General features: G+C 50.0%; 2 protein-coding genes and 1 pseudogene across 4 annotated transcripts in view; 2 read left to right on the top strand and 1 right to left on the bottom strand.

The window, feature by feature from the left end:
• Positions 1–11,805: 11,805 nt before the first annotated feature.
• DIPK1C (divergent protein kinase domain 1C) lies at positions 11,806–29,589 on the bottom strand. Its single transcript, XM_043889673.1, has 4 exons — positions 29,354–29,589; positions 19,407–20,078; positions 16,074–16,238; positions 11,806–12,437 (listed from the first exon to the last, which is right to left on the bottom strand). The coding sequence occupies exons 1-4, from the start codon at positions 29,555–29,557 to the stop codon at positions 12,135–12,137; spliced, it is 1,344 nt and encodes a 447-aa protein (XP_043745608.1). The 5' UTR covers positions 29,558–29,589; the 3' UTR covers positions 11,806–12,134.
• Positions 29,590–53,547: 23,958 nt separating this feature from the next.
• Positions 53,548–56,001, top strand: LOC122684924 (annotated as a pseudogene).
• A 1,623-nt stretch (positions 56,002–57,624) lies between these two features.
• CNDP2 (carnosine dipeptidase 2) overlaps positions 57,625–64,325 on the top strand; it is a 13,259-nt gene continuing 6,558 nt past the window's right edge. The window contains exons 1-4 of one of the 3 annotated variants that reach the window (XM_043889232.1): positions 57,625–57,693; positions 60,848–60,938; positions 62,043–62,186; positions 64,214–64,325. The exon at positions 64,214–64,325 is cut by the window's right edge and continues 51 nt beyond it. In XM_043889232.1, the coding sequence (XP_043745167.1) occupies positions 60,879–60,938; positions 62,043–62,186; positions 64,214–64,325 (316 nt within the window). In that variant the 5' untranslated portion in view covers positions 57,625–57,693; positions 60,848–60,878. Of the gene's footprint in view, positions 57,694–57,993; positions 58,132–60,664; positions 60,939–62,042; positions 62,187–64,213 lie in introns of those variants that run through there. The other 2 variants (XM_043889233.1, XM_043889231.1) reach the window with 2 other exon arrangements.

Genomic DNA, 64,325 nt, shown 5'->3' with positions numbered 1-64,325 from the left:
CTTGCCTGTGTCCCCCCCCCCCCCAGTTCCCCTTCTTCCTTCGTGAACAAGTAGAGATTTGTTCTTCTGTTCTCCACAGAGGATTTCTAGGGCAGCGAAACTCCCCCGTGTGACACTGTAATAGTGGATGTGTGTCTTTGTGCATTCGTCAAAGCCCATAAAGTAGACGCCAATGTGAACTGTGGACTTTGGTTATGAGGATGGTGGGGGGATGTTGATAGTGGCAGAGACTGTGCTTTTGTGGGAACTCTCTGTCCTTTCTGCTCAGTTTTGCTGTGAACCTAAAACTGCTCCAAGCAATAAAGTTGTTTTTTTTTTTTTTTTTTTTGATAGCATGACTTGGTGCAGAGCTTGCATGATTCAGTTCAGTGCAGACCAGCTCCAGCAGCCCACGATAACCCATGTTACCCCAGCTGGCACTTGAACTTTTTCTAGAGGCAATGCATATTTTAAAGCAGAAAAATGATGAGATCGTTAGCGAGATTTAGGAAGATGGCTGAATGGGAATTAGTTGAGCCAGCAAGGAGTCAGGGGGCCCATCGGAACCATGTGGGGAGGGCCTCTTCCACCTCATGGCTCTCGGGCCATCCGCTCTAGAAACCTGCGTGAACAGCAGAATTCCCTCAAGGCCCAGGGAGAATCCCGGTCTACTTCCTCTCACCCCGGAGTTTTGCTGTAACAGGTTCAGGCATTCTCTGTTTGAGGGTGGAGGAAGCACCTTGGCAGTGCTGGGTTCTATCTGTGACTTAGGGATCTCGGTCAGGAAGCCTTCCGGGTAGAGCTGACATGCTTGCAAAGCGCCCGTGTGTGCCTGGTAGAGACTTGGCTACCCTTCTTAAGAATGGGTCAGGCCACAGCAGGCACCCAGGAAGGGCTTTGGTCTTCATGGTCTTCCTCTAAGGCACGCTCCTCTTTGCCTGCTCAGTTGTCTGTCATCACCATTTTTCATTTACTGTTTTAGTTTTTCTAAAACTTTTCCTTTTTTAGGCCTCACCCAGTCTTCTCTTATTGATTTCCCTTTATTTCCTCCAAGGACTCAGAAACCTTAATGTCAATTTCAATTTCCAAACCTTGGAGCAATTGAGAAAAGTGCTTCCTCTGGATCAATACTTCCTTCTGACTTGACATGGAGGTATTAACAACTGTTTGTTGTACGATTTCACTGGGGAAAAAAAAAAAAACACAAGCCAAAGGAACTGTTAATCCATGGGTATAAAATGCACTGGTTTTATGGAGAGGCTCCAAACGCTCAAAGAAGAAAGATACTCTAGTTCGCTGCCCTTTCTTGGTTCACCAAGCTTGTCACCATGTCCAGAAACTAGCTCCGTTTGGCAGCAGTCCCTTCAGGATTGTTCTGCCAACTGTGCGTGGACGTTTCTTTCCCTCCCCATAATTTCAAATAGACTACTTTGCCAGCCATGTCAGCGATTTGCTCAGCAATTATAAGTTATTTACAGTCGCTAATTGACTTACTGGGGTCTCTTCTTGAAAAGTGAAATTGTTAGTCACTCGGTCGTGTCCAGCTCTTTATGACACCATGGACTCCTCTGTCCATGACATTTTCCAGGCAAGAACACTGGAGTGGGTTGCCATGCCCTCCTCCAGGGGATCTTCCCAACTCAGGATGGAACCCAGGTCTCCTGCATTGCTGGCTGATTCTTTACCATCTGAGCTACCAGGGAGGCCCTAGGGTCCTTTGTTAGTGAACCAGAAAGGACTCGAGTGTTTCCACTGGTATGAAGTTCAGCTATTCCTCTGGGGGTGCCCCCAGTTATTCCTTCTGCAGTGCCCCTGCCTGTCTCCCCAGAACTCCCCTCCTGGATTTGGGGGCACCCACATTCCCCTCCCAGGCAAAGCAGAGGGCAAAGCTTGCCTGCTCACCTGCCTCTCTGCCCAGCACCCCTTCTCCATACCACCACATGTGACATCGAGGAAAATTATCCTGAAGGATTTAGAACAGCTCAAGGGAATGACACGGTCAGAGTAGGAGGTTTTTAACAGCACAAGGTAGCATCCCCTCCACAGGTCCAGAGGGAAGAGAAACCAGGCAGGCGAGGACCATCACAGGCACACCCCTTCTCCCCTGGCTTGCAGAGCCAGTCCTCAGCCCGGGGGGGCGGGGGGGGGGGGGGTTACCTGGCCCCCTGCTGAGTTTGCCTTCAGAATGCGCCCGAGGGTGTTAGATCAGGCAGGCTGCCATGGCCCCCACAGGGGCCCCTCTAGTCTCCTCATCCTTCCCTCCCAGACATCAAGCTGGTGCCAGCTGGGACAACACACACACACGCACACACGCACACGCATGCACACATACGCACCCAAGTTCAGCCTCAGTGAAGAGTCAGAGTCAAAACCAAGTATAGGAACACAAGCATTTTCCCAAGAACCCCACAGTTTGCAAGGTCGTGATGCCATTGGGAGGGTGTAATTGCATCTTGTCCTAATGTGCTTCACTCACCGCCAATCCCACCCCACACCTTTCAGATGATGCTTCCTTGGTCTGGAGAAATGAGCCCATTTCTTACAAAGACGGAGGGGCTGGGCCATGCTCTTCAGCTGGGCAGGAGGGGAGTGAGGTGGGAAACTGAAAGGAAGTGTGATTCGCTCCTGCACTTCTGCAAGGAGCAGGGTCTGCATTTTAAAAGGAAACTTCCGAGCTGGGGCGGGGGTCAGGGAGGACCTCATTCCTGCCCCCTGACCTTCCCGGCCCCTCCTCTCAGGAACACCGAGTGCTCCGCGAGCACGTTGGCTCAAAGGCTCCGCCAGCGCGTGTACAAGCACTTGGCACCTGGCCCGGAGAGGGTCCGTTCCCTGCTGATCTGTCACTTACACTCTCAGCGCCTCTGTGAATTTTCTTTCCCCGCAATAGCACCATTCACCTAACACTTTCAACTTCTGCACAAGCTATTAATATTTTTAAGGAAATACTATTGGAAGTATGATAGATAAATAGACAGATGATAGACAGATAGAGATGATGGGTGGTTGGACATGGTCCTATGGACCAACGAATGGTTAAGATAATACTTTCTCTCTCCAAACCTAACACATTCCAGCTATTTCCTTGGAGCAGGCGCCTCAGCCTTCTGGCGGCTTATTAGTTGAAAAGGGGCCTCCCATGTGAATCTTCAGACTCAGCTGAAGAGGAGCCTTCGTCAAGCTGGGGAGGAGACGGCTGCACTGACGACTTCATCAGGGGGCTCAGGCCTCTGCGTCCCCAGGAAAATGCGCGTCAGAATTTGCTTCAAGCCCACGTGGACCCTGAGAAGTAGCAGCAGGAACAGCTGTCTTCTGAGGCCCTTGCTGGCCGGCCTGGGTCTTGAAAATTTTAAGGAAAGGCTTCACGACCCCGGTGTCCTTGATCAAGTATATTGTAGCAGCAATCAGAAACTTGTTGCACTGCTGGCCTCTTCACCCACCACACCATGAACTTTCCAAGTCACCATGGGACGCTTCCTGTCCTCCGTGAGCCCCTCCCCGAAGGGTCACCCTGCGGGAAGTTTCCAGTTCTAGGAAGCTTTGGAAAACAGAGTCACAGAGACGGATCCAAGAAAAAGGCGTGGCCAAGACACAGATGTCTGGTGCTGTTTCCAGCAGATCCTGCTCACCAGCTAACCCTGGACCCCCGCAGATGCGCTGAGTCATCACTTCCTCAGTCCAAAGAGCCTTCCAGAGATCACCGTGGTACAGCCTCTGTGTTTGGAAGTAAATATAGTTTCTTGAGAATCTTTAAGCAGGAAAATCATCACGGAGCCAAAGCAAAATAATATATCAAAGGCCCCAAAGATTCTTTCGGTGAATTACCTTCAAAGTTTTACAAGCCTGATTTCTTTGTCTGCCCTGATTTTTTTTCTCCCTGTGTCTTGAAAATTTTAAGGAAAGGCTTCATGACATCAGTGTCCTTGATCGATTATGTTGTAGCAGCAATCGGAAACTCGTCCCATCTTTGTAGAGAGAGGGGTTTTAAAGGCGTATCATTTACCTCTACTTATATTTAGTTATGGGACTTCCCTGGTGGCTCAGTGGTAAAGAATCTGCCTGCCAGTGCTGGAGACGTGGGTTCGATCCCTGGGTCGGGAAGATCACACGGAGAAGGAAATGGCCACCCACTCCAGTATTCTTGCCTGAAGAATCCCATGGACAGAAGAGGCTGGTGGGCTACTGTCCATGGGGACGTGGAGTCAGACTTGACTGAGCAACTAAATAACAAATAACAACCTATTTAGGTATGTAGTCTACTTGTCCCCACAAAATAAAACAGGTTAATTACTTCAGAAAACCACAGAACAATTTTTTTTAAAAGGCAATATCAGAAGTAAAGTCAAATTTCATCCAGTCAAAATATTTGAGAATATACAATGCCTTGAATTTTAAAGCGTTCGAAGAATGAGCCTTTCAAATGATGCAGTTTTCTCTCAAACTACAAACCTAGCCCAGCGTAGATGCTGTGTTTATGTGGGATCATATTCATAAATATAAATGCTAAGTTTCAGAAAGCATGAAATCAAACCCCTTGCGTGAAAACACATATCCACACCCCCCCCCCATGTTATTCAAAGACAGGGAGCTCATATTTTGAGTGTGAGAACAGAACTGCTTTGCGTCCTAACTCACAGAACTATTCTGTACTAGGGATAGGAGCAAAAATAACCTTGATTTTTATAGACTTGTATTTTTTTCCAAGGCCTTGGCCCATAATCTTATTAAATGTAACAGTTCAAAATAAGCTTCCCTGGGAAACTTTGAAAACTGACTCTTAGAAAACATTGAAAACCTTGACATATATGTTATTAATTTTTAACTATCAAAAATGATTATTATCCCGAAGTCAGAAATAATGCAGAAGCGTGCTCTGTGTGGGGCCGTGTGCTCTGTCCGGGGCCGTGTGCTCTGCGTGGGGCCGTGTGCTCTGCGTGGGGGCGTGTGCTCTGTCCCGGGCCGTGTGCTCTGTCCGGGCCGTGCGTGTGCTCTGTCCGGGGCCGCGTGCTTTGTCCGGGGCCGAGTGCTCTGCGCGGGGCCGAGTGCTCTGTCCGGGATTGTATGCTCTGTCCGGGGCCGTGTGCTCTGCATGGGCCGTGTGCTCTGTCCGGGGCCGTGTGCTCTGCGCGGGGCCGCGTGCTCTGCGTGGGGCCGTGTGCTCTGTCCGGGGCCGTGTGCTCTGTCTGGGGCCGTGTGCTCTGCATGGGCCGTGTGCTCTGCGCGGGGCCGAGTGCTCTGCGCGGGGCCGAGTGCTCTGCGCGGGGCCGAGTGCTCTGTCCGGGATTGTATGCTCTGTCCGGGGCCGTGTGCTCTGCATGGGCCGTGTGCTCTGTCCGGGGCCGTGTGCTCTGCGCGGGGCCGCGTGCTCTGCGTGGGGCCGTGTGCTCTGTCCGGGATTGTATGCTCTGTCCGGGGCCGTGTGCTCTGCATGGGCCGTGTGCTCTGCGCGGGGCCGAGTGCTCTGCCTGGGGCCGTGTGCTCTGCGCGGGGCCGAGTGCTCTGTCCCAGGCTGAGTGCTCCATCCTGCACTCTGAGCTCCCAGGCCGCAGTTCCGTCTTCCTGACCTTGCACCCAGATCCGGGCACCTAACTGAGTCCTGTCCTTCGTGATCCCACTCCTGACCAGGTGACAGGGCCGGAGGCCACTGGAGCCGCTGGTGAGAGGGGGCTGTGGTGGCCGCAACACGAGAACCTCAGCCTGCAAACAGCACGGGGAAGCCCAAGAACCCAGCCTCCGCAGGAGAGGACTCGGGCTCCGTCACTGCAGCGACCACTCCCCTGGGTTCCCTCCAGCGCCCTAACTCTGGGGGAGCAGGCAGCCCTCCGGGGGAGCCCCAGGCCTCACCCCTGCCTGTCACACTCAGGCCTGTGATCCCTCCATTTTCCGATGAGAAGGCCGAACCCCGTCGTGAGCGATTGCTGCCCAGTCCGAGAGCTTTGGAGCTGAACAACGCGGCGCCCAGGCACCAACCCCAGCGTGTATGAGCCGCATGAGACCAGACAAGCTCTTGGCCTTTCTCCGCCCTGGGCTGCAGCTCTGCGTTACGTGTGCATTAGTCATCCCTCCCTGTTAGAATCGAGAGGATTAAATGGCGTAGGCCCCGTGAGGTGTTCACTGAACAGACTTGCAGTTAGCGCTGAAACAGCGGCAGCACTGTCCTCCTGTGACGGATCCTTCCTAAGAACCTGCGCTGCTGGGACTGAGATGCAGAGAACTTGGCAGAGCAAACGGGATGAAAGGGGCGTGATTCGGCGGGGTCAGACACGGTCCTGCCTCCTGCAGACAGACCCCAGCCATGTATGGCCTGCTTCAGGGTCTTCACTCTTGGCCAGCCCCGCCCTCCCAGCACAGCCTCACGGTCACCCGACCTGCATCCTAGACCTCCTTGGAGTTTGGGTTCATCAGCAGTCCCCCTAGCATCCTGTGCACCCCAAAGATCCCGGAGCTGCAGAGAGAGGGCCCCCTGCAGGAGTGGCCCCTGGGAGAAGCATTGACTCACGGCCCAGCTCAGGGGCGCCCGCAGTTCTCTGAAGTCCTGGAATCGTGGCCACCGTCGGCCCCACACAGGACATGTAGGTGGATTCTGATGGAGCATTTTTAATCTTGGTCCAGTGGAGCTGAAGGTCAAGAGACCAGGGTGTTCTGCCTTGGGCAGAAATCAGATCTGACCTCACATGTTGCTTTCTCATCTCTAACACGAGCTCATTCCAGCCTCAGCGTTGTGGTGAGAATTAAACAGACCTGGGTTCACAGAGCTCTGGCGTGGGAGCCTGCTCTGGGGTGGCTGATCGGGAGGGTCCCAGAGCACCGCCGTGTGGCGGGCACCCCCACCCCAGCCAGGGGCCCAGCAGCCCGGCGGCCCCAGAGCAGGCTCTGGTCTCGGTGTGCAGACACACAGACCAGAAACGGATCATGAGATGGTCATACAGCCCCGTCAGGGTGCATAAAGCCCCCGAACTATACACTGGAGAATGGTCAATTATTCATATCTATGTACTTACCAGAAGTAAAAAACGCCATGGGGTGCCCTGATGTAACCCGTCACGTGCAAGCTACAGGTCCCTGCCTGCTCCGCGCCTCTTTCTGTCCTGAGCATTGCTGGAGAAATCCACCCCTTTGCAGGAAAACTTGTGGCTACAAGGCGAGGCCCCAGGCGCACAGAACTCCACAAAACGTGCGTGAAAGAAACGCAATAAATCAGAACTGCTTATAAAAGCTTCATAGTTTGCCTTCTTAGAACTTAAAGCCCTCAATGTTAACACCCTTGGAGCAGGATGCCTGGCAAGAAAAAGGGACTGGAGGCCGCTCAGCTCCTCCGATGCTACGGACGCCCTGATTCTGTGAAGCTGTGCTTGGGGGGTGGGGGTGCTGTCCCCCAGGGGACCCGGCCGCTCCTCACGGGGCAGCCCCCAGGTCAACCCTGGCTTCTGCACAGCAGAGAAGCCACAGGGCCTGGGGCCCCAGCTTGCAAAGGTGTGTGCTCAGTTGCTCAACTGTGTCCAACTCTTTGTTACCCACCCCATGGACAGTAGCCCACCAGGCTACTTGTCTTTCAGGCAAGAATACCGGAGTGGGTGGCCATTTCCTCCTCCAAGAGACCTTCCCAACCCAGGGATTGAACCCACGTCCCCTGCATCTCCTGCACTGGCAGGTGGACCATTTACCACTGAGCCACCTGGGAACCCCCCGGTTTGCAGAGGGTTCAGCCAAATACTTTCAGAGGAAAGAGGAAAATTAAAGATGTGGCAGGAGACGAGGTTAAGCAGGAAGCTTTTAACAGTAAAAGTCAAAGCGCGAATTAAAAGCACTCATTCATTTTGTAGCTTTCTCAGAGGGACACGACTCCTGGTTAGACCTCTCCAGTTTCATCTCCCTGCCTTCAAAGGCCAGTCAGACGCTGGATAGGATGAAAGAAAAAGTGATTAGGGAGAAGGAAAGTAGTGGGTTTGAAGTGCTGAGAGTCTGGAGGAAAGAGGCTTGGGGATGATACTCTGCCTCCAGCTCGGGGAAGCAGTGTGATGACTGATATGAAGCAGAACAAAATGACGGAGCCTCGCCTGCTCTTTCCAGGCTCCGAAACGGAGTGCGGTGCCTAGAAGACGTGGTTGGAAGGAAGGTGAGGATCGAGCCAGTCAGATCCCCTCCAGCTAGGCAGATAGTTCTAGAACACCCACAGGGGTGCCCTGCTCAGAAGAGAAACAGGTAAGAGGGGATGGGGGTCCATCTCATCATCGCCTCTGGGAAACCAGGTCCAGAGGCCTGTAGTCTTCAGGAATGCGAGGGAGAGAGCGCACTCCTGCTGAGAAGGGGGGCAAGAGCCTCCAGGGAAGGCCTCCAGAGCCGCTGAAAATGGTCCTGCAGTTTCTTAAGACGTGTTTTCAATGTGACGCCTGGTAAGTGGACTCTGGACTGCCCCAGACCAGAGATTTCTTTCAAGCTTTGGCAGCAAAGGCGGAGGGAGAGGAGTGAATGAGTCAGAACGGTCCCAGTGGGGTCGGGGGCACCTTTCTCACTTAGCAATCATACACCCCGTGGGTGCCTGCATGTCTTCTGTTCTTGCCCTGGCATTCTCTTAGGGCTGTGAGACAGAGCAGCAAGGAGCTGCAGGAGGGGGCAGTTCCCAGCGAAATGAGGGCAGAGTGCACTTTCCCTGCTAAGACAGGGGGCTGAAGGGCCGGGGTAGACACACCCCTGGAGCACCGGTCAGAAGTCTGATAAACGGGCTGATGACGGCTGACTCTGACGTCAGGAATAGGAGTTGGGAGGACAGAAGTCCTTCCATGTCTACTATGCAGAATCGCTCGGGCAGCCATTCTTACGTAAAGATGATCCTTTATGGACAAACCGACTCAATGCCCTGCAGCTCAGAGGATCTTGCTTGAGCAAACACCAGCTGGAGGCCTCACACCCCAGCCAAGGCCCCGGGAGCCAGGCGGTAAGAGGCCTTCCCTAGTGCAGACGCAGATGCTGTCCTCCAGCTCTTGGAGTGCAGTCTCAGCCCCAGAGACTCTGGCTCCACGCCTGGGACCTTCCCACTTCAAAGGTGCTTCCAGATGCTTCTGGGACGACCCATGGAGGACCCCTGATCCACCGTTTTCTGTCAACCAGTCTTATTCAGAGGGAGCTGTCATGATGGCAACGCCGTTTGTGACTGAGACCCCTGCTTTGTGCCTGACTGGATCCAAGTAGCATTCTTCCCTCCAGGATTGTCAGGGTCAGTTCTCCACATCAGCTACAGCTTTTTGTTGTTGCTTAGTCGCTTAGTTGTCTCCAGCTCTCTGGGATCCCATGGACGGTAGCCCACCAGGCTCCTCTGTCCATGGGGATTCTCCAGGCAAGAATACTGGAGTGGGTTGCCGTGCCCTCCTCCACGGGATCTCCCCAACCCAAGGACTGAACCTGTGTCTCCTGCTTTGCAGGTGGATTCTTTACCTCTGAGCCACCTGGGAAGCCCTGTTAGCTACAGTACAAGTGCCTTTTTTAGAAGTTTTAATAAAGATTGAATCATACTTGGAACCACTGCACTTTTCAGCATATCTTCTATGAGCCAAGCCTTACTCTTGACACAAGAGAAAGGGTTCTATAGTTCTAAAATGAAAAGATGAGGGAAAACCTGACTTTGGGGAGTTCAAAAATTAGTGATAAGTGGACTGTTTTCTGTGCCGATCATGGAATATTCATGAGCCTTTCCCAGCTCTGCTCCAGCCAGCCCCACCCAGGGCCATTCCAGAGACCCCACCGGCCCCCTCCCTCTTCTGCTGTGTCCTTGCTCTTTGAAGAGCCCCGTTCAGTAACATGGGCCAGAAGGGGATTGACTTAAATGGCTAAGTGGATTAAAACACACATATTTTAGAGAGGAACGTTTGCATCTGCGCATTAATTCTCTGGACTACTCAGCTCGTTCGATTCCCAAGGAACATTTACATCACATTTTGCAGGTGAGAAAACTGAAGCAGAGGCAATTGCCTCATCTAAAGTTACACAATTAGTTAGCATGAGAACCAGAACCTTAGCCCCAGGCTTCTGGTTCCAAGTTCAGGAGCCTTCCAATAAGCGCATATTTACTATCATTCAAACGCCAGGTCAATCTGTAAGTTCTGACATACAGCAGTAAAATAAAACTGGGACCAAAGACAGAAAATAATTTAAGTGGTTAAGAGAAAATTCACCCTTCTTGTGAAAAGGTATCCAGATGACAAGCTGCTTTGGAACAACATAAAAATGAAGAGCGGAGTGTTTCTCAAGGTGCTTTTCTCCAGAAAGTTCTCTGAATGTGCTGTGTTTCCTTGTTCTCCAGAAATGTGCTGACCAACCACCTGGCAGTCGCCAAGGCAGCTGTAATTTCCAGTAAGTATATCCCTTTCCATAAACGGGGGCTTCCCTAATGGCTCAGTTGGTACAGAATCCGCCTGCAATGCAGGAGACCCCGGTTCGATTCCTGGGTCGGGACGATCCCCTGGAGAAGGGATAGGCTACCCACTCCAGTATTCTTGGGTTTCCCTTGTGGCTCAGCTGGTAGAGAATCTGCCTGCAATGCAGGAGACCTGGATTCAATCCCTGGGTTGGGAAGATCCCCTGGAGATCCCCCACTCCAGTATTCTGGCCTGGAGAAGTCCATGGGGTCACAAAGAGTCGGACACGGCTGAGCCACTTTCACTTTTCATAAATGATTCAGTAAATGCTCTACTTGTGTACTTTTTGCGTTAATACATTGTGAAAGTTGGGATTGACCATCTGTCCCAACTCTTGCTTGATAAGGATGGTGCATACCATTCTTCTCCTCTCCAGTCTCTGTTGGAGAGAACAAAGGGCAAAGCAGCTGTGCGTGCCAATTCACTCAGTTTCTGCCTCTGTTGTGACCCCATGGACGGCAGCCCACAATCCCTCTGTCCATGGGATTCTCCAGGCAAGAATACCGGAGTGGACTGCCATGCCCTCCTCCAGGGGACCTCCCCGACCCAGGGATCCAATCTGCATCTCTTATGTCTCCTGCATTAGCAGGCAGATTCTTTACCTCTAGTGACACTGGGAAGCCCACAAAGAAGTCAAGTCAGCCCAAATGTTCCAACTTAGTTTCTTTTTCCAAAACACTTTTATGGGAGTATGGGGCTTCCCTGGTGGGTCAGTGGTAAAGAATCCACCTGCCAATACAGGAGACACGGGTTCGATCCCTGGGTCGGGAAGATCCCCTGGCTACCCGCTCCAGTATTCTCGCCTGCAAAATCCCATTGACAGAGAAGCCTGGCTGGTTACAGTCCACAGGGTCACAAAAGAGTCAACATGACTTAGCAACTAAACAACAATGATCTTTTTTAAAACTTCAAATTAATTAGTCTTCTATTTGTAAATCTTCAACAGAATCCCTTATCCTCTCTTGGCGTCTTTCTGGATCAATCTTCAGGGTGGTTGTTTGCTGAGCTCTCATGGTCCCCATACGTGGAGCATCCTGGGAGTCCCCTGTCTCCCCAGGATGGACAGACGTCTGGCCTGGCTTCAGCTGCCCACCCAGGGAGAGACTGGCATGCGGTTCCTCCCATTTGGTCTCTTGCAGCAGAGCACAGTGGTCGGGAGCCCACCAGAAGCAATTCTGCCCACAGATGCAGGATGTTAGGTCTGCGGCCTGGTCTCCACTGGAGCGGCAGAGACGGCGGGCACCCACCACCTGGCCCTCCCGCCCCCGAGCACACCGAGCCTGCAGGCCCTGCTCTGAGGGAGGACGGACTGAGATAAGAGGTGCTCCCGATTTTACAATCCAGGAAAGCCATGCATTTCTCACAATGAAAAGTACAATAAACTGTGCTTCCACACGCTCAGAGTACAGACTACAGCTCCCAGACTTGTGTTTTTTAATGTTTTCAATTCCTTCAATGCTTTCAATCAAACAAAGGTGATTCTGCTCGGGAGGCCCTAAGCTCCAGGACCCGCCAGAGACAGTGCCTTCCCCACCCGGAGGAGCACACGCCCCAGGCACTCACCTGCTCACACACATCCACACACCTGCACAGCTCTCACGGCCATGTGCCCATGCACACTTGCACACCCTTGTGCTCATGCATGCGCACACCCTGTGCACGCTGTTGCACTGGGAGTCTGCAGGGCCCCATGGACACTCCTGCTCCCGCACAGGGGAGACCCTGGCGCCAGACCCGTCCCTCGCGTCACTCAAGGGGGTGATGGCCAAGGCCGCCTGGGGCCTTCCGAGCAGCGCCCGGGGTCCCACGGTGAGTGTCCCCGCGCGGACGGCTCCTCGCCCAGGGGTGCAGCTCCTCGCCGTCCTGCAGCTCCCGCAGCGCGGCCTGGAGCAGGCTTCGCAGCCTCCCGAGCATGCGGGGCATGCCCTGGGCACTGGGGGCCGCACATTCCTGCACCGCTGCCTGCAGCTGCCCCCGCAGCGGGCCTGACATCGCGGAGCTGCCACGGGGCGAGGAGAACCAGTGGCGGAAGATCTTGTCACAGACCACCTGGGGGAGAGGGGGACGGTCAGCTCAGGGCATGGGGGGGTTGCCTCCAGCACCTGTCCCTCCCCAGGGACCTCTCCCAGAACCCCACCCACTCAGCAACACTGGAGACTAGAAGGCTGCCCCACAGGGGCAGAGATGTCAAGGGGAAAGCTCCAGGTGATGCTCAGAGACCATGGAGGAGCTTGCAGCAGGAAGTCACAGCCGGGAACCGCCGTGTAAGGAGTAGGCCCCAGGCGGCCCTAGGCTGCCAGCCCTACAATCACAGGCCTCGCTTTTTCATTCAAGGTTGGTCACAGTGACAGTCATCACCACTGGCAGGTGGTCCCCAAGGCCACGGGACACGCTGGTGACAAGGGGTATGTGAATGTGATAGCACTTTCCGGCTCCCTGAGAAAAAGGTATATTGGAAGGGAGAGGCTCCTTCTTTTAAGGAGCCTTTGTGTGCTGTGCTGTGCTTAGTCACTCGGTCATGTCCGGACTCTTTTCCACCCCTTGGGCTGTAGCCTGTCAGGCTCCTCAGTCCGTGGGATTCTCCAGGCAAGAATACTGGAGTAGGTTGCCATGCCCTCTTCCAGGGGATCTTCCCAGCCCAGGGATCAAACCCAGGTTTCCCACATTGAAAGCAGATTCTCTACCAGCTGAGCCACCAGGGAAGCCCATGAATACTGGAGTGGGTAGCCTATCCCTTCTCTAGGGGATCGTCCCAATCCAGGAAGCCCAAGGAGCCTTTAAGATGCTTTATTTTAGGAGAAGTAAAAATGAAGCCTCTCTCTCACAGTCTTTAATTCTCCTTGGGTATGAAATTTACGAGGCTGAAGATCTCTTTAAATTCTCAATTTAAGCATTCTGTTCTGCTGTTTTACAGCCTTCCTGATTTTCTCACTGTTGGATGGAGCACAATTCATACATAATTAATATTCTGCTCTATTTTTCTACATCACACTTTATATTGGACTCATTTAACAAATGCCTCAATTTTATAGATCTATTGTTTCATGGGAGACAAATAATTTTGACTTTCATTTCCTAATCCCTGCAAGGATGAGGATTCTATTTAAAAACAAGTGATCTTATTTCTCTTTTGAATTGATAATGCATTTTCAGGTGCAAACATTGAAAATGTTCCCCCAAATAGGCTTTAACCTTAAGCTCCATCCAACTCCTAAAAACCAGACACTCAGCTCTTAGCTCAGAGAGGCACCCACTCCCTTGAATGTCCTTCTGGAGAGTTGTTTTTTCATGCATTTCCTTTTTCTTTTACTTTACATGGATGGGAGTATATTACACACACTGTTCTATAGCTTTCATTTAACCAAATATCAGAGAGACTCTCCAAATCACTATAAAGCTATTCCATTTGTTTTAATGACTGTACCTCAAATGCGTATCATAATTTATTTAGCTTGTTCTCTACTGATGCAAATTTAGGTTGCTCACTAACTTTTGCTATTATGAAAAATGCATATCTTGCAGATATGTCATTTTCATTTTGAACATGACTAAACTTCTGGAAATGAAATTTCTGGGCCAAAGGGTATGCACATTTTTGTTCTGATAGATATTACCAGATTGACCCCATAAAAGTTGTACCAAGTTACACTCTCACAGCAATGTACACGAAGAACACCCTCAACAATGTGTGTTGACTTTCATTTTTGTCCATTGAAAAATGATCTGATTTGTATCACTCTTCTGATCAGTCAGGTTGAAAGTATTTGTTCTTCCTTTCCAGTGACCGGTCAAATTGATAGACTTTGCCCACACTTCTGTTAGGTTGTTGGCCTTTCCATATTGATTTGTAAATGCTCCTTATCTATTAAGGACACTTGCCCCTTGCTTAGGTTGGTTTCCTTCGGAGCAGACTGTAAGACGGAGGTTCGCATGCAGGGATTTATTGAGGGGTGTTCTCAGAAACCATCTTTCCATGGAACTGAGGGAGAAGGTGAACTTCTGGTGGTGGGATGCCCTATAGAGCTGTTCCTTATACAGGTTAAGGGGGCTGGGTTTTGCATCTCCCCCTGCCCCCTCTGACCAGTCACTAGACTGATCCTGGGATGTGGGGTAACCACAGTGGAGAATGTCTGGTGGGCCAAGGATGATCCTGGGGGACACTGAATCTCAGCAGCTGGGGGTAAAGGCCACCTCTGTCCTCTAGCCTCATCTGTGAGAGCAGCTGCAGACAGTTTGCCAGTTTTCTCATTTAACTTTTAAATATACTCAAATTTTTTGTAATTTTGTTTTGCTTTTGCCAAAGGGATTTTTTAAGATGGTTAAATGTGTCAGTTTTTCCTCTTATAGCCTCTGAGCTTTGTTCTGTGCTTCGAAAGGCCTTACAAACTCTAGGGTATCTTCAATTCTCCTAGTTTTTTCTGGAATATTTAGGATCTCATTTTCTAGGTGTAAGTATCTGAGCCATCCGGAATTTAGTTTGACCTAAAAAAGTGCTCATTGTGTGTGCATGTGTGTGTGTGTGTGTAGATATAGAAATTGGGCCCAGAGAGAACAGACACCCCCATGCTTGTGGGGGACCCAGTAATGGCCATGATGGGGGCACCATCCATTAGCCCCCTGGGATCACTTGGCCCACAGCCCCTCCCCCAGGTAGACAAAGAATGAACGATCCCCACCCCCATCCCTGCCCTCACTGGGCGCGCAGAGCCCTGGTGGTAGGGAGAGGGCGACGGCCTCCAGGTGCGTCAGCAGGAGCCATGGTGAGGGGGCAGAGGGCCCAAGGAGACAAGGGCCCTCCCTCGGAGAGGACAGGGCTCCCCACAGAGTACAGGGCTCCCCCCACAGAGGACAGGGTTCCCTCCCCCAGAGAGGACAGGGCTCCCCCCACAGAGGACAGGGCCCCCTCCCCCACAGAGGACAGGGCCCCCTCCCCCACAGAGGACAGGGTTCCCCCACAGAGGACAGGGTTCCCTCCCCCACAGAGGACAGGGTTCCCTCCCCCACAGAGGACAGGGCCCCCTCCCCCACAGAGGACAGGGCCCCCTCCCCCACAGAGGACAGGGTTCCCCCACAGAGGACAGGGTTCCCCCACAGAGGACAGGGTTCCCTCCCCCAGAGAGGACAGGGTTCCCTCCCCCACAGAGGACAGGGTCCCCTCCCCGACAGAGGACAGGGTTCCCCCACAGAGGACAGGGTTCCCTCCCCCAGAGAGGACAGGGCCCCCTCCCCCAGAGAGGACAGGGCTCCCCCTAGAGAGGACAGGGCTCCCCCGACAGAGGACAGGGTTCCCTCCCCCAGAGGACAGGGTTCCCTCCCCCAGAGAGGACAGGGTTCCCCCACAGAGGACAGGGTTCCCTCCCCCAGAGAGGACAGGGTTCCCTCCCCCGCAGAGGACAGGGCCCCCTCCCCCACAGAGGACAGGGCCCCCTCCCCCACAGAGGACAGGGTTCCCCCACAGAGGACAGGGTTCCCTCCCCCAGAGAGGACAGGGCCCCCTCTCCCACAGAGGAGACAGGCCCCCAGAGAGGACAGGCCCCCAGAGAGGACAGGCTCTCCCCAGAGAGGACAGGGTCCCGGAGAGGACAGGGCCTCCCAGAGAGGACAGGATCCCCCAGAGAGGACAGGGTCCCCCAAAGAGGACAGGCCCCCGGAGAGGACGGCCCCCGGAGAGGACGGCCCGCTCACCTGCAGGTTGCTGTTGGCTCTCTGGGCCCCGCACCTGTGCACTCTCAGATCACACTTCGAAAAACAATCAAAGAAATTGCAGTCTTCATCCCGCGTGCAGTTTTGCTCGAGAATTTCCCTCATTTTAGGTTCGAAAAAAGCCATGTCCACATCAATAGCCACCACCTACGATAGAAACAGCACGCAGCTCTCAGGAGGACGGGGCACAGGACTCCGGCCGCGGCGAGGAGGGCCGGGCCGGGCCGGGCCAGGGACACAGACCTGGCTGCACGGCTTTAACTGCAAGAGGACCGCTCTGGTCACCGGGGGTCGGGAACGTGCAACCAGGATCGCTCTTCACCGTTGAATGTTTTCTCAGATTTTAACGGTGAATCTCTGAAACTTCTTACAAATGAACTGATGCCCCCTCCACTGCTTTACCACTTGGCTTCTGACATTCAAGGCTCAGGAATATAAAAGCTATGAGACACAGGTCATTTATTCCTATGAATATAAGCAACAAAAGAAAACTACATTCAAGGGGCAGGGTGAGGGTGTGATGGGGAGAATGAGGTGGGCAACGCGTACCTCGTCTATTTATGGCCTGTTCCTTGAGCTGACTGGTTTCCAACTGACAGGGGCAAGTGGCAGGGCCAAAGTTGTCGAATTAGGATCAATACTTATGGACCCAGATGCAACAGCATCAAAAACTAAGTCCCACTATCAGCATGAAAATGTGATGACCCCCTGGAATTTCAGATTTGTCTTCCTGGCTTCAGCCCAAACAGGCTTCAAAACCAGAAAGAAAGAAGAGCGTCTAAATTATGCAGATTTTCCTCCACCACCTGAATTAGGGGGAAAAAAAAAAGATGAGCTCAAACCTGAGAAAACCTGGACTCTGCCCAAATCAGGTAATGTATAGCTTCAAGGTATTAAAGAGCTGTTAGGAGACTGGATGAGTTTGACGGAGTCTGCGGCATTTCACAAGCCTTCACAGGTCAGCCTCAACACACCAGCTTTCTCTTTGGTAGCATCTCAAAAAAGGGTTCATTTTCTCCTCAAATCTATGCAAAGTCAGGAGGCACATTCCCAGCTGCTTGTTTCTCTTCTTTCTTCACAATTGATGCCAGAAGGCAGTAAAGTTTTGTGGGGATTATTCAGTAAAACACAGGAGGGAAAATAATTTATTTCAAGATATGTGGAGAAAAAGGGAAAAAATGAACAGGGAACTTTTCCCTATTTGAGAGCTTTGCCTAATTACTAATTCAGGGACTGCAAACAGAAATTATCATTTTAATTGATTTTCTCTATCTCTATTTAGCCAAAAGAATAGCTCATTTCATTATTTATCCTGGTTAACACACTAAAAATACATCAGTGGTGGTTTAGTCACTAAGTCGTGTCCAACTCTGCAACCTCATGGACTGCATCCCTCTAGGCTCCTCTGTCCATGGAAGTCTGCAGGCAAGAGTACTAGAGTGGGATGTCACTTCCTTCTCCAGGAGATCTGCCTGACCCAGGGACCGAACCCAGGTGTCCTGCATTGCAGGCAGATTCTTTACCAATAATGAGTCTACCGTCTTTCATAATTTATTTTTGGAGCTGCGAGACCCTTCTCTTCTTTTGATAATCCCTGGTCATCTCTCCAGCTTCCTCCAGGACCTTCCAGCTCTGATTGTTCCCTTCTCATCTCCCAACAAGAGCCAGATTTATTTTTTAATTTTTAGTATAGTCTGTAGAATGGATTATAGCTACTGGAAGCATAACTCTATGCACCTACAATAAGAACAGTAACAAAATGAGCAGAAAAACCTGCACAAGGCTTCTTAGATCACATCAGAATGAATTGTAAAGTTCTTCCTGCACAAAATTACCTAACTTGCATCATCATCAGACTCCATCCTAGCTTCAGACTGGAAAGGACTGGTGAGAATTATTTCCTTCTCTACTTAAGACTGTGCCTCTAGAGTAGGAAATCTGTTTGAAAAGTGTGCTTTCTGGTGGCATTTTGAGAACAAGAAGTAAAGAGGGGTTCCTAGTTCATTTGAAACCACTGAACAAATTTTCAAGACCTGCAAGGGAAGACCTGAAAAAAGTGAATGGCTGCGGGTCATCAACTCTCACAGGTTACCTGGGAGACATGCCCCCATCCACCTGGGCAACACTGCAACATGGCCCAAAGGGGGGCCCATCTGCTGGACCCCAAGCTCACTAGTTCTCACACTGAGTGCATCAGTAACTGCCTTGAGGGCTTGGCTTCCAAACTCAGATGGCCACATCCCACCACTGGGGTCTGAGTCCTCCTGCTGCTTCTGCACCTTGGTTAATTCTTCGCACACCAGCACCGCCTGGAGTCAGGGCGTCGCTGGTGGCTCAGCGGTGAAGAATCTGCCTGCCAATGCAGGAGACTCCGGTTCGATTCTTGGCTTGGGAAGATGCCCTGGAGGAGAGCATGGCAACCTACTCCACTATTCTTGCCTGGGAAATTCCGTGCACAGAGGAGCCTGGTGGGCTACAGTCCACGAGGTTGCGAAAGAGTCGGACAGGACTTAGTGACTAAACTGCACAGCCTGGAGTGGGACATAAAATTCACCTGCCACTCGAAGGCAACATGGAGGCTGACGTGTCCACTGAGGGACAAATCTTCTCGTGTAAAGCAGCAAAGATTCATCTGTTCCTCTAGAAGTCCTACCCAGCGAAGGGAACGGACTAGAACCTCTCCAGAAGAAAGAACTAGAGACGTGGCCTGTGGTCATACAGTGTGGGCGGCTGGAAACCGGTGTCCCCGCCCCCTGGACCTTCGTACGGAAGCCCCCAAAGGCCGGCCTTCCCTCATCTCCTGAAACTGCAGTGGCTCAGTCGTCTCCGACTCTTTTGTGACCCCATGGACTGTAGCCCTCCAGGCTCCTCTGTCCATGGGATTTCCCAGGTGAGAACACTGGAGTGGGTTGCCATTTCCTTCTCCCAGGGATTTTTCCCACCCAGGGATGGAACCTGGGTCTCCCGCATTGTAGGTGGATCCTTCACCGTCTGAAGCCGGATAAGCCCGAAGGACAGAGCTAAGCTGCTTGGGAGGAACCAGGGCAGCAGTGGAGGAAGACCCACTGAGCCTCTGCTGTGACGGCTTGCCTTACCGTTCCCTTCCCGGGGTGCCAGGCGCCTTCCTCCTTTAAATACGCTCATTCCCACCCGCAAAGGTCCGGCGGGTCAGAGCTGTCCAGGCCAGAAGGCGGCATCACGCTGCAGGGTTTCCCGGGGGGCGGGGGAGGGGGGCTTCAGCTCCCTCTGGTCTAGGACCCCCGGACCGAAGTCCGCCCCCCGCGGGGTCCAGAGCCTCCCCAGGCCTCCCCTCACCGTGAAGTCGCTCCGGATGGCGAAGTTCTCGGGCTTGACGTCGCAGAGGTGCAGGCGGTAGGCGAAGTCATGGTCGAAGTGGCGGACCATGTCCAGGAAGCTGAGCGCCACGCCGCTGACCGCGCGCGCCTGGCCGCGGTGCCCGCCGTCCGGGCCGAGTGGGAAGAGGGCGCGGTGGCCGGGGCTGCCGGCCGCCAGGTGCTCCACGGCGTAGAAGTGGCCGCAGGAGCCCAGCACGGGCGGGGCGTGCGGGCTGCGGCCGCGGAGCAGGCTGAGCAGCACGAACTCCTCCTGCTGCAGCAGCGCCCACAGGCTGGCCAGCTGGCCCCGCCGCCGCGGGCCCCGCCGTGCCAGCCCCAGCCGGCCCAGGCCGCCCTCGGCCGGAGCCAGGCCCAGCGCGCTCCGGGCCTCCCCGGCCGCCAGCACCAGCAGCTCGGCCTCCGGCATGTCCTGACCGCCAGCCCCGGGCTGCCCGTCCAGGAGGCCGAGCGGCGGGAAGCTGGAGAAGGCCTCCTCCTTGGACTTGAGCACCACGGGCCGGCCGCGCCAGTCGGCTTGCAGCACCTTCTTGCCGCGCTCATAGTACAAGCAGCGCTGGTACCGCAGCTTCCCCGCCTCGCACAGGTCTTCGCACAGGTCTCCGCCCAGCGCGCCGCCCCGGTAGTCCTGGCACTGGAAGGAAGGGGCACAGGTCACCCCGCGGAGGCTGGGCCCCGCGCCAGGATGCTCCTGACAGTCCTGGAGAGAACCCTCGGGCATACGGACCACAGGGCTACTCGGGGCAGAGAAGAATTATGAAGTGAAAGGTTTGTGATAGAATCTCACGTTTGTTATTTTCTCCATCAGGCCCAGGACCAGGTCTTAGGAAGCAGGTGCCCCCCACGGACCCGCCCCCGCCCCATCCTTTCTGGAGCTGGGTGATGCTGGCAAAGGCCGTCTGCCTCTCGGCTAGGTGTCCTGGACCATCAGTGGAAGGACAGAGCAAGGCCAGTGGTTCCCCGTTCTTGGGTTCACGTTGGGTCAGTCACCTGGAGAGCTTTTAATAGCCCCCAGCCAAGAACAGCACAGCCAGCCCTGGAGAGCGACCCCAGGAACCACCCTTCAGGTGGGACGGCTCAACAGCGCCTGCGGCAGGAAGCAGGGCTTAGAACTGGCCTGGAAGCTGGCAGCATCAGCAGGCCTGCCAGGGAGGACGCGTGGTGAATCCTGCAAGCAGGTGGTGCTGGATTCCTGGTGGTGGTGAGGAAGGCACTCAGGAGCCCTCAGGAGGGGAGTTTCTCCTAAGCTTTGGGGCTCACAGGCCCTCCTGTGCTGTGGGGGGACTGGTGACCCCCAATCCCACCACACTGCAAACACCTCTCCTAAGAAGATGGTCCATCCAGGCCCTGCCCTTCAGACCTAGTAGAGGAGCCAGAGAAGCTGGTGTGAGACTGATTCAAAGGAGGACGTGTGACTCTGTTCTCTTTTTTTAAATCTTTTTCAGGAAACCTAAACCTATGGACCCACATTTTATGAGGGGTTGAGCATATTTTCTGAGCCCACCTGTTCCCCACAATGCATCTTCCTTCCACATGGGCAAAGGCGGGTCACATAGACTTGCTGGTCGTTCTGTGCTGCTTGGCTTTATTAACCCAAGTGGATTATAAACAGATCCTTCAAGTCAGATAATACGCCTCCAAAAATGCCTGGATATATGAATAATCCCAAAGTCCAAAAGACCCCGAAAACAAGTTTTTCATGACTCATTCACTCTCATGGAGTGTCAAACCCCACCCAGAAGATGAGGCTATCTATAGTCTGATTGTATTTGACCTGTGACTTTGCATATACTTTGATGCAGAATTATTAATTAATTGGATCTGTTTGATTCCTGGTATATCCTCATGTTCACCAGAAGATATAAATATATATACTGCATATTATCTAACACCCAAAACAGTGTGAATTCCAAAACAGGCCTGGCTGCAGAGCACTGGCCAAGGGATGGTGGATCTTTGTAAATACTCTCAGAGAACTGTTCAAAGCATATGACCAAAATGTTTATTAAAAAGCTATACTCCTGGTTCTTAAAACAAGTATCTGGATTTTAGGGACCCTTTCAGGCAGTACTGGACAACAGTCCAAAAGGCACAAGTCACGCTATCTGACCTGACCCCCTACTGAGGGCGCTCCTCAAGCTGATGCTCCTCTGCCCAGCATTAGATCTCCGAAGACTGTATTAGGTCTAGGTGGGGGTGTCACACTTGCCAGACTCAAAGGTACAAGTGGTGGAGTCCTGACCCTGGAGCTTGGGAACAACGCCACCCTGTTTGCCTGGAGCTGGTTTTTTGTCTTTGGAACACCAACAGCCGTAATGCAGCTGTATTCATAAACACCCACGAAACTGCTCTAAATATGCGTAATGCAGTGTTCATCTTGCAATTTAATGTAACACAACTTTGGTCAAATGCCTGCCTTTTACTCTTCATCCTGGTCCCTCTTTCCAGGTTTGGGGTCCTGAAAGGAGCAGCTGAGGATCAACACCCTGTGAATGGCAGACTTTCTCTGCTTGGAATCGCTTCCATATTTCGGTGCCTTGCAGGAAAGCACCCGCCCATTCCAGCTCCTCTGAGCCCTTTTAGGATAATCTTGGAAGGTGGGGATGGAGCTGCCCTGGTGGCTCAGCAGTAAAGAATCTGCCTGGGATGCCAAAGATGCAGGAGATGCGGGTCAATCTCTGGGTCAGAAAGACCCCCTGGAGGAGGGCATGGCAACCCACTCCAGTATTCTTGCCTGGAAAGTCCCATGGACAGAGGAGCCTTACAGGCTACAGTCCATGGGGTCACAAAGAGTTGGACACAACTGAAGTGACTGAGAATGCATGCAAAGTGGGGATGAAAAGTGGGGATGGAGAGTCTCAGGAGTAGAAAGACGTGAATGACAGAAATAATACAGGGTGTTCATGTTACTCAGTGCAGCTTCTTCCTACTTTATCTGGTGTTTACAGTTTCATACCTCTGTAATAAGCCTGATAAGAAAAGGCAGTATTTTTTTCTTCTCAATTGCCTTATAAGGCCCCCATCCCCTTTGAGTAGATCCAAAATGGTTTAATGCAATCCCATAGTCATCTTTAGGGTGTCATCAAAGTTGTAGTGTCATCAAATGTCCTTTTCTATGAGGGAGAGAGCAGAACTGTGAAAAAGAAAGAAAAGTGGGTGATAGAACCGAGATGGGCAGGAGGAGGTGGGTCCTGACCATCAGAATCCTGCAGGGGGGCGGGGCGGGGCAGGACATGGGGGAGGAGACACCCGTGGCCTGGCCCAGCCATGGCGCTGCAAGTGGAAGCCCGGAAGCTCAGGTGTGACCGCTGGGGCCTTCACTCTCTGCATGTGGAACCGTGAACAAAATTGTCACTGCCCGTGAGAGATACCTGTGGTGGGGCGTGGCCGTGGGCAAGCTGCTTCGGCCGCCCCTGGCCACCCCCCAGTTAGCAGTGCTGTGTATGAGCTGGGCCACGATCCGGTGACAGACCCGGGCTCGGGAGTCACAGCGAGGTGACTGCCTCCAGGACTCCCAAATGACAGCAGGGTGAAGTGCTAAAGGAAGGTGGTCAGGCTCGGCTCTGGGGCAGAGCAGGTTTGCCTCCCAGCTGCACCTGGGGCTGGCGTGTGGCTCGTTTCCAAGTCTGTAACGTGGGAGGATGACGCTGTGTCATGGGAGACCTGTGAAGGTCAACCAAGGTCACGGGTGCAGAAGCCCTGGCAGTTTGCATGAGTGTTGTGATAGCTCCCGCCTGCCCTTTCTGGCCCTGGTCATTAGAAGGCAGGGGACCGGGGATGCGTCTTTCTGGGGAGACACACCTGAGCCCAGTGTTGAAAGGTGAGCTGCAAGTCTGCCTAGCGCATGAGGAGGGAGAGTTCGGGGAAGCACCTGCACAGGGACCCAGACGTGCAAAGTCGCTCGTGTGTTCGGAGGACCAGACAGTTCAGGGGAGTGGAGGGCAAGGTTAGAGCAAGTGAGAGTTTTGTGTCCTGCCAAAAGGCCACAGCTGACAAAATGCCTCCCCCCTGCCAGAGTCAACTCCACCTTGCCCAGGAGGCCGCCTCACCTGCCCCTGGGAGTCCTTGCCCCCACTCCGCCTGGGGTTCCATCCAGTAAGCCCCCTCCCCGAGTCTCTGTGCCATCCCCGCCCCACTGGCTCCCCACAGCACTGTGTTTTCGACAAAACTGTACCACGTCCATGAAGTCAAATTCAAATAGAATCTATATGAGATTCACCCCTGCACATTTAGAAGGCAATTCCACACAAGGGTTGCAGGAAATGTGGCATGTAGTCTACCAGTGATGATGGCATCACCAACTCAAAGGACATGAGTTTGAGCAAACTCTGGGAGATGGTGATGGACAGGGAGGCCTGGTGTGCTGCAGTCCATGGGGTGGCAGAGAGTCGAATGTGACTGAGTGGCTGAACAATGATAACAGCTACTGATTTCAGGAGGGGAACATTAATTTTGGCTGTTTTTCTGAAGATCAGCACGTTGAGGTGTAAGCCTGCCTCCCAGATGCCTGGGGGATGCTCTGAATCAGGAAGGGAAGAGGCTGGGCGGGGTGCCTAGAACCCTGCCTGGTCCGCCGGCTACTAGAGGTGATGAACTGGGTTTCTCCCTCATTTGTCGTAGGAGAGAGTCTACACTAAAGCAAGGTGTCCACGAAGTAGTACAGAGCTACTCTGTGCCTTCCTCCTTTATGATGAGGTACTTTTGGCACATCAGTCCCTGCTCTTCAGAAGCAGAACGTAAGATTCATCTCTTCTGTGGCCCATGTGGTTACCAGTGTTCAGCGAGTCTATAGCATCAGGATGCGTGCCTGTGCTTACTAAACCCAGAGAAAGACAGCTTAGCACTTAAAAAAACAGTAAACTTACAGATTACAAGTTTACAGGCTAACTAAAAACGATCATCATGTTAGAGACAAGAGAAATTATTTTCTTAGCAGCATGCCCTACTGAGATAGCTAATTTTTTAACTCAATAGAAGTACTTTATATACTTTAACTCTATTTAAAAAAAAAAATCACTTTCCTCTGACTAGATGAAGGCCCTAAGAACCAGCTTGAACAGGTACACTTCTGTACCCAAATGTGCGTGCACACAAAATCTGCAGGTATCAGATTTTAAGATAAGCTGGGAAAAAAACAAGTTAATAAAGTCTCATTGTAGTTAACTGGCATTTTTTTTTAATTAATGAAACAGTGAATTTGTATTTCTTATAGTCTTAGTCACTCAGTCGTGTCCAACTCTTTGTGGCCCTGTGGACTGTAGCCTGCCAGGCTCCTCTGTTCATGGAATTTTCCAGGTAAGAATACTGGAGAGGGTAGCCATTCCCTTCTCCAGGGGATCTTCCTGACCCAGGATCAAACCTGGGTTTCCTAGGTTGCAGGCAGATTCTTTACCATCTGAGCCACCAGGGAAGCCCATATTTCTTATAGATTGTGTACAACTGTGAGAATGCATACTCTTAACAGCCCCGGTTCTTGTGGGAAGCGTTGTATTGGTGGTGGATAGTAGAAGCTCTCCAGCTTGTATCACGGTTCTCAGGCAAAAACAAAACCTGTCCTCTCTAGTCTGAGAAACTGGTGACAGAGAGAATTCTCAGAGGTCACGCCTAAGGGCTGGGTTTTCTTTTGTGTGTTTGCTTTCTTGTTTTTCAGGAGCATCAAGTTCCTATGTGGTTCGTAGCATTCGTCTCTCACAGTGGATTTCCCCAACGGAACGGTTATGCTGTGCAATTAGCCAGGCCACTCTGCAACCCTTCTTGACCCCTGACAGCTTAGAAGACAGACATTACAGACATGGCCAGAGTGCTCAGGGAAGCAGGCTCAGCCCCTGCGATATGATCTTTTTTGGTGAGTGCCCTGGATGCCGCAGTCCCGCTGGGCCAGGGTTTCTATCAGAGCAAAGACAGATAAGCCAGTCCTGTTGAAAAGAAAGCCCACATGCAGGCAACTAAATGAAAGTACATCAAGACCTAACTAGCCGAAAGGGACATAAAACCTTCTGAATAACAGAGTCTGTGGGAATCTTTCTGAGATGCTTTGAAAGTGACATGCTGCGGGAGGGTTGTTGTTGCTGCTTGGCCTCTAGGTAGCGTCCATCTCTTCTGCAACCCCATGGACTATAACCCACCAGGCTCCTCTGTGCATGGGATTCTCTAGGCAAGAATACTAGAGTGGGTTGCCATTCCCTTCTCCAGGGGATCTTCCCGACCCAGGGATCAAACCCAGCTCTCCAGCATTGCAGGCAGACTCTTTACCATGGAGCCGCTGGGGAAGCCCACGCCCAGCTGTTCCTTTGGGTTTTCAGCGCTGGGGAAGCCAGTGGCGTCACCGTGTCTCTACTATCAGAGTCACGTGCTGGCTCCACGGCACAGTCACTGTGTGATTCGGGACAAGTTACTCACCCCTCTGGGGCTCGATTTCACCATCTGTGAAATGGGGGAATAAAAGCACTTGGCTCCCAGGGGTTGAGATTAGACGGAATATTACATGTGAAAGGACTGAGCACAGGGCCCGCCCCCTGTGAGCATCCGCGGCTCCACAGCCCACATCCTCACCGCCCCAGGAAGTGCTCCGCCTGCAGAACCGGAACCCAGGCCTACCAATGGCCGGACCCAACGCTCCGGCCTAGCCTTCTGACACAGTTCCCTGGGAAAGCGGGGCTATAGAAACCTACAGAGATGTTTTGATTATGCGATGTGCTGAAAAGCCGCAGTAAAAAGGAGGGCTGCTGTCTGCCTAGAAAATTCCAAAGCTGGAGGACCCGAGATCAGCTCTGGAAGCACTCCAGTTGGCTCTTCAAAAACTCCCTCTTGAGAGTGGCGTGTGGGGGCCCCCTCCAGGGATGGGGTGTGGCTCAGGGGCACAAGCACCCAGGGGCCTCAGCTTCATTCACAGCCTCCAGCCTGCCGCAGGCCAGCAGCGTCACCTGCCCGGTCGGAGGGCCCAGGAACTGCTCAGAGGTTCACAAGGCCCTTGGCTCCGCCCCAGAAGAGGGGGCTCCGGCTGGCTCAGCTGCAGCCATTCCTTTGGTGTCCTGGGACTCGGAGTGAAAGCTGATGAGAGTCTGGAGGGCCGTGAGAAAAATAACAGCCAGTTTATTATGAAGGATAAAAGCCCGGCAGGGTGAATTGAAAGGGCTGGGGGAACCAAGAGACAGAGGCTCAATTCAGTCCTGGGAGAGCACGGTGCCACAATGCCCGCCTCTGCATGGCAGCCAGGGCCCGGCGGAGTCTACAACGTGGAGGGCAGGGTCCTGTTCAAACTCCTGCATCCTGGGCCAGAGGGAGCCCCGGTGCTCCGCTCCGCAAACCCAGGGTGGAGAGGGGACAGGGCAAGTCGGACCCTGAGAACAGCAGCCTCAGAGGGGCCCCTCCCAGTGAGCCCCCCTCAAATCAGGCCCCTGATTTGAGAGCAGGGCAGGTGAACTTTAATCAGACAGACAGACACACTACTTCAAGTTCTTTTGGCAGCTGGAAAGATTGCCAGCCTTCAGAGGCGGAGATGAGAGCTTGCTGCTGCAAGCCATGTGTTCATGACCTCCGGAGGAGAGGGTTTAATCCTGGGTCAGAGACAAGGCTTGACTACTTGGAGCTTTTTGTGTAGCCAAGTTTTACTAAAGTACAACAGAGATAGGGAAAGCTTCTGCTGTAGACATCAGAAGTGGACAGAGTGCCCCCTGCTAGTTTTTAGCAAGGCATTTTATGTCTGTTAGTGAGCTTTCAATCAGATAAAAGAAACACCTCAAAGCTGAAGGAGCTTCACCAGGCCCCTCTCCCACAATATGCATTTTTGAGATAGGATGGCACAACGCGTGTCATCCCTGGCCTTAAAACAATTGACATGAATAATGGTTTGTTGAGCCATTATCAGCCCAAAGTTTGAGAAAAGAAAAAGGTTAGTGTTAGGCAGAACGGATTTCTTCAACAGAGAAGGGAAAAAAACATCTGCCACTTGCAGTTTATTTCCTCCTACCGCTTGGGACCCTCTGGCCTTCCTACCTCTTACCCTCTCATTACGCATCTCTTCGGACTAAAAAAGACCCATCTGGCTGCCACGGGAAGTATACTGGTTCAGTCTCCAAACAGAATTGGTTTTAATTTATGAGCCGAAATGCTGGGAAAGTTAACAATTAGTAATTACTAAAGTTATAGTAGGCTATTTAATTTCCATTAGGCCTTCTCTCACTTAACCAAACATAAAGAAATGAAAAGAGTGTTTGCTTTTTATTTTAACCTAAAAAGACTGTTATATTGTTTTTGTAAATGAGTGTTCCATCCTGGCTAGACTATTAATTTTTTACTGTAATTAGTCAATCTGTCTCCCCAAAAAGGAGGGGGAAAAATCTTTACCAGTTAAGTGAATTTTTAGATGAGTTACTGAGAAAACTGATGAGCTCTTGCAACTTAAAGAAAACTTGATAGAATGCCAGTGTAAAGGTGAACAGATAATTTGATAGATGATAGATTATTGATAGGTAGGATGCAGGGAATCAGTGAGTATCTCACCTCTCACCGATGTGAGATGATCCATTCATGATGACACGTCAGGCTCAATCAGGGAAAATGATTCGGTTCAGCGTGCCCATTTCACCTCATTTCTTTAGTTTTTACAATTTCACTTTTAAAAAGCCATTTACTTCAGGACTTCCCAGGTGGTCCAGTGGCTAAGACGCTGCACTCCCGATGCAGGGGCCCTGGGTTTGATCCCTGGTCAGGGAACTAGATCCCACAAGCCTTCAACTAGGAGTTCACCTGCCAAGCAACTAAAGATCCTGCATAACAGGTGATTATGTCCTGAAATACAGCTGCTGCTGTTTTCTAAAAGAAAGAAAAACAGTCCTGCATGCTGCAACTAAGACCTGGAACAACCATAAATAAAATTTTTAAAATTACTTCAAAGCCTTATGCTGCCACGTTTTGAAATCCTGCAGTCCCCAAAGGCTCACACATATGTAAACAACTGGGCTGAAAGCTTCCCGTGCGTTTCTTGAAGATTTCTTAGAAAATAGATCCCTTTTCCCACCAGAACAGGTTACTGTTCTGGGAAGTGAATAATCAATCAATACAACAATAGTTGCCTGTTACCTTCACCTTTTTTGGCGTTCCTTCTAGGGATTCGTAGTTTTATCCAAGTCTCCTAATGCGCTTAATCTTCCTAACCAGAGAGACCAAGGAGGAGCCAACGTTTGGAATCAACCAAGAGCTCAACCGGGCCGGTGCGCTCTGCGGCCCGCCAGCGGGGGCGTTTCTTTCTCTCCCTAATTGAGGGTCTTGTCTAAGGGGCGCCCCCGCCCTCGCCTCTTAGCAGACGGCAGGCAGGACCCCAGCACCGAGGTCTACGGGGGTCCGAGCCGCCTGCCTCGCGCTCCGCTCGCCGGACCGCGCTCTGCCTTGGGTCCCGCGGACCGCGCAGGAGAGAGCCTTGGCTCTGCGGCGCGCGGAGGAAGGGGCCCCACTGGCCGTCTGCAGGGGGCTCGGCGAGGTGCAGCCCAGATCGGAATCACAGAACCGCAGCTGAGAGAGAGAACCGGGACCCCAGGGGCCGAGGCGTGGTCCCCGCCCGACCCAAGCGCCGCGGTCCGAGTCAAAAGGCTGGGAGCGGACCCATAAACTTTGCTTAGGAGCGGGTCTAGGGGCCGGCGGGAGAACAGTCGGACAGGAAAAGCATCTTTGGACAAAGGACCAGTTGGGCGACATGGGGGAAGACGTCCCCCCAGGCGCTCAGAGGACTCCCGGACAGAGTCCCGGGCTGGAGACCGGGTGGGACGCGTCGGGCATTCCACGCCCGGTGTCCGGACCCCCTCCCAGTGGATCCACGGCCGCGCCCGAGTCCCCGGCTCCCAGGACCCTCAGAGGGCGCCCCACCCCGGCCCCGGGGCGCGCGGCGCGGGGCAGTGCGGCCACAGCACCTACCAGCGCGGCCAGGATGCGCCGGCTCTTCTCGTCGCTGCAGCGCTCGGAGGGGACGCCCGGGTGCGCGCGGAGCAGCAGCGCGGCCGCCAGCACCCAGCCCGCGGTCCACGCGACGCAGGCCAACAGCGCGCGGCGCCCGCAGCGCCCGCCCAGCCCGCAGCGCCCGGGCCGGCCCCGCGCGCCCGCCGCCCGCGCCCGCGCCATGGCCCGCCCGCCGAGCCCGCCCCACGCCGCCTGCGCCCCACGCTCGCGTCCGGGCTCCGCGGCTCCACCGCCCGGCGGGGGAGGGGGCGCCGGGGAGAGGCAGCGCGAGGGGAGGGAGGGGAGGCCGCCGGGTGGCCGGCACCCGGCCGTCAGCGGGGTGGGTTGGGGTGGGGAGTCCTGCGGGCACAAGCCGCGCTGGCCGGAGCACCGGGGGGCCACGGGGTGTCCGCGCGCCCTGCTCTGCGCGCCGCACCCCGCCACCATTTCCACTTTTTTTCTTTGCACCTTTTCCCCAAGAAGACCGGTCCCTTCTTGAGCAGAATTCAGCCTCTCCCGAGTTTAGACTCCCGGCTCCTCTGTCCACACAACTGTAATTCAGACAGACGCTGGCCCCTTCTCCGGGCGACTGTTCTTTTTACGGATTCCCCCACCTCTTAGGTCCCTGGTTGCTGTAGCTGCACCCACTTTTACCTCTACTAGACTCCTCCGTCCCCTCTACTTGTGTCTCCTCCGAGCACTACCTGGGGTGAGGTTCCGAATCGGGAATCCAGGACAGTCTGCGAAGGTCGTGGAGACCCCCGCCCACCCTTCCCAGGCAGCTCCGGAATTCCACGGCCGACCCCCAAGGCTGCCCAGAACTCCAGGACCGCCTTTCCTGGGGTGAAAAACCACCGCACTCTCTAAACGATTCCCTTACCCAATCGAGAAGAAAGTGTTCCCCGATTGTGTCTCTAAGTCTGTGTGTATATGTATTTGCAGCGGCCTTTGGGGAGCAAGCTTCAACGTCCAGCGGCAGTGGTTTACATAGAATGGGCAGGAGCCCCTGGCCTACAGAACTGTCCTTGGTTCTTGCCAGCCCGCCCCTACCCAACCCCAGCTGCTCTGGGCTCCCTGAAAGCGTTTCTCCCCTAAAGAGACAGGGTCCTGGGCGGGTCATATGTCACAGCTGAAGGCCCGTGAAAGCCGGCCCGCCCCAGAAGTTCAACAAAAGCTTATTCACCGCCGGTTGTACAGGCAGCGCGTCCTGGTAGGTCAGACCCCACCTGACTGTGCTGCGCCTGAATTTTACCTATTCCCCACCCCACCCACAGCGAGGAGCTAAGAGAATTGTTTTCACCCTTATGTAGAAGCATCCTGTAATTACCCCTGAGAAACTGACTTCTTAATGTCGTCTGTTCTGCAACTCTCTGGTTTCACTCTGAGTTTCATGGCTCACTGGTGGAGTCTCCAGGAATTATGAAACATCCAATTAAATGTTCAGCCCTAAGGAACACTTTGGGTACACCACAACTATTCCATAATGCAATAGACACTTGGCATTTGGGTTCACTCCCCTGGTCGCGGTAGTGCCTGTTCTAGTTCCTTCTTGTTTTTGCCCAACTGTTTGTGACCCCATGGACTGTAGCCTGCCAGGCTCCTCTGTCCCTGGGACTTCCCAGGCAAAAATACTGGGGTGGGTTGCCATGCCCTTCTCCAGGGGATCTTCCCGACCCAGGGATCAAACCCACATCTCCTGCATTGGCAGGCAGATTCTTCACCACTGAGCCACCAGGGAAACCCACCCACCAGAAGAACCCCATGGGGATTTTTCTCTAGGCCACTGTGTCAGAACTTGGTCTCTTCTTTCTTTCAAAACAGTCGTGGAGCAAAGGAGGCATCCTTTAAAATCCTTTAAAATCTCTTTGATGATGTAAAGCTGATTGTCTTTCCCAGGAATTTTATGGAATGCGGCAAGGATAGGAAGAAGATTGAGATAAAGAAGTGTTAACACGTATCCTTTAAAATCTAGGAATGAAAACCACGGGGAAAAGCAAAACATGAAATCAAAACTAACATTAGGATTTTCAAGGTAAGTTCTACTTTGGTAAGTTTTTAAAATACATTTTTAATACTACTTCTTTGGGCATTTTAGAAAGAAAAGTATACCGAAGAAAGAAAAGGATAATCCCCCAGTAAAGAGAGCATTTAAACATTCAGCATTCTTTAAATGGAAATATAGTTGATGTACATGAGTGTTGTTTTAACACAGAAGTGATGGTTCTCTCTAGAGCCTGCAGTTCAGAACCCGAGCCGGCTGCCACGCTGTTGTGCAGTCTGTCCACTGCGCGAAGCCAAGGAGGGCCGGATGGGGCTGGGGTCACCAGAGCTCAGGCCACGGGACCCTTGCCCTGGGGCCTCCATCTGACCAGAGGGGGTGCCTTTTTAAATGACCTGTGCAAAGGGGGCTTTTCTGGGGAGTCACATGACGGTGCCTCACAGGCCAGCCATACCCTTGGTGCTAGATATTCCCCTGGAGCAGCAGGCAACTAAACAAATAACCACACAAACAATAAAACACGAAGCTTTGGCTTAACCAACAAGGAAGGACGAGTCTGGTCTTCTCTCCCCTGAGTCCTGCCTGCCAGGAGCACCAGCAGGAACTCCAGGGCCCGGCAGCCTGAGGGGGCCTGGCGGGGGGCCTGCAGGTCAGGGTCAGGTGCAGGCAGAGCTGCGCTGGGAGGGGCTTGGCCCAGTGTGGGCTTCACTTCCAGTTGATCCGAATAGTGTCTGACTCCTTAAAAAAAAAAAACAATGAATGAAATCCAAGAGCCGCTTTCCCCCACTCCCTCACCCAAACTATGAAAACTGAAGTCATAACATGAGAACAGGCTTGAGGGCAATGATCCCGCCAGTCACACTCTGTTCACAAGAAATGCACACGGTGGTTTTCCTTTGTCTTGAAGGAGATGGAAGCGTGGCTTTTTATAACCAGACGAGGCAAGAAGTCCTTTCAGCCAAAGAAAGGGACCCAGGTCGCAGGGCCCTGTGCCCACACTCAGGCAGCACTAAAGCGGGCTGACAGGTGGCCCATGGAACCAGGGTGTGCCTGTTTTCCCTCTGCAGTGAGACGGCACTATATGCATTCATTTAATGTCCATTACACCAGAGGCTACTTGAGGGTCCAGCATCTAATCAAGTACCTTAGTCACAGGAGGTGCTTAAGGAACTGCTAAAAAGTGAGTGGAATATGCATCCAAGCTTTTCCTCTGAAAGATCAGAAAACTTTGAGCTCCCTGTGGAATTTTTCTTGAGAAAGTGCTTTTAACACAGAAGTATATCTTTCTGATTTCCCTAGGCTAAATGGAGAGATCCAGACATGTCATGGGGTTAGGAATATGTTTGAACATATCTTCTGGGTTCTGAACTCATCTACTGACAGTTGAACTTGTCACTGAGAACAGAGTATGAATATTTTGCTTATAGGCCTTTCCTGGAAGAAAGAGTAAAATTCTACAGTTTTGGCTGTTACTGTACTAGATATATAGGTTTATTAGTGCTCAATTCTGGGAGTTGGTGATGGACAGAGACCTGGCATCCATGGCGTCACAGAATTGAACATGACTGAGCGACTGAACTGAACTGAGTGCTTAATTCTACTACATTTTGGGGTTTCCATTGTGGCTCAGCTGGTAAAGAATCCACCTGCAATACAGGAGGCCTGGGTTCGATCCCTGAGTTGGGAAGATCCCCTGGAGAAGGGGCAGGCTACCCACTCCAGTATTCTGACCTGACCTGGAGAATTCCATGGACTATATAGTCCATGGGGTTGCAAAGAGTCGGACACGACTGAGCGACTTTCACTTTTCATAAATGACTCAACCGAGCGGCTTTCCCTACTACATTTTTATGAGCTTATTAAAGTATTTTTTTTTCCTAAAAGGACTTTGACAACAACAAATAGACCTCAGTGTGTATAATACTTGATATGTTCCCACACATTAACTCATACAATTCTCCCAGTAACCTGGCAGCATGTGAATGTTGTTATCTAATACTTTACAGAAGAGAGTAATAGACTTTAAAAAAAAAAATCTATGATCTGTTAGTGGGAGTAACAGGGTTGGAGGCCAACTTACCTGCTTCTAGGTGTGATATTCTTTTTCTAAAACAATATTTATGGGTTCATATTTGGCTGCACTGGGTCTTCACTGCTGCGTGAGGCTTTCTCTAGTTGTGGCATGCAGGGCCGCCCTGCCTTGCAGCGCCCGGGCTTCTCGTGGGGCGGCTTCTCTTGTGTGGACCACGGGCTCCAGACGCGAGTGCTTCAGTGGTGGCACCACGCAGGCCCAGTATTTGTGGCTCATGGGCTTAGCTGCCCCGAGGCATGTGGAATCTTCCAGATCAGGGACTGAGCTCATGGCCCTGCATCCACAGGTGGATTCTTATGCACTGTACCACCAGGGAAGTCCTAGGTGTGATTTTCTAATTCCTGTTTCCATGTTGGAATTGCCCACTTTGGGAGTCAGCGGGTGGAATGTTTGTACATCTCACAATCATTTATTGACGTATCCTGCCTCAGGCCAAGAACATTTCAGATATTTATCTGCTTTACCAGCGTTTTGCGAAACTGTAAGAATAAGATTTTAGCTCATGCCTAGCTTGGTCTGAAATGCAGTTCTATCATAAAAGGACCAAACTGCAGGACAGGAAAGAATTACCACAGAATCTGTGGGGCCACTTCTGGCCTTTGGAAGTGAAATGACGGCTCTTCATGAGGAAAATGCACTTTCAGGGCCCTGAGTGGGGCTCCTTGCCCTGTGGTCTGGGGCACCAGTGATGCTGGTTAAGTCCATGAGCTGGAGGCCTGCACGCTCACGGCACGGTTTCCTGTGCGGTGCTGAAGAGGAGACTCGACAGCCTCCCTCTGCAGCCTTTGCTGTGCTGTTCTGCTGATGCCTTTGCTGTGTATTGAGTTTGGCCTGAAATCTTCACACAGAGTGCATCGCCGTGTTCCTTGCAGGGTTCACCTTGGTGTGTAAAGCCCCTGGGGTCTCCTGCCCACCCACACACTTGCACTGCACTGTTTGGGACAAGCTTGAGGAGCTTTCCAACCATTTTTGGCCTCCTTTCTTGCATTTTCATTTCGGTTGGAGACACAGCTGCTAGTGGGGATTTCCTGCCAGTGCGAGAGGGGAGATGGGGGTGATCACAGCTCCTCCCTGTCCGTGGACGCCCCTGCTCCAGCCCATGCCCCGGGTGAGGGGCAGTCATCACGGAGCTCGCGGGAAAGAGGGGATCAAGCCCATTCCGTTCCTGTGAGAGCTTCTCTCAGGGAAAGAATGCATCCTGAGATTTGGCCTTGGGACTCCTACCCCAGGGCTCTTAGGAAAGGGTGACATGCCAGAATACTTCCCTTTCGGCACATGACAAGCTGCGCCGCGTGGAACGTGCTGAGAGTAAACCGTGTCGGAGTCATCTGCAGCTCCACCTGCTCGGCGAGCGTGGAGCTGGGTCCTGTTGGTGGGTCTCCGTCACCAGCAGGTGAAAGGAGAAGGCCGTCGGCTCTGGGGGGCCCGGGCCCCTGAAGTCGGGAGAGCCTGAAACCTCAGCTGCTGCTGCTGCGCCAAATACGCATCCTGAAAATACCGATGGTTCTGGAATCAGGGTCTTCTCAGCAGGTTACTGGGTGTCAGCCTATGAGAAACCGTGGTGTTGTCCATCACCCCATTCCCCTCCCCGCCGTGAACCTTGGCTCTGCAAGCGCTGACAGACGGGGTGGCCTCATGAGAGAAAAGACCGTGCGATTGCATCCAGGAGGCCGTATGCCCTAAGCCTGCAGCCCAGACAGCGTCTCCCAGCCTTAACCTCACACAGCTTTCAGCTCCTTGGGGCAGCAGGCTGGATGCCAAGGAATTCAAGAGGAGGAGACACTGCTCTTCCCAGTCAGGGAGAAGCAGGTCTGTGAGACACGCACGTGCTCGGCATTCAGACACGGGCAGGTGGAGCCAGGGGAGGGGCATCGGGTGAGACCCTGAGGGGCCGTCCTGGAGGGGAGTCTAGACGGCTGGGTAGGGGCCACCAGCAGTGAGGGAGGTCTCGGGGCCCCAGGGGTAGGACTCGGAGGTGCAGATGGGGGTGGGGGGGGTGGGGGTCCTGTGTCAGAGGGCACGGGGCGGCCCAGCACGGAGCTGTCCGGGGGCCCGGGACCCAGAGCGTGGCAGTCGGCTTCCTTGCCCGAGAAGACAGCTCTCAGCGCCGTGCGGTGGGGCTGGATGCAGCTGTGGGGTGAGGATGGGCCGTCGTCCTGGAAGCGTGGCTGAGAGGCCTGAAGGGCCCGCTGAGGCCTGTAGTGACCCGAGACTGGAAGCGCGGTGCCGTCCCCCAGCTAAGGGAGCGTAAAGATAACCCTCGGCCCTAAGTTAACTGCATGGAAGTCTAACAGATTTAGCTTTCCCAGTGATGAGTATTCTGCTGCTTCTCATGAGCCATCCAAAAGAAAATTAAATCACATTCGACAAATATCTTGAGTTTTCGTGTCATTCAAGCATGTGCTCACAAACCTCACTAAAAAAAAATTCACTCAACATCACGTGTCCTCAGGGGACTGCAAGCTAAAACAATAGTGAGCTATCACTCCACACCTATGAGAACGGCCAAAACCCGAAACATTGACAAAACCCAGTGCTGGTGAGGATGCGGGATAATGGGCGCTCTCGTGGCGGGACGCAAAGCAGTTTCATCCACTCGCATGACAGTTTAGCAGCTTCTTACAAGAGTAAACATATTCTGACCACATGATCCAGCAGTTGTGCTTCTTGGTGTTGACCCAAAGGATTTATTTCCACACAGAAACCTGCATGCGGATGTTTACGCCAGGTTTATTCCTAATGGCCGACACTTAGAAACAACCAGTACGTGAAAGGATAAATTAACCTGAAATGTATATAATTCTCAATTGGAAACAAATTTTTTTGTATGGTAAAATATATTGAACATTAAAATTTACCATTTTAGCGATTTTTGAGTGTATAGTTCAGTGGCATTAAGGACACTCATTTTGTTGTGCAAACAATACCACTAACCATCTGTAGAACTTTTCATTTTCCTAATCTGAAACTCTGTCACCATTAAACAATAAAACCCCATCCCTCCCTGTCCCCAGCCCCTGGCAACCACTGTTCTACATTCTGTCTCTAAGAGTTTGACTACTCCAGGTACCCTATCGATGGAATCCTGCAGCATCTTTCCTTTTGTACCCGGGGAATTTTGCTGAGTGTAATGTCTTCAAGGATCATCCACGTTGCAGCAGGTGTCATGACCGAGTCATGTTCTGTTGGATGGCTAGCCCACATTTTGCTTGTCCATTCGTCTCTCCACAGACACCTGGATTGATTCCATGAATCAATGGCTGTCGCGAATAATACTGCTGCGAACATGGGTGGACTAATATCTGTGCGAGTCCCTGCTAAAATGCATGATTGTTAATAAAGGAAAACATCAAACGACAATGAAAGTGAGCCCGCTGATAAAGCGTGGCGGCTTTTGTGAAATCAGAAAACAGATTCTCTCCAAAGCACAGTTTAGGGCTGTTCTGATTACAGCTAACAGATACCAGCAATGTTTTTTCTTAAGTTACAAAAACTATGTTTCACGTGCTTGCCAAGGTACAGGATTACTCAGAAAGAAAATCTCATACAACAAGTGCCAGTTGATGCACATAGTCGAGTAACTCTGGCCAGAGGGGGAGGAAAGTTGTCTTTCATCATGCAGACAAGTTAACTCACCTCATTCCCTCACCTGCAGCTTCTGCAGCATCCTGGCTCCCTGTTCAGTCCCATGTCAAGGTCGTCTCATTCTCTCACGTCATTTTCTTCCCTTATTCGCGCGCTCCTTCTGCCAAGTGCACTTACCCTTTTGCTTCTACAGGTCTCGGTTTTAATGCGGAAGAGCTAGGCTCTGAGACTCGCCCACCACTCACATCACAGTGGTCTTAGATTGTAAATTCCAAGAAGGAAGGGAAGGCACTGGTCTTGTTTACTGTGAGCTGGGACATTGCGGCGTCTCCTGTCTCTCTCAGCGGTGGACGGTGGATGTAGTGAAGGCGTCCAGGGTGGGGCGGTCTCAAATCTTGGCCCCAAGCTTTTGTTGCTTCCACATCTCCTCACCGTCTCCTCACCGTAATGAATGGGCTTGTCCCGTTCAGAGCAATCAGCAAGCTGATTTCCTGGTCTTTTTTTCCCCCCATAACATGTGGTGTTTTCAATACTTCTGGCTCCTGACGATGGTCTGGCAGTTCTCACAGCTTAGTCAGTTTCGGTGCTAAAACAATAACCTGTTTTCTTAGTAAAGTCTTTCATCCTGTTCAACACAAGGGTCCAGAGGTCATCCACAGATGCCCTCTTTCTTGGCTCAGGTCAGCCTCCGTCCAGAACATCTGCGTCGAGGAGGGGGTACACCCCCTTTACTGTGTGTTTCTTAGCCTCCCTCCCCCCGACTTGCAAATGATGATAATTTGCTTTCTTCCCTTCCAATCCTTCTGTCTTCTGTTTTTTGATCTTCCCATCAGTGTTGTTTAGAAGCAGTAGTAATAAGCATCCATGTCTTGGGTTCACTCAGTTGTGTCTGATTCTTTGTGACCCACAAACTGTAGCCTGCCAGGCTCCTCTGTCCATGGGATTCTCCAGGCAGCAATTCTGGAGTGTGTTGCCATTTCCTATTCCAATCCATGTCTGACTCCTACATTATTTTTTTCCCTGTGAATAAATCAAATTTGTATAACTGAAGAAAATAGATAACTGGTATTGGGCACTTTAAGGAATTCTGCTATAATGAGGACTTTGAAAATACTTATATCATTGAAAGTACATGGGAATAATCATCGGTGCAAGTTCCAACTTGCACACTTAGCTTCTTCTGTTTGATTTTTAAACCAGCTTACAGTGGAACTGACTTTTGTGTGGGCATGTGTACCAGTCTGAGAATTTTCACAAGTGTGTGGAGTCATGTAACTGTGTATGTGGAATAGTTCCACCATGCAAAAACCCCTCATGCTGCGCTTCCCCTCCCACCTCCCCTGGGAATTGTTGAACTTTATTCTTTTACTCCAAAATCACTGCAGATGGTGATTGCAGCCATGAAATTAAAAGACACTTGCTCCTTGGAAGGAAAGTTATGACCAACCTAGACAGCATATTAAAAAGCAGAGACATTACGTTGCCAACAAAGGTCGGTCTAGTCAAGGCTATGGTTTTTCCAGTGGTCATGTATGGATGTGAAAGTTGGACTATAAAGAAAGCTGAGCACTGAAGAATTGATGCTTTTGAACTGTGGTGTTAGAGAAGACTCTTGAGAGTCCCTTGGACTGCAAGGAGATCCAACCAGTCCATCCTAAAGGAGATCAGTCCTGGGTGTTCATTGGAAGGACTGATGTTGAAGCTGAAACGCCAATACTTTGGCCACCTGATGAGAAAAGCTGACTCATTTGAAAAGACCCTGATGCTGGGAAAGATTGAGGGCAGGAGGAGAAGGGGACGACAGAGGATGAATGGTTGGAGGGCATCACCGACTCCATGGACATGGGTTTGGGTGGACTTTGGGAGTTGGTAATGGACAGGGAGTCCTGGCGTGCTGCAGTTCATGGGGTCGCAAAGAGTTGGACACAACTGAGAGACTGAACTGAACTAAACTGATCCTTTTGAGACGGTCATAGGAGTGGAACCGTGGATTTTTGAGACCAGCTTCTCCCATGCAACATAATGCTTTTGAGGTTCATACAAGTAGTTGCTTGTGTCAGTAATTTATTCTTTTTGTTGTTGGTGTTCAACCTCATGGGGACTGAATGGATGAGCCATGTTGGCTCATATTTCAGGCTGGTGTTTATTTTATTTACATTTTTTATCATTTATTTATTTATTTTTGGCTATGCTGGGTCTTCTTTGGTTTCGGGGATTGGGGGCTATGTCTAGTGGCGTCACGAACTTCTCAGTGGCCGTGAGATGCAATGGCTGGTCTTGCTGTGGAGCACGGGCTCCAGGGCGCTCAGACTTGGGCTCAGCAGTTGCAGTTCCTGGGAATCCCAGGCGGATTCCTCACCACTGAGTCACCAGGAAGCCTAGTAACTTATTCCTGTATATTACTGAGTCACATTCCACCGTGTGGATATATCGCTGCTTATCTGTCCACCTGTGGAAGAAGATCTGAGTTGTTTTCCAGTTTGGGGGGAATATGAATAGACCTGCTGTGAATAGTTATGTCCAGGATTTTGTGTGAATGTGCATTTTTATTTCTCTAGGAAAGTCATACCTAGGATTGGGATTGCTTAACTTTATAAAGTGAAGTGAAAGTCACTCAGTTGTGTCCGACTCTTTGCGACTCCATGACTATACGGTCCATGGAATTCTCCAGGCCAGAGTACTGGAGTGGGTAGCCTTTTCCTTCTCCAGTAACTTTATAAGAAACTGCCCAAATTGTCTCCCGAGGTGGCTGCACCATTTCCCATCTTTGCCAGCAGTGCAGAGATGCTCAGTGCATCTCTGCTCAGACCTGCTGTGGTAAGGATTCCTGTATTTCAACCATTGTAGGAGGAATAAGTCCCCTGCCCTCCTGGAGTTTACAGTCTGAGCTGACCTTGCTGTGAAGAGGCCTGCAAGGCTTGTAGACCACGCACAAGGCCTTAGTTTGCATGTCCCTAATATCTCGTGACGTCAAGCATGTTTTTATGTGCTTGTTTGCTGTCTGTAGATCCTCTTTAGGGAAGTGTCTGCTCAGAGTCTTTTCCTAATTTTTAGAGTTTTCTGACTATTGAAGTTGAGGCTTCTTTATGTATTCTGGATAAAGTTCTTTAACGGATATGTGGCAGGTATTTTCCCACAGTGAGGAACTAGCCTCTCCTTCTCCTAACCACGGATTTCAGTCTTGCAGTTAATTTTTTAATAAAGCCTCACGATAAGGTCCCTTTTCTGCATATGGACGTCCGATTGTTCTAACACTGGTTTTTGGAAAAGACAGTCTTTGTTCCACTGAACTGCAGTTTTGCCATTGTCAGAAATTAACGTGGCTGTATTTATGTGGGTCTAGTTCTAGACTCTGTTCTCTTCCATTGATTTATGTGCTTATCCCTTTGCTGATATACACTGATGCGATTTATTACTGTTGTCTTTACAGTAAGTCATAGAGTTGAGAAATGTGATTCCTCCAATTTTCTTCTTTTTCAAAACTGACTTTTCTAATTCTTTTGCCTGTCTATATAAATTTTAAAATTAGATTGTCTATATCTGCAAAATAATCCTTCTGGGGTCTTGCTTGGAATTGCACTAAATCTGAAGACTGTTTTGGGGAGACTTGACACCTTTACTATTTTCAGTCTTCCAATCCATGTACATAATACATTTCCTCGTTTATTTGGTATTCTATGATTTCTTTCATCACATTTTCAGTTTGCAGCCTACAGATTCTGTATTTTCAGCACACACATCCTGTTGTTTCTGACTTTGTTGTGTCTGCCTTTAAAGGGAATAATTCTATTAGCTTCCCATATATAATGACTTATGTTGTACGGGTTTTTTTAAGATTGTTTTTCTTCTGTGGTGGGTGTTGGTTGCCGCACGGAGTGGCGTTCTCCAGTTGTGGCAAGCACGGGCTTCTCCCTGATGCGGCTCCTCTCGTGGCGGAGCACAGGCTCTAGGCTCATGGGCTCAGTCGCTGTGAGGCGCCGGTTTAGTTGCTTCCCAGCACGTGGGGTCTTCCTGGACCACGGGTCAAACTGGTGTCCCTCACATTGCAAGACAGATTCTTAACCACTGGACAAACAGGGAGGCCCCTGTTGTAAGTTTTTATACATATTCTTTATCAAGTCAAGGTGCCTTTTTATCATGAATGGATGTTGAATTTTATCATGCTTTTTTTTCTGCATCTGTTGATATGATCATATATGGTTTTACATATATGTATGTATAGCTATATATATATATATAACCATTTAGGATCATTTGATCTCTTAATGTAATAAATCAAATGTATAGATATGAAAATATTAAAGAGCCTTTGAATTCCTATGACTCCAACTTGAGCATAGCATGTTATTTTTTTTCATGTGCAGTTAGATTCAGTTAATATTTTATTAGAACTCATCCATATTAATGAGTAAAATAAGGCTCTAATTTCTTTTTTGCATGCTGTTTTTATCTGGTGTTGGTATCAAAATTATACTGGCCTCCTAGAATGATTTGGAGAGCATTTCTTCTGGGAGAACTTCTATAAGATTGGAATGATCTGTTTCTTAAAAATTTGGCAGAATTTTTTGGATCTTCCAAAAAATTTTTGTATTCTCTTGGGGAAAATTTTTAATTACTCCTACTTTTCTATAATGGCTTTAGGATTATTTGAGCTTTCTATTTTTCTTGCCACATGTAGTAAATTTTTATAGTTTCTAATAGCTCCTCTGTTCAGTCTTGTCCTCTTCTTCATTTATTTATTTACTATTATTATTATTACTATTTATTTAGTATTATTATTACTTCATATATTTTTCCACTATTACTCTTCTTTTTTTTAAGGAATCTACCAGAAGTTTTAAATGACCAATGTTTGGCTTGATCAGCCTTCTTATAGCTTATGGTGATATATGGTTTTTCTTTTTTTCTCTTCCTTTTGAGATTTTTTTGGAGTTCTCTTGTTCTTTTCCTGACATCTATTTTATTTTCAATTGATCTATAGATAATTTTTCCTAATGTCTTAAGTCTGAAACTTAGTTCACTGGTTTTCTACTTTCTTCTTTTTAAAAGATGCAAGTAGTTCAGGCAATAAATATTTGTATAAATGCATATTATAGTGTACACATTAAGGCTCTGAAGCATCTTGTTCATTCTATCCACAAACTTGCTTGGATAAATCCCACTCAGTCATGTGATGTAATTCTTTTCACATATTGCTAGATTTAGCTGGCTAGCATTTTGAGGGTTCTTGTGTTAATATGCCTTATGGTATCATAAGGTATATTGGTCTGTAGTTTCTTTTCTTGTGATCTTTGGCTTTGGTGTCAAGGTAATACTGGCTTATGATACTGGAAGTGCTTCCTCCTCTTCTGTTTTTTTGGGAAGAGCTATGAAGTGTTGGTATTCATTTGTCTTTTAACACATGGTTGAAATCACCAGTGAAACCAACTTGGGCTTGTCTTTGTGGGAAGTTTTAAAATCACTAATTCAATCTCTTTACTTTTTATCAGCATATTCAGATCTTCTGTTTCGTCTAGGCTCATTTTCAGTGACTTCTGCCTACCTAGGAGTTTATCCATTTAATTTAGGTTGTCTGATCTGTTTGCATATGGTTGTTCATAGTATCCCCTATGGTCCTTTTTATTTCTGTAGAGTTGACAATGGTGTCCCCTCTTTTATTCCCAACGTTAATAGTTTACATCATCTCTTTTTATCTTCGACAGTTTAACTAAAGGTTGTTGATTATGCTGGTCTTTCCAAAGAACCAGCTTTTGGTTTTGTTGATTTTCTCTGTTGTTATTCTAGTCTTTATTTGATTTATTACACTCTAACCTCTAATTGCTTCCTTTCTTGATTTAGATTTTGGATTTGCTTTTCTTATTCTTATTTCTTAACGTAGAAGATTAGGTTATTCATTAGAGATCTTTTTTCTTTTTTAATATAGACATTTGCATCTATACATTTCACTCCTTCCGTTGCTTTATTTCAGTGCTTAAGTTGCAGCCTGTAAGTTTTGGCATGTTGTGGTTTTGTTCTAATTCATCTCAGAGAGCTTTATAACTCTCTTATGACTCCTTCTTTGATTAATAAGAAGTATGGTGTTTAATTTCCACATATTTGTGACTTCCCCAAATTATCTTCTCCTATTGATTTCTCATTTCACCCCATTGTGGAAGAAGGGTGAGAACTGTGGCCCAGGTTGTGCACTGCACAACTCCTTGGGGTGGCTTTCACACATGCATGGCGGCCACGGGAGGAAGAGGGCTCCCTGGATGAGGACGGTTGTCGTCCGACACTGGGGCCCTTGGGATGTGGTGAATTTCAATGCTGATTTCTTTCCTCAACAGATGCTTTATCTTCAGAGATAACTCTCCCGGGGCTGTGGAGGTGGGGCTGGTCTCTGACCCATGATTCCCTCCGCTGTCTGAGACTCCGTCTGGCACTCACACTCCATCCTCTGCCCTCATCTGGAAGCTCTTCCTTCTTTCCTGCCTGTGGAGAAGCAAGTCCACCTGGCCTGGTCCTTGGCCTGCTCCCCACCAGTTCTCAGAACACATCTACACTCAGCACCCTCTGTCTCCTGCCCCTTGCCCCCACCTGCTCCAAATCCTCGCTGGATCCACAACTCCTGAGGAAGAAGAGCCTTCCCTAGGGATCTCAGCAAGGAGGAGGAGGATGAGACCATCCCCACTACCTCCCCGCCGTCACCCTCCCCAAGCGGACCACTCCCCCAGGAACCCCCCACTGCCTCCCACCGGCCTCTCCTGATGACACCGCCGCAGCAGGTAAACTAGCTTGGATCCTATCCATGCTCTCAACCTAGGAGCCTGGGGGCTTTGGGGGTCCTGGGGCTCCCATCCCAGCCCCCACCCGCTGCGTGAGGACCCCCCCAGGAGACAGCTGTGTTTCCTAAGGTTTCCCAGGGGATGTTCCATAGGCTGAGGTCGTTCTCGAGGATCATCAAGAGGCCAGGCGAAACGCAATAGCAGAACTGCGGGCACCTGTGGTATCTCCCTTTTTATTTTCTGTAAAATTAAGTAGAGTGAGAAGATAAATGAGTTTTTTTAAAAAAAACAGACAGGACAGCTTGAGTCAGGAGGAGCAGGCAGATGCCTCTGGAATGAAGCCCCCGTGGTGTCCGAGTGGGGATCCAAGGCAGCAGCTGGGATCCAGGCTGGGCGCCCAAACGCCTCACCTGCTGGGTCTGGGCGGCTCTGCGTCGCTCCTTCGCCCAGCCTGGACCCAGGTTTGAGTTTAGGTCTTAGAATTTAGGGGATCTCTTTAGGAAAAGGAATAGAGAACTGGGAATAAAAACTCAGCACACAAGTGGATACTTATTTATTTAGCAGGCGCCTGTGGGAGAGGAGCCCTGGGCTTTGCATGTCATTAACTCCAAGGTGATCTTCTCCAGTTTGGCCCGGACGCCCCATCACGGCTCTGCTGGTGGCAGCCAGCCAGGCGCGGGCACAGGGTCCAGGCCGGGCTGCCTCCTTGCTGTGATGCCCTGCAGGGTGGCCTTAACCCTCTGGGGAAGGACTGACATGTTCCGTGTTTACTGCATTCTAGAAAGTGGGTGGTGAGAGGCTTATCTCCCAGGAGCTCCTGGGGCTGCTCCCAGTACACATGGTGGGATGTGAGGAGGAGCAGAGGGCCCTGCTGGACAGATGCCCCGTCTGAGTAGAAGCTCCACCCTGGGCATCATTCGTCCTGCACATCCGGGCTCCAGAGGCTCGCCCATCCCCTGGGCCTCCCGCCCAGACGCCGCGGCCACTGCAAGCCCTGCTCTGCGCTCTCCTGCCTCCATGCCTCCTCTCCACTAGACAGTCCCTTTCCCCATTTCTCTTCCTCTTTCTATTTCTCTTCTTCCTTCTGGAGGTGCCAGCGGGGGTCAGAGACTGCTTGAGACCTGGATTGTCGGGGTGTCTGTGGGATGACTCAGTGGATGGAGGCCTGGCAGGGTGACGTTGGGGGGCCACGGGTCCTGGGGGCAGCAGCGGCTTCCTGGAGAAGGGGGCCCGCCAGTGGGGGTGTCCAGCCTGCGCACAGCCCGTGATGGTGAAACGCACGCTCACTGGCGCGAGTTGTGTCCTCTCAAACTCACGTCCACCTGGACCCTCCGAGCCGGGCCTTACTTGGGAACATGGCTTTTGCAGGTGTAATAAGTGAAGATGACGTCTTACTGAACTCAGGTGGGGCGCCCTAAATCGGTGTCTGGAAGAGGAGAGGAGAGGCCACTGGAGGGCAGAGCAGACCCTGGAGGCTCGGGCTCCAAGCCTGGGCCCCCAGGGGCCACCATAGCGGGAGGGGCAGGAGGGGTCCTCCCCACCGCCTTGAAAGAGACCACATCCCTGCCGAGGCCTTGACGCCTTGGCCCCCGACTTCTCACCTCCAGAACTGGGAGATGACCCGTTTCTGCTGTTTGTCAACCACCCTGACTGCTGCAGCAGCCCCGGAACCTATCAGGCACGTATGTATAAAGAGTCTCGGGGCGGCCGAGTACCCATGCAGCAGTGAGAGAGGAAAAGCCCGACCTGTGTCGGTGCCTGGAGCTCACGCACACGGCGTGTGTCACCGTCAGGGTGAGACCCGAGAGCCCGTGAGTCCAGGAGAGGTGCGCACGACTCACTCAGGCCAAAACCCTGTTCTGCCCAAGCAGCCATCTGACATCTGCCCGCCGGCACCGGAGGAGGCAAATGTCTGAACGCGAGCAGAAATGTCTGTCACGTAGCTGGACGTTTCTCTGTACGTTTGGTTATTTCGCTTGTCCCAAGGAAGAAACTGAGAATTTCAGCCTGTGTTTGCAGAGTTTCTGCAGTAGATACAGAGAACTATTTAGCGGGCTTGACCTCTCCCACATCATCTATTTTTCCAGCTTTAGACAAACTGCAGTTGTCCAAAACACGCAGAATTCTTGGTATTTGCTAGAACATTAGATCACAGTTCTTGATATTTGCTGAAATGTTCAATTTCCCTTTGCTTGTTGAGGGGCTTTAGAATGCTTATATTCTGAAACAGGATAGGTTTCGTTGCTTTGTTTCCCCCTCACTTAAAAAATAAGCTGGGAAAGTAGCTTCAAACTGCCAATGAAATGTAAATAAATCATGAAATTTTACAAATCCCCAAGAATATGTTTTGCTTCTCAAATAGGAAAATGAAAGGTAAATGGAGAGTCAGTCAAACAAAAAAAAGGAAAATGGAAACCCTTATTACTTAACTGTACTTACTTAGAAACAGGTGAAAATATAACAGATCATGGACCACAAGATAGAACATGTATCTAGAGAATTGTTTTGGAAGAAATCTACTGTGAATTATTGGTAAATGTGTATACTTTCTGGTGAGCAAACATGCATCTATCATGCTTAATACTCTTTATTTTAAATCTGAAGTTACAACAAGTGTTGTATGCTTTTAATTAGACTCAGCATCTGGATCCTTTCTAGGTAATCAGTGCAAGATGGGGCATGCTGGAGCAGGCTTAAACATTAAAAACTTTTTTCTTGATTAATTAGTAAATGTAATCCCTAAATATTTGGGTATTTTAAAACTATGATTCAGAAGTTCATACTAGTCTTCTTTCAGCCAAGAGAGAGATGATATATACCCAGAAGGCTCATCACCAGGTCACAGGTGAATCCTGACAATTTATCATTGTATCAGTGATAAATCTCAGTTGGTATCATTAGTGGCAAATCTCCAAAGTCAGTATCAAATTCCCACAGTGGTGTGGAAATTGACACACCTAGAGTGGGATAAATGCAAAAGACTAAGATGAAAAATAGATCATTTTTATTGAGGTTAGTGTCATAATAAAGGGAGAGGTGTAAATAGAGCCCAGGCAGGTAAACTTGATGAGCAATTTTTCCAGACTTTTACACCCTGACCTGCTGTGACCCAGAGCCCCGAGTCTCTAAGCTCACCCCTGTGCTGGCGGGCGGGGCGGGCGCTGCTTACGTGTCAGTCCATCGCGCAGTCGTGTCCGACTCTTTGCCAACCACGGACTGTATCCCGCCAGGCTCCTCTGTCCACGGAATTCTTCAGGCAAGAATACTGGAGTGGGTTACCATTCCCTTTTCCAGGGGATCTTCCTGACCCAGGGATCGAACCCGGGTCTCTTGCAGGCAGATTGTTTACCAGTTGAGCCACCAGGGGACCTGGTACTGCTTATGGTTCCACTTCCAGACCTCCAAGTGTTTTCGAAAATTTCCATCCATGTGATGGCCCACAATGACTTCAATTTTCTTTTTTCTTCTCCAGATATCTACTTACAAATGCTGGGCCATTGTTTCTCTCGACTGGATAAGAAGTTAATGTTTTTCTCTGAAGTACAAAAAAGTGAACAACTTTGTGAAGTCTGTACTTAAAAAGTGCCAAATGGAAATTGAAATGCTTTTTGAATTGTTTCCATGTCTTGGCTGTTGGGATTAATGCTGCAGCGAACATGTGAGTACAGATATCTTTCTAAGATCCTGATTTCAGTTCTTTTGAATAAAATACCCAGAAGTGAGCTTGCTGGATCATATGGTAGCTTAAATGTTCAGTGACAGATGAACAGATGAAGAAAATGTGGTGTATATATATATGGGAATATTTGTTATTTAGTTACTAAGTCATGTCCGACTTTTTGCAACCTCATGGACTGTAGCCGACCAGGCTCCTCTGTCCATGGAATTCTCCAGGCAAGAATACTGGAGTGGGTTACCATGCCCTCCTCCAGGGTATCTTCCTGACAAAGGGATGGGACCCACATCTCCTGCATTAGCAGGTGGGTTCTTTACTACTGAGCCACCAGGGAACCCATAGGGGAATATTATTCAGCCATTAAAAAGGAATGAATCTTTTTTATGTATGCAACAAAGGATGAACCTTGAGGACACTATGCTAAGTGAAAGAAGCCAGACGCAGAAGGACAAATGCTACGTGATTCCACTTACATGAGGCATCTAAGATAGTCAGACCCATAGAGAGTAGATGGGTGTTAGTCAGGGGCTGGGGAGGGGAAAGTATGTAGCTATAATTCAGGGGGTGTGAGGTTTCAGTTGTGCAAGATTAATCAGCCCTAGACATCAATGTGGTACCTATTTGTGCTCTTACAAATCTGTCCAGAGAATAGACTTCATATTAAATGTTCTTACAAGTAAAAAAGGAACTTTTTGGAAATTCTGGCAGTTAACTCTTTTAGTATATTAAGAGTCATACTTAAAAAAAAAAGTGAGAAAAAAAAAAAAAAAAGTGAGGCCCTGGATTCCATTGTCTTTCAGGGTTTCTATAAGAATCAAGGTGATGCTATCATTACTATAGACAGAGAAATCCCTTCTCTTTGTCAAGCTAACCCCCCACCCCCCAGCCCCAACCAGCTTAGCTCATTATAAAGTTTGAATGAAAATAAGCAGAAAGGTAGCGGGACATAAAGGGGAAAAACAAAAAAAAACTGCCTCCATGTCTGCTCTGAGGAGCAGACATCCAATCAAGAATGTAACTGTGCTTTGTGAGTGTGTAAATATTACAAGCTTTGGAAATAGTGCTTTTAAATGAATGTTTATGTACTTTTCCTAGATATAATTAATGCAAGACCTGAGGGGATATTACTACCTATTGAGGTTTAGACTAACCCTGGAGATTTCATTCAAGGATTCCTGATAATGTAAAACCATTTGGAGACTCTTTAAATAGATGTCACATACCAAGCTGGTAACAATTCATAGCATCTCAAAATCTGTAAAAGAATTGAGGAGGAGGCTTTTTTCCCCTTCTGTCCAATGACCATGTGTATGGCAGAAATTTTGGTTTGTGTTGAAATTTTGTTGGAGGGTGAGGCGGGAGTGGAGGGAGTCATACTTTTTATTTTTTTACTTTGGATGCAGTTTCCAAGGCATTCGATTGCCTGTGGACATTTGTAACTTTTAAAAGTAGGATTTAATACATTTATTCAGAGGCCTAGCCTTGGATGATGAGTAAGACTGAGTGTTCAGTGCCCTGCATGTATAATTTACCGTATGTATAATTTTGCTGCCGATGCAGGGTATCTGGGGGGAGGGACAGCGTTGTGACTTTCCTTCCAGGTCACTCCACCTGTAAGATACACCTGCTCAAGAGGACCATCCAAGGCAGGGGAGGACAGAACAAAAGGAAGAATAGCTTTATCTGTCCATACCTTTGTCCACTCACTCTCCATGTTTAGTGAGCACCCGCTGCGTGCCAGGCACTAGACTAATTCAGGGCTTGTGACCCACATTTGGTGTTCTCAGTTACAGCTTTGTGTGGTTGTGACACAGCTGTGATTTTCAGAACACTCTTTCCAAAAGTGTTACAACATGAAGATCTGTGTGGCAATTGAGATCATCAACAAAACCATTTCTGAAAAGGCAAACATTAAAAAAGAAAATTCAGAGCTTCCCTGGTGGCTCAGTGGTAAAGAATCCACCTGCCAATGCAGGAGACACAGGTTTGATCCCTGATCTGGGGAGATTCCACATGCCACGGAGCAACTAAGCCCACGGGCCACAATTACTGAGCCTGTGCTCGCGAGCCCCGGAACTGGAACTTCTGAAGCCCGTGTGCCCCAGAGCCTGCGAACAAGAGCGCGATGAGGAACCTGCGTGTCACCGCTAGAGAGCGGGCTGCACTCGCCGCAGCTGGGGGAAAGGGCACGCAGTGAGGAGGACCCAGCCCAGCCAGAAAGCGAGCTAAATCGTTTAAAAGAAAGCAGAAAATTCAGCCCTAACCTGACACACCGATAGCCGAACTCGGTCTCCAGTGAGAACTACGTGGCTCAGAATACATTCCATAAAGCACAGGAGACTGCCCTGAGGATCTGGACATGACGGCATGGGGCAAGAGCCAGAACCGTGGCTCTGAATGTAAACGTGGCACATGGATACTGTTCCAGTTCCCCACGATGGTTTCACTGTAGAAAGCTCATAAACACTGGTGGGAACAGCAGAGTCTTACATCTTGAAGCTCTTTCAAGCTCTTTGACCTTGAAAATCTTTGGCATAGTCAACATAGATTTCGTTGGGTTAGAAGAGCAAATGGCAGGGGTTTTTATGAATTCACTAAAATGATATTCTTAAATATACTCCTAGTTAAGGTGTCATATCGTTATGGGCCAGAGAGCAGGAAATGCTGATTTAAAAAGTGAAGACCAGACTTGGCAGCTGCTGCTGCTGCTCTAACTGTTGTTTATTTGGGGCTGGAGTCATCGGAATAATTGGAGTTTCCTTCAAAGCAGTGACTTAAAAGCTGTCGCTTACACTTCTGCTCATACCTCTCTACCCAGGTTGGCACCTCTAGATTCTTGGATGAAACTGCCTTCTTGGAAACCATGAGTCAGGAAGTTGGTGCTAAGTCAGGGGGAGATTTTGTCCTGAAGAGAAGGGCAGTTCTGTGTTTTCAGATGCAGAGATGGCATCCTGACCTGACCCCACACGGGATGGAAACTGCTGCCACTTCTGCCAGAATCACCGGAGAGCTGGAGCAGGCCGCTCCAGAGTTCCACCGGCTAAAAGGTTCTTCTATTCCGTGCCTGTGCGCTGGGAGCAGGACGGGCCAGCGGGGCCCCTGGTGATGCCCCGTCCATGGTCCCAGGCAGACCGCGTCCATCTCAGCCCCTGCAGCACAGAGCGCCAGGCTGAGCTGTGATGTCGCCCCCTTGGCCAGGCTGGGGTCGCACCTGGTGGGGTGCATGACCCAGAAGCAGCCATCAGCATGCGGGCTGCTGGCCTGGATAGAACCCGGCCGGGCCTTCTTCCTGGCAGAGAAATTGACTCCTCGTGGTGGCTTGCTAAACCAATCAAATGCTGTCTTTTGACAAATTTCAACTTGAGACAAAGGAAGTGAATTCTCAGAGTCCAAGTAGAAAGTGGACGCAGACTCACGCAGAGCAGGAACCGAAGGCACGAGTGCTGTGGCTCGGGTAACTGCTGGGCCTTTAGGGTGGACACCAGCATCCAGGGGCCGTGGCCGTGCATGCCCCCAGCAGTCTGTGGGCGCCCCCTCTACAAAGCCCCTTCCATCTTAGCACCTGCGTGTTCTCCCGCCCCCTCGAGCTAAAGGCCTAACCCAGGGCTCAGAAGACACACGGGGCATGGCCCTTACCCTGGAGTGATGTGCCACTGGTGGGTCAACAGAAAATTGTGGTGATTGGAAGCAGGATCTAGTGTTTTATCAATGGATCTGTAATCGACAGTAACTTTCATAATGCTTGTACTCCCTAAGTTCTCAGAAGTCACATCATTTCTCTTCATGAAGTATCCCTCCACATACCTCATTCTTTATTTTCTCTTACAGTGTCCCTGTTCCCCCAAAAATCCAGCAGAGAAGAGAAACTTGCTTACGTAGCTCCTTAAACAAAGATCAGAGTTGTCCAGACCAGTGAGGTCGCTCAGTCGTATCCGACTCTTTGCGACCCCATGGACTGTAGCCACCAGGCTCCTCTGTCCACGGGAGACCAAGCAGGCCGCAAAGCCTCCTTTACCAAGGGCGGGCTTGCAGCGCCACCTGCTGGAGATTCCCAGCTGTGCGCCCTTAGGTTTAAATACTAGCTCATCGCAGTCTTCAGACTGAGACCCCCATGGGCACAAAAAGACTGAACGGAGGGTTCGGAAAGGTTTAAGGGCACTAATTCCCAGCTGCCCCGATTCCACGTGTTCTCTCTCCTAGAGCAAGTAAACCTGGGACGCCGCCGGCAGTGGCGCCCTCTGCTGGCCTTCCTTCTTGTCTTCCTGCTCCCCTTTACAAGACACTCAGAGGGACCCAGACCGAAGGTTTGTGCGCCCCCAAAATTCATGTGTCGAGACCTAATACCCCAAGGGATGGTATTTGGACGTATCTGGGCCTTTTGTAAGGTGATAAGGACATCAGGGCAAAACCGTCGTGAATGGGTTTAGTGTCTTTAATAGAAGACCCCAGAGAGCTTTCTGCCATGTGAGGTTATATCGAAAAGATGGCATGTATGAACTGGGATAGGCTTCCCAGGCGGCGCAAGTGGTAAAGAACCTGCCTGCCGACGTGGGAGACATAAGAGATGAGGTCAGGAGGATCCCCTGGAGGAGGGCACGGCAACCCACTCCAGTATTCTTGCCTGAAGAAGCCCATGGACAGAGGACCCTGGTGGGCTACCCTGGGGTCGCAAAGAGACCCTGGGGACACGACTGAAGAGACGCAGCGCACACGTGAACCAGGAAGTGGGCTGTCAGCAGACACACACCTGATAACACCTAGAGCTGGGACTAACAGCCTCCAGAGCTGTGAGAAATAAATTCTTGTTGTTTATAAGCCACCCAGCCTGTGGCATTCTGCTACAGCAGCCGGAACAGACCCAGACACTCAACACCGGGCACTGTTCTAAGTGCTAAACTGCTCCAGACAAAGGGACAGTTTGAAATGCAGTTTGAAAGTATGTTATTGGAGAACACCTCCTCACTCAAGACCACCTGTCTGTTGCATATTTTGCTTTATTTCTAGGGGCAAGAGGTAGAAAGTTCCACCTCTGACAATTAACATTGTATTTCCCAGTAAAAGAGTTCAATATCAAGAATAAAATTTGCATTTTCTTAACTTTTATTCAGATTTTCAGGACAAACATTTTCATTAACTCTTGCCAAATTAGGTACTGTAAATGCATATTCATTTTTTATTTCCTCTTTGACCTTATTAATTTTCACCACATGCCCATAACATTTTAGTAAACAGGTAATGTGTTATGGATTCTACTCTAAATCACCTTTTTGCTGTATTTTCACCTAATCCTGTCTCATTCTAGCAATAATCTCATTTATAGATACCTAAATTAATTTTTTAAAAACTTAATAGATATGAGTAAAGGATTCATTTCCAATAAATTACTTTAAGTTGCTAAAAATTCTTTACCAAAGCATATATGTTCCTACACATATGTAGAATTTTATCAATCGTGTATTACTAATAATTGTAATGAGAATTTGTTATTGTTGTTGTTCAGTCGCTAAGTCATGTGCGACTCTTTGCGACCCCATGGACTGCAGCATGCCAGCAGACTTCCCTGTGCTTCACTACATCCTGGAATTTGCTTAGATTCATGTCCACTGAAGTCGGTGATGCCAACCAACCATCTTATCCTCTGCTGCCCTCTTCTCCTTTTGCCTTCGATCTTTCCCAGCATCAGGTCTTTTCCAGTAAGTCAGCTCTTCGCATTAGGTGGCCACAGTATTGGAGCTTCAGCTTCAGCATCAGTCCTTCCAGTGAATATTCAGGGTTGATTTCCTTTAGGATTGACTGGTTTGATCTCCTTGCAGTCCAAGGGACTCTCAAGAGTCTTCTCCAACACCACAGTTCAAAAGCATCAGTTTTTTGGAGCTCAGCCTTCTTTAGGTCCAACTCTCACATCCATACATGACTAATGGAAAAACGATAGCTTTGACTAGACGGACCTTTGTTGACAAAGCATTCTCTTTGCTTTTAAACACACTGCCTAGGGTGGTCATAGCTTTCCTTCCAAGGAGCAACTGTGTTAATTTCACGACTACAATCGCTGTCTGGAGTGATTTAACCCAGAAGAAAAAGTTTAACACTTAGAACTTTCTAGTTATAGGGAAGTAAATACTAATTTAAATTTTATACATATTCTGTTGCAAAGTATGATAGCATTATCAATAAAAGACGTGGATTTGGAGTCAGACGCAGCCATGGCAAAAGTGGAGATGCCGTGAAAACAAATTGAGAAGAAAGGTAAAAAGAGAAGCGAAAATCTAGTAAGACTGAAGAGGCAGCAGAAGAAAAGGAAGAAATTATTTCTCCCAAAACTAAAAAGGTTAAAAAGAAAGCAGAGCCTTCCAAGGTTGATGTGGATTCTCCTAAATCTAAAAAGGCAAAAAAGAAAGAGAAGCCAGCTCAAGATGAGACTATTTCTCCTAAAACCACAAGTTTGAAAAAATCAAAAGAGCCCTGTGAAAAGACAGTTGTTTCTCCTAAAACTAAAAATGTTATAAAAAAATGAAGAGCCTTCTGAGGAAGAATTGGGTGCACCTGAGCCCAAAAAGATGAAGAAAGAAAAAGAAATAAATGGAGAAATTCGAGAGAAAAGCCCCAACCTCAAGAATGGATCCCCTGACTTTGGACCTAACTACAACTCCAAGGAAACTGCCAGTGAAGAAAACAGTGAGTTTGAGCAGGAATGACTGTGGGGCAAAAAGAAGAAGCTTCCTCTAATTTCCCCATATCTGAAGAAATGATTAAACTTCTCAAAGCCCGTGGGGTGACCTTCCTGTTTCCTATACAAGCAAAGACGTTTCACCATGTCTATGGTGGGAGGGATTTGATTGCACAGGCGCAGACAGGAACTGGAAAGACATTCTCCTGGCTATCCCTTTGGTTGAGAAACTTCTTGGAGACCTGCAAGACTGGAAGAGAGGTGTGCCCCTCGGGTACTTTGTGGGTTCTTGCACCCACAAAGGAGTTGGCAAGTCAAGTAAGCAGAGACTTCAGTGACATCACAAAAAAGCTGGCAGTGGCTTGTTTTTATGGTGGAACTCCCTATGGAGGACAAACTGAACACATGAGGAATGGGATCGATATTCTGATTGGGACACCAGGTCGTATCAAAGACCACCTGCAGAATGGCAAGCTAGATCTCACCAAACTTAAGCATGTTGTCCTGGATGAAGTTGACCAGATGTTGGATATGGGCTTTGCTGATCAAGTGGAAGAAATTTTATGTGTAGCATACGAGAAAGATTCAGAAGACAATCCCCAAACATTGCTTTTTTCTGCAACTTGCCCCTATTGGGTGTATAATGTTGCTAAGAAATACATGAAATCTACATATGAACAAGTGGACCTGAATGGTAAAAAGACACAGAAAACGGCAATAACTGTAGATCATCTGGCTATCAAGTGCCACTGGACTCAGAGGGCAACACTTATTGGAGGTGTGATCTGAGTGTACAGTGGTTTTCAAGGGTGCACTATCATATTTTGTGAAACGAAGAAAGAAGCCCAGGAGTTGTCACAGACTGTGGCTGTAAGACAGGATGCCCAGTCGTTACACAGAGGCATTCCACAGAAGCAAAGGGAAATCACCCTGAGAGGTTTTAGAAATGGTGATTTTGGAGTTATGGTTGCAAACGATGTTGCTGCACAGGGGTTAGGCATCCCCGAGGTTGATCTGGTTGTTCAAAGTTCTCCACCAAAGGATGTTGAATCCTACATTCATCATTCTGGGCAAACAGGCAGAGCTGGGAGAACTGGGGTTTGCATCTGCTTTTACCAGCACAAAGAAGAATACCAGTTAGTCCAAGTGGAGCAAAAAGCAGGAATTAAATTTAAATGAATAGGTGTTCCTTCTGCAACAGAGATAATAAAAGCTTCTAGCAAAGATGCTATCAGGCTCTTGGACTCTGTACCTCCCACTGTAATCGGTCACTTCAAGCAATCAGCTGAGAAGCTGATTGAGGAGAAGGGACCTGTGGAAGCCCTGGCAGCAGCCCTGGCCCACATTTCCGGTGCCACGTCGGTAGACCAGCGCTCCTTGATCAACTCAGAAGCGGGCTTTGTGACCATGATCTTGTGGTGCTCAATTGAAACACAAAACATTAGTTATGCTTGGAAAGAACTTAAAAAGCAGCTGGGTGAGGATATTGATTCCAAAGTGAAGGGAATGGTCTTTCTCAAAGGAAAGCAGGGTGTTTTCTTTGATATCCCTACTGCATCAGTAACGGAAGTACAGGAAGAGTGGCATGATTCACAGCGCTGGCAGCTTTCTGTGGCCACGGAGCAACCAGAGCTAAAAGGTCCACGGAAGGATATTGCAACTTCCAAGGACAGCGGGAAGGCAACCGAGGCTTTAGGGGACAGCGCGAGGGCGACCGAGGTGTCAAGGGACAGCGGGAAAGAAGTAGAAGCTCCAAAGGACAGAGATCAGGAGGTGGCAACAAAAGTAACAGATTCCAAAACAAAGGCCAGACGCGGAGTTTTAATAAAGCTTTCGGGCAGTAACTTGAAGTAGAGGATTTATTTGGTGAAAACAGAACTATGTTCAACAATGTGGAACTGAACATTATTTTTCATACAAAGTTAAAAGCACATTATATTTCCTTCCTGACCACTTGCCCAGTCCCCATCTTTTGTACAGAGAAAAGCTTCATCTAAGTTATTTCATCTGATTGATGAATGTCATTTATAACTTTATTGCTACTTCCATCTTGGGTATTCCTTTGGAAAAGGTGTATGGATTCATTACATATTCTAATGTATTATTTATAGATTGTAAGATAAAGTCAAGCATGTATCTGCTGATACTTTTTAAGTTGACCTGTCTTTATACTTAGAAATGTCTCTTAATAGTAGGCTTCCCTGGTGGCTCAGATAGTAAAGACTCTCCTGCAATGCAGGATCTCTGGGTCAGGAAGAGCCCCTGGAGAAGGAAATGCAACCCACTCCAACCCACTCCAGTAATCTTGCCTGGAGAATTCCATGAACAGAGGAGCCTGGAAGGCTACAGTCCATGGGGTTGCAAAAAGTCAGGCATGACTGAGCAGCTATCACTCAGGTAGATACGTGTTACAACTTGACAAAATTCTGTGAGAGATATGGATAGAAACAGGATTTTGAAGGAAAAACAAACCATGTTAAAATTTAGGTAAATTTTCTAATAAAATTTTATAACATATTTACAGTATGTGGGAAACTTCATCTCTTGCAACCATTAAACTTGTTATTACAACAATACAGAATGTAGGGGCGGTAAAAGTTTGGCCAAATATGGGGGGTAGTACTCTAACGGAAGGAGAAGAAGGCATCAGCGGATGAGACGGTTGGACGGCATCACCGATGCAGTGGATGTGAACTTGGGCAAACTCCGGGAGACCGTGAAGGACAGGGAGGCCTGGCGTGCTCGGTCCATGGGTCGCAAAGAGTCGGACACGACTGGACGACTGAACACCACCACCACTCTAACAGATAATCGTACCCCCAAGGATCCTTGGAGGGGTTGAAAAGACAGCAGACGCTCAATAAGTAAAAGTGGCTCTACTTCCTTCATTAGTCCCTGTGATTACTGAATTTAAATACTAAAACATTTCCTCTCTCAGTCATGGTACTGGCGAAACAAGTGGCAAAGCGTGAAACCGCTGCAAGCTCCGCACGTCCCTTAGGAGATGGACCGCGGGAATCAGACTGTCGGCGGGAGGTCTGGGGTTTTTTTTTTCCTCTCCCAAAGCCTGAGGGTTCGTGGGGGGGGGGGTGTGGGCGCCCCAACCTCAGACGCCCCTGCACCAAAGACCACCTCTCAAACCTCATCGTGGAGGCACCAGTGGGTAGAGGAAGGTCACCACCCGGGCAGGTGCTCTGGAGCCCCGCCTCCCCGGCTGCAGCCCCGCCCCATCCCTGCCCAGCCTCCCGGGCTTCAGCCCCGCCTCCCCGGCTTCAGCCCCGCCTCCCTGGTTTCAGCCCCGCCCCGCCGCAGTCACGTACCGCGTGGTGAAGGGCGGGGCGACGGCAGGGCGGGGCGACGCTATTCCCAGAAAGGCCCAGGATTGATGGACGGCACGGGGGCGGGGGCGGGGCGACTCCGGCTCTTCCGGAAGGGATCCGGGATTGGCGGGCGGGGCGGGCCCGGCGGGGGCGGGCCCGTCCCGGGGGGCGTGGCCGGGACACGTGGTGCGGAACCGGCGCTGCAGCTGCTGGCGGGTGAGCGGCCTTCTCCGGGCGGAGAGGCCCCTGAGGGCGGCGGGAGCGGGACGCGATGCCGGGATGTGGGGCCGCGGGCCGCCTCCGGAGAAGCAGGGGAGGCCGGGCGCGGTTGGGGAGCCGCTGATGCCGGCCCGCCCCGAGGGCCGGCGCGTGGCGGTCCCAAATGGCAGGAGAGGGTGTTGGGTCAAAACGCAGCCCGCTCCGCTCGGAGGTCGGGGCTCTGGGACTGCGGGGGGCGCGCCGGCCTGTTGACCCTCCCGCGGCGAGGCCCGCAGAGAACGAAAGCCTGGCTCTCCCCGCGGAGCCCTTGGCGGTGGCCGAAGATTGGTGCTGCGCCCGCGGGGCAGAGGCCCGGAGTCGGGGGTCTCTAGCCCCCCGCCCGCACTTGAGGCCGGAAGGTTGCTCTAAGGCAGCGTCCGCCTTCCCACCGGTCAGGTGCGGTGATGCTTGGTTCCCGGTCGGCCTACACTGAGTCCTTGAGACCCTGATCCTCGCGGTCAGGGCCTCCGACCCGCCCCCGCCGCCCGCACGGGATCCTGGTGCTGACGCAGCGATCTGGTGGAGGTTTCTGCATGCCTTTGTCGTCCCTGGTGTTGGCAGGGAGGAGTGGCCGAGGGTCATTTTGTAGACCTGTATGTTTGCGATTGGACAAACTAGAGGGTTCCGCCCCGTTTTAGTGGTTTTTTACGCAGACTTAAAGCCACGATTCTGGTATGTGTTAAGTCTCTTCCTGTGTCTTGAGTTAATGCAGGACAGGATGGGGCACTCATAACTGAAGGAATCTTTTATAGGTGTCACTGGATGGTCCCGGGTGCCACCCTGTCACTCCTTCCTCTCAGACTAGTTCACTGCCGAGGCTGTTTCTCCCTAGAATCTTAGATTCCAAGAGTGCAGTGTGCCTGGCACTCTTCGATTTGGTAATACTTGCTTTTATTCCCTCCAGCTCAGGACTTTTACCCTTGTCAGTGTGGTTCACCGGGACAAATAAAAGTGGTCCCACTTAATGGATTTGGTGCTGGCAGTAGTGAAACAGGAAAAACTGGAACTGTGAGTGGGAGGGAGAAATGGACCCGGCCCCACCCCTCTGGGTGAGCAGTTCAGAACAGCAGTAGCTTTTCACCCGGCCTGGTGAGGTGGCAGGCCGTGCTGAACAATCTGGTCTCTGTTTACTCTCCTTTGGTTTAAAAAAAGAAGAAGAAGAAGAAGTGCAGCTTTGATAGTTCCATCTTTGACTTTAGCTGGAAGGCCATTGCTTAATCAGGCCACAAAGAACATGGTATTAATGAGAACTTATCATAGTGAGCGTGGGATCACATGGAGCGTGCTATTTAATGACCAGAAACTGAAATGAAAAGTACCTGATGTAGCGTATTTTCCTGCTAAATAGTTTCTTTTGTGATTGAAAACTTTGACTTATGTGCAGTGCCTCAGCATTTATGACCCCGTCATTGAGATATGGGAGAAGGCAACGGCAACCGACTCCAGTACTCTTGCCTGGAAAATCCCATGGGCGGAGGAGCCTGGTAGGCTGCAGTCCATGGGGTCGGTAGGAGTCGGACATGACTGAGCGACTTCACTTTCACTTTTCACTTTCATGCATTGAATAAGGAAATGGTAACCCACTCCAGTATTCTTGCCTGGAGAATCCCAGGGACGGCGGAGCCTGGTGGGCTGCTGTCTATGGGGTCGCACAGAGTCAGACACGACTGAAGCGACCTAGCGGCAGCAGCCGCAGCATTGAGATAAGATCCTCAGCTGAAACAACCTGAGTTGGCTGGGAGGTCTGTGTGCTCTGTCGCTGATGTTGGAAGAGGATTTTCCTTACTGAACTCTCACTGCATATCCACAGTCTGCTACCAGACTTTATGATACTGAATTAAGTCCCTCGTCTGTTTAGAGCTCCTCATGGCTCTGACGGTAAAGAATCTGCCTACAGTGCCGTAGACCAGGGTTCAATTCCTGGGTCAGAAAGATCCCCTAGAGAAGGGCATGGCCACCTACTCCAGTATTCTTGCCTGGAGAATCCCATGGACAGAGGAGCCTGTTGGGTTACAGTCCATGGAGTCACAAAGAGTCAGACAGGACTGAGCAGGTAATACTTTCACTTCTTTCTGTTTAGAAATGACTTCAAAGTCCTAAACTGAGAAAAAGATACTCTTTAACGACAGTGTGTCCATACATGGGTGCCTGTCTGGTGTCTCCTCCAGAGATCAGTTGGCAGGGTCTTGTGACTCTGAGCCGCAGTTCTGAAATACTTCCCGTCTCTGCGGTGCTGAGTTTGCTCCTGGTCCCTGAGCTCTTCTCAGTCACTGCTGAGGCTTGAATCTTGCCACGTGATGGAAGCTGAGTTGTTACTTGGAAGGAGCGAGGGGAACCCCCTCTGAAAGTCCCAGTTCTGGGATTTTCTTTATCTCGCGTGGGTTCCAGTTTTTAAAGATGGAGAGTCAAGTGGCACCTTCTCCCCTGTGTCAGTAAGGTGGAGCAGGATGTGTTTGGTCTCACACAGAAGCTGGACGTTCGAAAATGCACCTGGGGAGGTGGACGTCTCTGTTCCCTCATCAGGCCCCGGTGGACTTTCACACGCTGTCCTGGCCGTTTCTGGGCCTGGGCTGTCGGTTTCCTTAACCTGAACCCATGTTCCTCTCCTTGGATCTTGGGTGCTATGCTGTTGGTTTGCGGTGTAGAGACACATGTGACATTTTTGCTGAGCACCTTGGAGTGATTCTTTCCTCTGTGGTGATAGTAAGTGGCAAGTTCTCTATGTGCTTTGAGAGTAAAATTAAGTTTTTTTAAAAAGTGTTAAGAACAGTGGTATATCAGTACTCCTGGAAAGTACCTGCTTTTAATTATATCAGATTGTCTTCAACTCAGGCCCTTGCTTCAGTTACCTGCCATTCTGTCACACAATTCCTGGGTGTATTTCCTTCTGAAAAAAAAAGAAAAAAAGAAAGAATGGAGATCAGCCTGAGCCTCTGATTGCTTTCCCGAGCCGTTGTCTCTGCTGAGTTCACTTCCTGGAGCCCTCGTGACGGCCGTGTCCTGTGCTGTCGGGGCGGGGTGCAATTTATGATCCTTAACAAGTGCCTCCCGGGTCTGGGGATCAGTCGGGCCCTGTCTCGAGGCAGCACTGACAGGTTCTTCTGCCTTCCAGGAGTCTCCAGGGTCTGCGGTCTGGTTGAAAGATGTCGGCCCTCACCACCCTGTTTAAGTACGTGGATGAAAATCAAGATCGCTATGTTAAGGTGAGGGAACGTTTAGTGACTGTTCAGATCCAGTTTAATCCCATGGGACCCAGAGAAACTTCCAAGGAGCTAATATGATTGGTGCTGTTCTAATCGAGTATTAAAAATGCTGTCTAGGCAGAGAAAGACAGATGCTAGTGTGATCTCACTTACATGTGGAATCTGAAAAAGTTGAACTCAGAGAAGCGGAGAGTTGAACCCTGGTTGCTAGGGACCAAGGGATGGGGAGATGGGGGTTTGGCCTAAGGGTTCAGACCTGTTACGGGATGAATAAATTCTGGGCATCCAGTGCACTGCATGGTGAATATAGTTACCAGTACTCTGCTGCATGTTTGAGTAGATGTTAAGTCTTGCCCCCCAACCAAAAAAAAAGGTAACTTAAATTGTATATTGTCGAGAGGTCTTTTCCTCTGCTTTCTCATTACAGTATGTAAGTTACTCTTTCGGCTTTTGATAGAAACTCTTAATACATGTTTCTAGAAACAGCAAAGCTAATTCAGGATTTTTGTTTGTTCTTGTGGTAGATATAAAGAACTACCTTACATTGCATGTTTTAAATCATTCTGTAATCTTATATGTTAATCTGTTTCTTGATGTTAATGTAAAGAGCCATGCTTTAAAATCACCTTTGGTAGACATATTTCAGGTGAAATCTTTCGAGTTCTCATTTGAAAAATTCTATTTTAGAGAACATGGCCATTCTCAGGATGATAAATAAGGCAACTTGAACTGTGAAGATATTGGGTATTTTCTGTATCTTTCAATTTCAATTTTGTCAGAATCAGATATAAACGTGTTTATGAAACTTTTACACATTTCATAAAAAAAAACTTACATGTCTTGCAACCACATTGTGCTTGGTGGTTAATGAGTCTCCTGTCATTTTGTATAGTCCTTGATATGGGGTCAGTGCAAACAGTCCTTATATCTTAAACAGAAAGTAGGCACCACAGATCTCTTCCCCCATATCTGGGCAGTGGGATCCAGATGGAGTGGACAGGTAGCGAGTGAGCTCTGTGGGCCTGAAGATGGCCCACCTGTGAGCACCTTCCTCCCTCCCAGAGCAGCTTTTCCAAGTCCCTTTTGCTTGTTCTCCACCCACAGAAGCTTGCAGAATGGGTGGCCATCCAGAGCGTGTCAGCGTGGCCAGAGAAGAGAGGCGAGATCCGCAGGATGATGGAGGTGGCAGCCGCCGACATCAAGCAGCTGGGTGGCTCTGTGGAGCTGGTGGACATCGGGACCCAGAAGGTGGGCGGCGGGCCGGGTCGGGAGCTTTACTGAGGGGTTGGCAGGACTCGGCAGGTCCTCACAAGTTCTGAAGGCTTTGCTGCAGATAAATCACTGGCCTTTATTGTTTCTTAATAATTTATGTATTTGTTTATTTTTGATTGCACTGCGTCTTGGTTGCTGCGCGGGCTCTTCTCTAGTTGAGGTGAGCAGGGTTGCTCTCGAGTCGAGGTGCACAGGCGTCTTACCGCGGTGGCTACCCTGGCTGCAGAGCACGGGCTTTAGGGTGCACGGGCTTCAGTGGTTTTGGCTCCTGGGCTCTGGACACAGGCTCAGTAGTTGTAGCACATGGGCTTGTAGCACATGGGATCTTGCAGGACCAGGGACCAAACCTGTGTCTCCCAAATTAGCAGGCAGGTTCTTTTACCACTGACCCACCAGGGAAGCCCAACTCGCTGGTCTTTCAAACAAGCAAAGGTGGCCTGACTTGGATGCTAAACTGGGTGGCTTCTGAAGTCAGAGTGGACCGAGATTCACGATACCCGTCCTGTTCTTCCAGGGAGGGGAACTGTTGAGGGTTATCCAAGAGGAAGTGAACAGAATGGTCCTTCCTACATGAGCTGAAGTTCCTCCCCCAGAGCCAGGCAGCCTTCAGACCAGGAAGGTACACTGTGCCCATTAGCTGCAAAACTAATGAAGATGCCCACTCACTCACACCCACTGTGTCCCCAGTGTCACGATTGATAAAACAGTGCTTTTTTCATGACTCGGTTCCTGGGAAAGAGTGACTTTAGGTGTGGGACACAGGGCTCAGTTGTGTTTTAATGCAGGAATCTGACAGATTCTAACTTGAATAAGTGATCTCACTGTGTGGTACCTTATTCTGCTGTTTTCGTTTCAGATGATGTCAGCCCCGTGTTAACTACATGTTTCGTGCCTTGCATTTTCAGCGTTTGTAATACTCCTTTATGTTGCAGGGCTGACTGGGTTTGGTTTATCTTGGTTCTCTTGTCTGATGATTTATGTGTCCTTTGAAATCACAGTCCTGGGATTTTAGGAGTGGGCGTTCAGCCCGGTCTGCTCTTCTCATAAATGGAAGGACCCAGAGGCTCAGACAGGCTCTGTCTCCCTGGGAAGCAGTAGTAGGTCCATGGCAAAGGAGGTTACAGTCTGGGCCTTCTGATTCCAAATCCAGTTTGCGTGTGAGGCTTCTGCTGACTATAGACCCAACAGTTAATTTAAGGTTACTTAAGATATCTTGCAACTTCCTGGCACTTTCCCCACTCCTCACTGTGAGAGGACAGACCAGTATTCCTGCAGTTGTTTTCTGTTAGGAGCATACTTGTCTTGCTTCCTCTCCCTTTTTCCTAATATGCTAAAAAAAAAAAAAAAACCTAGGTGGCAAATAATTTTTAAGAGTTGTTACTTTAAAACAGGCGAAACTATTCCGACTGAGCACGCACACCTTAGCAATGTATTTTTCCTGGAGAAGGAAATGGCAGCCCACTCCAGTGTCCTTGCCTGGAGAATCCCACAGACAGAGGAGCCTGGCACGCTGTGGTCCATTGGGTTGCAAAGAGTCGGACTCAACTGAGCATTTTTAAAGATCATCTTTTAAAAATTGAGCAGGTTGCCTACAGTTATAAACATAATTGTCACTGTGCTCTGGATTATGGGGACATATATTCTTGTTAATTATTAACTCAGTGGAATGATGTGATATTGAGCTCTGCAATAGAGGGTGATTGATGAGAACAGATACACTTGCCCGGGGCGTGCTGATAGCACCTGCTGTAAACCCCACTCTCTCCTTTTTTAAAGTGGTGTATAGTTGCTTTCCAATGTTGTGTTGGTTTCTCTCGTACAGCAAAGTGAAGCAGCTATAGGTACACATACATCCCTCTGGTCACCGCAGAGCACTGAATAGAGTCCGCTGCACTCCACAGCGGGTTCTCATGCGTTACCTTGTCTGTGTATGGGAGACTGGGGTTAGCCCCGCGCTCCTTGACCAAGGACCATCCCCCATGGCCTCCCCTCCCCATCCCCAGCTCCCTGATGGCTCCGAGATCCCGCTTCCGCCCATTTTACTCGGCAAGCTGGGCTCCGACCCGCAGAAGAAGACGGTGTGCATCTATGGCCACCTGGACGTGCAGCCAGCGG

The sequence above is a fragment of the Cervus elaphus genome, chromosome 27, assembly GCF_910594005.1.
Source record: "Cervus elaphus chromosome 27, mCerEla1.1, whole genome shotgun sequence".
Lineage (NCBI taxonomy): Eukaryota > Metazoa > Chordata > Mammalia > Artiodactyla > Cervidae > Cervus > Cervus elaphus.
This window is presented reverse-complemented; position numbering and strand designations above follow the sequence as displayed.

Excerpts from the sequence above, each read along its gene's own strand:
- DIPK1C (XM_043889673.1), bottom strand. The coding sequence starts at position 29,557 with ATGGCGCGGGCGCGGGCGGCGGGCGCGCGGGGCCGGCCCGGGCGCTGC. Across the intron at positions 20,079-29,353 it reads GGCGCATCCTGGCCGCGCTG|TGCCAGGACTACCGGGGCGG; the intron begins GTAGGTGCTGTG and ends CCTTCCTTCCAG. Across the intron at positions 16,239-19,406 it reads CCATCCGGAGCGACTTCACG|GTGGTGGCTATTGATGTGGA; the intron begins GTGAGGGGAGGC and ends TTTCTATCGTAG.